The sequence below is a fragment of the Hydra vulgaris genome, chromosome 05 (genome assembly GCF_038396675.1).
Source record: "Hydra vulgaris chromosome 05, alternate assembly HydraT2T_AEP".
Lineage (NCBI taxonomy): Eukaryota > Metazoa > Cnidaria > Hydrozoa > Anthoathecata > Hydridae > Hydra > Hydra vulgaris.
The window spans coordinates 10,369,994-10,442,082 of NC_088924.1; the positions used below are offsets into that span (position 1 = coordinate 10,369,994).

Consider the following 72,089-nt stretch of genomic DNA (forward strand, 5'->3'; position numbering starts at 1 on the left):
TTCTAAAAAGACTGAAGCCAAAACTGAAACACTTTACTAAAAAAGAAACATTGTACTAAAAAAAAACTATTTTACAGTCATTTTAGTTCTAACTTCTTCTAAAAAAAAACAGGCTATAAAAAGTAGAAAAATAAAAACAACGAATAACAAACAAATTTTAGTTTTTAAACAATGAACAACATCAGTTCTACTTGAAACTAAAAATTTATCAGCTCTAATTTGTAGACTTGTAGGCTTGTAGACTTGTAGGCTTGTAGACTTTCCTTGAAAGACCGCGTGGAGTAAAGAAACGCTTTTAGAAAAGCCTAGAAAGTTCTTTATTAAAAACGAAAGTGAAACGACACTACTATTATATTAGCATATTCATATTTAGATAACACAAAACGTTTGGTGAAATACTAACCCTAACCCTTATAAGAGCCTTCCTAACATTACTAGTAAAGCTATTCTTACTTGATCGAACATGTTGTGAACCCAAACTTGATATTAAAGTGAACAAGACATTAGTTAATAGGCGAAAAGTATATATTTATTAGTTAATTTGTAACAAGCAAAACAAGAACGTCAGCCGTTAGATGTTCGCCATTTTCTGTTTTTTAGTTCATGAAGCTTGTAGAAGATATTATAGGGTCCGACCTAATTAGAGGGTAGTTGAACTGATTTCTCATCACATAACTCTCCAAATTTTTGCGCTGTGATTTAATCGAGCTTTGCTAATTTTTTGGCTTCATGTGACTTCTGAATAAAATCTTATAGGCAGTTCCAACGTTACTGAAATCTGAATTCCATGTTCCAGGAAGTTGTGTACAGCTGGAGTTATAATATACCAAAAATAATTCTCTACAATCAAAAATTTAAAAGCCTATTTTGCAATATTTCCATCGTTTGTGTTTCAATATCCAGATATTAGAATATTAACAAGTAAGCTAAGTTTTTTCCTGCATCTGGTTTGTATGATCCTTTTTCTGTTCTAAGAAATCTTGTGCTCAATTTAGCTTGATAAACTTTTATATCAATTTTGTAGCCTAGTTTTAATATGTACTAAAATGTTTTTATCCAACACCATCAAAAACTTATTTTATTTTTAAATTTTTAAATCTTAAAAATTGGTATAGTTAAAGTAAAAAAAAATAAAGTTGGTATTGTGATTTATCCTCCTCCGGCTAATTGCCATATAGTGGCCACATTACCAAGGACCGCAAAGACAGGTTCGGCTCCAAATGGAGCGTCATAACCCGCTCTACAGACCAAGAGTAAAGTGATTTTTGAAAGAACGAAGATATGTTAGAGTGAAAGATAGAAGTAGTTGATTTAGAAAGATAGCATAGAGTTAGCGGACAGGATTGCACGCAATGTTAGAAGGTGCAATAGGTGAAAAACATGCTGCTAAATAGGTTTACCTAATTAAAGCATGCGAATAAACACAGGCACTAAAAAGTTTCATTATGTGTTTTTTTCCGTCAAAACACTATACAAAATTGCAATACGTAAGAAACTTTATATGAACGGTTAATCTAGATCTTCAAATATGCTAATGATATTTATTACATAATTGTTATTATTATTTATCGCCATCGGATCACATATGAGGCGTTGCGAACGAAAGGGGGACACCAACCAATTTTCGAAAATTCGTTTTCTTTAACCAATTTTTACTTTAGTCTGTCATCTACAATATAACACAAGATCAACGTGTCAGTGGGTCTCTTTCTGACTGAAAATTCCTTGTTATTTACACGTGATAAAATCTGAAGAAACACACTTTGTAACGAGTAAAACGTGTGTCCGAAAAAGGCACAGCAACCAAGCGAGAGAAAAATGGGAAACAACTTATGCTATTTTAAGAGATAAAATAGCATAAGCTGTTTCCCATTTTTTAAAGGGCTTTTATTTGATCTAAATGTTTAGGTTAAAAACATGACTAATTTTGGTTCTACTTTAAAAAGTGTAAATATAACCGGAAAAATAGTTATTTGAGAGGAAATTGTATGATTTTTTAAATACAATTTTTATAAAAAAGATAACTCTAATGTTTTAAGAAATAGATTTGAAAAATTTTAAGAAAAAAAATTAAGTTTTTGGCGCTTTTTAAGATTTCTGAGGCACTGCATGACAATAGAATTTTTGGGATAACAAAATTTTGTTATCCCAAATATGGTTTTTGCCGACAAAGGCTTAGAAATTTGATTTTGCAACTAAGATCTAAAAAAAATAAAGATCATTGTCGGCCGACTGCCAACTATAGATCCCATTTTGGCGACTAATAAATTTCGTAGGGGGGCTAGACATCTCCTCGGGATGCCTCTGCATGCACATCTTCAATACCCTTGAGTAACTATGTAAAAACCCAGGATCTATCAGGAGGGCGGGATAACCCCCTTAGGTTTAATAAAAGTACATACTTATTGTGTGAAAATTTAACTTATTCAGCGCCACGGTAAATTTTCGAATAACCGGCAGAACAAAAAAACATGAAAAATTATGTATCATTTTTTTTTTTAATGTCGAACTTGCCATTTAAAAATCCTTGGAAAAAAATCAATAAATTTTGAAAACAAATTTTCTTTAAAGGTAAAACTAATCAAATAAGGTTATTTATTAAACATAAGCATGAATTAGTGGAAATTTTTACCTTGCTTGAATCTAAAAATGGTTTTAATGGTTGTTTTTCTAAAAGCCGTTACCATCGCACAGTGGGCCAGAATGCACTTTTACTGGACAAAATTCATAACTAATTTAATATTAGAGCTATATTCACTAAAATTAGTATGAGTACTAATATGATGTCTGCGCTTTTTATGAAGGTAATATTTTTTTATTTCGTTGCTATGGATACCTTTATTTTGCTTAGCAACAACCTACTTTTGTTATCTGCAGATATTTTATAAGTGCTATATTCACTAAATTTGGCATGAGTACCAATATGAGATCACACTTCTTACAAAAGTGATAATTTTTTAAATTTAGTTGTTATGGATACTTATATTGCTTAGTTACCGGATACTTTCCTTAGTTACAAAGTGGTAAATTGATATTTGAATATCTTATCGGATTTTTGACCCACCTATATTGAATAAAAATTGAGTAGTTAGGTAAATAATGTTTTAGGAATAATAAAAGCAAAAAATAGTGCAAGAAAACGTTATCAATTTTAAATTACATCAAAAAATTATAAAACAATAATATCGTTTGAAGATTGTTTAAGTAATTGTAAAACATCTGAAGGAAATCCTTTATGATTTGTTTGGTGTGATGTTGATTTACGCAATGATGAAATAACAGGATCACTGGAAACTAGGAGTCTATTGATAAGATCAGTATTTGTTGCTTTTCTGGATGTTTTTCGGCTGAAATTTTCGCGATAAGATTTAAAGTCTTTATTTCTAGCCTCTTGAGCTTCCTCTGACATAAGTCCGATGGGTAATGTAAGGCTTTTAATTATGTCATGTCTATGAATCAATACTTTGTGAACTGATTGAGCCATGTAATACCATGGATAAAGGGACACATATAGTCTAAAAGTGTCAAAACAATAATCCTTGAACTTTAAGCAGTCTATTTCATATCCTGAAGAGAGCGTTACCAAGATAATGTAAAATCTGAATATAAGGTTTTGGTCAATACCCAGAAATTCAGCTGTTTGTTCATATGCTGCAAAAGCACGCCTTGAGGTATTGCCATCATTACTTGTTCCAGAACCACCACTTTTAGGGAAATCAACAACAAGTCCCATTTTGTTCATAAAATCAGTCTGAATCTTTTGTTTAGCTACAAATGCCTTTTCTTTGTGTTCTTTAGATCTTGCTTGCCACTTTCTTGTTTCTTTTTTATATGCAATGTGCAATAACATCTCAAAAAATCGAATCCATGCATGAAGACTGGAAAGACCATATTTGAACTCTCTGTTAGTATAATCTATATTAAGGATATCAAGACTATTCATATTTTTTGGAGAGACACCACACACTGAACAGCATTGGTATGAGTTATTTTTTTCAGATAATATTGTTTGAACCTTCCCATCAATCATTGTAAGTTCAATAATACAATTCACTTCAATAGAAGATCCGCAAACCTCTAATAAAATCATACCCAAGCTTTCTATCTCACTTTTAATGTACTGATCTTCTTCAATCACAGATTCCTTGGATTCCATTTTGTATGCAAATCTTATGGGTCTACAATAGGCTGTGGAGGACGACTTTTGATTTCTCCAAATAGGCACCTTTTCGTTGCTGTTGTTAAATCCAGTCAAATCCAATGGGACAAGACAAGTAATAAATAATGATTCTTCACGCTTTAAATCTCTGTTAATGTCGGGTTCTGATAAAACTTGTTTATAAATGCTTTGGCCAGTAGCACCATCAAAACCAGCCTTACACGTTAGTGTCATTGTTTTTATTGTTTTGTCGTTCAATATCAAGTGCCTTAGCACAGGTTCCTGAACTGCACAGATTCTTTGCAAAGTATGAGTCATTAAATCTTTTAAAAGAACTGAAGCTGAATAGTCCTCCACTGTTATGTTTGCAGGATAACATTTCAATTTTGCATCTCTGACATCATTGTAAGCGGGGTAGATGTTATATTCTTTCTCCAAGGCTCCGCTTCTAATCAATTGATAGGAAGCTTTTGTCAGACTTGCATCAATTATTAAAGCCAGTGCTTCGTCTGCTGAATATTTAGTTGCTTTATCTGTATTTGATATATTTAAAACATTCTTGGCAGCAATAACAACAGATTCATCTCTAAATTTTTTATTAGCAGCAAAAAATAATTCATTGGATGAATGAGATTCAATTAAACAAGATACACGCCGTTTTTTAGTTTTGTTAGAACTATTATCAAATGCAACTGGTTTTCGACCACGTCTACTTGCAGTTGGTTCATTGTCTTTTTTTCTGACAATTAAATATTCATTAAGCCAGTTCACAAACTTCTTTTCAAAAATTTTCACAGTATAGTTTGCAGATTTCCACTTTTTTTTATACAAGTAAACAAATCGTTGAACAGCATGTCTAAAATCAACGTCTTTAAAATCAGCAAATTTTGGCTGAATAAATTTTAATATATCTTCAGTAATATTTTGTTTTGAAATACTAAGATTGTTTTTTCGGAGAAAATTATGAATGTCTAAGTTGAACAAAACCATATCTAAATAATTATTGTAACAAGTATTTTGTATTTAAAAGTAAAATGTTATAATATATATGCCGCCTGGACTACTAATACTTGTTAGTAATTAAGTTACTACAAGTGTTAGTAATTAAAATTAAAAGTAATTAAATTGCTGTCAGTGTTAGTAATTAGTTACTAACAACTACCGAAAATATGTTGTTGCTATGTTATGCAAAGTAAGGTATCCATAGTAACCAAAAAAAGTTTACCTCATAAGAATTCTGAATCTCATTTTAATACATACCCCCAATATTGTGTATTTAGCGCAAGTAAAATACTGTTAAAACAACGTTAATGTAAAAATGAGTTGTTGCTATGCAAAATTTAGTACCATAGCAACCAAGTTAAAACATACATAAAATCTGAACGGGGATTTAAGGGGACGAGCAATCAATTAAAACTTGATTGAAGCATCATATAGCTCAAATAAATATAAGACAACACATGGCAAATTGTGGTAATTATTAGTTATTGTGCGGCAAAAAATAAGTTTCTTAAGAAATTTTTTTTTTTAATCTGTGAATTTCAAAGTATAACTGAGATAACATGCTATAACAAATTTATTTCACACATTGGTTTTTCTTATCTCTAAATACTCTAGAATAACATGTACTAATTTTTTGTTTCAAAAACGTAGATGTAATCGAAATATAACACAACGTTGATGTCACCGTTAATTACTTATTTATAATTTTTTTATTTTTTATATTATCTCAATATTCAAATGCTTAGAGTCCTGGTAACTAAGGGATTTAATATAAATAAATTATCAATAGATTTCTCCTAATATATGTAGATACTAAAATTAAATAGGTTTTCAAGATTAGACAACTAAAATTTTTCCCATTTTGTCCACCTACTGGCCCACTGTGCACCGGTGTCGCGTTAAATAAGTAGATCGTTAAATAAGTAGACAGTCAGTTCTGCGCAAGCGTGACGCCTGCGCAGATACAGCGCAAAGCTTCCGTTAGGTAGGTTAAATCTATCGTTAAATAAGTAGCCTTGTTTCCGTTAGGTATAAATCAAAAAACAAAAATAGTCATTTTTTAAAATCTTTTAAAATTATATAATTAAAATGCCAGTCTATAATTACTCTGTTGATGGTGTTTAGCAGTCTCTGATGGAATAATAAATTATTATAATAAAAAAGTGTCAATTTTGTGGTATGTGTATATATAACCCACTATTTAAGTTAAACTTTTGTATAATTAATGATTAAGAGTTTATTATTATTGTATATTTTATATTACTTTATGTTTCTGAAGTTAACTTTATACTTTGTCGCAGCATCTCAAAACTCATAGTTGTTTTGGGACTTCGATTTTATGCATTGACTTATTTGTAGATTTTGCTCAGAACTATTAGTCAGTTTTGTTATGTATTTAAGAGTTGCAATTAAGTATTATTAGAAATACTTATTGAAAACAATCAAAGACCAAATTAACTGTAAACTTATTATGGATTTGAATCTAATTTTCAGAAAGTGACCCTAGGTACAGTTTAAAAAAAGCTTATTGTACCTAGGGCCACTAATTTTTAAACCCTTTTACTTGATGGAATTTTATTAGAAACTTAAACCAATCAATGAGAAAAAGGTTCAGAGTTTAAACTGGTAGCAGTAAAGGTTTGAAAAAAGCTATTTCTTAATGATAGTATTGTTGTAAAAAGGGGCTGTCGAAGTTCAAATTTTTCTAAAGTTTTCTTTAAAGTTTGTCAATACAGTCTAAAGACAAGGCCTTAGATACTTTAAGAGACTCACCTGGCTGGCTTGATGATACCTTGATTGATATAGCACAAAGTTTGTTTTTACATCAATTTTCTAAAATATTTGGGTTATCAAGTTTAAAATATCTGGATTTTTTGCATTTTTAGTTGTTTTAATTCATGTGGTTTTTCAGAAAGTTAAAGTTGTATGCAAACGATTAATGTTAGAAAATCATATTGGGTGTTTCTTAGTAATGTGTGCTGGTGTTGTTTTACATTGGAAGTGTGTTTAGTTTTATGATTCACTCTTTAATATATCTATAACAACAATATTTTAAGCAAAGGTGATGCTCCATTGTTAGTGCATAGAGTTGCACATGAAAATGATTGTGATTTTTTCTTAAAAAGAAATGTAATGGTTTTGTGTAGCAGTATCAACCTAAGTTTAGTTATATAAAAAGATAATGGCATGCGGTAGCATTACCTGAAATGTATTGAGAATGGTAAATTAGAGATGTTTCCTTTTGTTACTGTGTTATACTGTCATAAACAGTGTGTCTTTAGTACTATCAATGTTGTGATTATATCCTGTTATTCCTACTGTTTTTGTTTTTATGACATATTTGAATATTTAAATTCATTCAATATACATAAATATGTTTTTTTTGTTTTTTATTGTTAGTTTGTTTATGTACCTTATGTTCTAGTTAATATTTAAAAAATTCATTACTTATTTTATTTTTGTAAGTGTCTTATAGATGTCTAGAGTTATACAATTGGCTAATTTAGGTCAACTATTGTTTGTTTAAAATCAATTAACGTATAATATAATAATGTAAGTTTATAACTTGCCACGACTGTTTCACGCGATGTAAAATTGGGCATTACGTCACAAGTTAAGCAACAAAAAAAAACCATTTCCGCATAAAAAGTATAAAAATTCAACAACTTTAAAATAATAGTTTTTTCTACTGTAAACGCTTTCATCTTCTAATTAAAAAAATATGAAAGATCTATCTTTCGTTTTTAAATAAATATTTGCATTAAACGGAATAAAAATAAAAGTTATAAAAATGTTAGTAATAATTTGCGATCACTTTTCTGATTTTTACGGAAAACCTGTCATAGGTTAACTAAGATTTGTAAACATAGCACGGTTGATATAACACGGTTGATATTTGAACCACTTATTAATGAATCTAGATTTCCACAGGTTTTACAATTTTTCATATAAGAAGTTCTTTTTCTAATTCGTTTTGAATAAAAAACATATTTTTAATATGACATATATTACTTCACGTAACCTTATATGAGTTACAAAATTACACTCTAGTTTTATTTTGGTTTTTATTAAGTTAATCAACTTTGTGAAACTATTTTCAGATACTTAAATATTTTTAAAATGTCTTTAGTATTGATAAATATATTAAATTACCATTCAAACTTATTTAAAAATGAAAGTTGAAGTGGAACATTTTTTGCAATATTTAGCGATTTTGTCTGACTTTAATGACCCTCCATAAGGTTAAAGTAAAGTTTTTTGCTTTTATGGTCTACCAACGTTTATATTATGTATTAAAAAACAGAAATGTATGTTTTTCGATTTTTTTTTTTTGCTAAAAAGTAAGATTAAACTTTATAGTCAGCTATGTTCGTAATTTCTGCGCGTTTATTTAAAAATCAAAGAAACTTTCGATACTTTATTTAATGTTAAAAAAATAAAACAATTAACTTTCATTTAATTATTATTAATTGTATTTTTAATTAATCATATGGTAAAATATTTCATTATTAAATATTTCATTATTTTGTTGCTGTTTATATTCTTTTTACAGAACAAAATTATCTGTAATATTTCAAAAGTTATTAAAGTTTTAGTAACACCTCTTAAGTATATAATTTGAAAAAAAAAAAAAAAACAAGAAGCCGTAGGTCCACCTTGAAACAGCCGCGATGCTCTAAATTGTTAGTTTTTCAGTTATTCTTTTTCATGATAAGACCAAATTAAAACAAAAATCTTATATTTTATACTTCAAAAACCGTGATTGCCATAGGCAGAAGAAATAATTTACAGCTACATACAGTATATTTTTGGAAAAATTCATAAAAAAGCTTGTAGCATTAAAAACGTGTATAAAGAAGCAATGAAAAGTCAATATACAAATATACATACAATAATAATAAAACGAAGATATTAATTTACAAGATCGTAACAAATTGAAAACAGATTGCCATGGTTATTGTACATTTATTATTAACTCTTTAAAAGATTGCAAAAATAGATTACATTTACATTTGTATTGATTTTAAAATAACAGTATACAAATCTTCGGTGAATAGATATATAATAGAATATATATAAAAAAAAAAAAAATAGTGAACGCAAAAAGAAAACTAGAATTATCGAAAAATCCAAAAATATTTTGTCTATTTTTACGTGTACAGTACAAAAACGCGTGTTTAAAAAACAAAAGTTCTTGCAGCTAATTAAGATATAAGTTATCGATTCTACCATTTTTGTTCATCTCTATTTAAAAAAAAAACGAGAACATTTTCATGCTTGTTGATTTAATATAATTTAGCTAAGTATGCCAAAGAAGAACCCAAAAACAGAGATATTGACAAAGTTACTTGAATTGCGCTGCTTGGTGTTTTCGTTGTAGTAGTTGTCGTTGTAATAGGCGCTTGTGTTGAAGTTTCATTACTACTAACAATTGTTACATTACTACTAACAGTTGTTACATTACTACCAACAGTCGTTGCAATAATCGAAGGTAGTGTAGACGTGGTTACTGTAGGTGATGCGGTGCTGTTGTCAGTGTTATTTTGACAAACTGTAATAGCAATTAAACCAAAGAACACAAAAAATTTCATTTTGAAAATAAGTATTTTGAAAGCCTTATGACGACCTATACTTCGGTTTACTTGTCGCTAAAGAGGATTCTTGAAAGTTTATGTTTAATATGCCACGTTTGTTGATGAAAACGAATTGTTTAACCTATAGGATTTGTCGTCGGCTTTATTATGATTGGTTGGTTGTGCTCAAGCGTAGTGTTTTTTATGGTATTTGTATAAAGCAGATGACAATTAAAAACAAACAGGGGGTTTATAAACATGAAACTTTTTGAAAAGTATTGGGCTTGAGTAAAACGGAAAACATCAATAAAACAATTAAACACAGTTTATTATATAAATAAAACTTTGCTTTTTTTTTACCGTTCAACTCTTTCAGAGATGTAGAAGTAGTTGAAAGCTGTAAAAAATAAATTTCGGAACTTATACTTCCGCAAATATTCCATATTTCGTTTTACAAATTTTGTTTTCAAATATTCTTTTTTAAATAGATTTTTTGTCACTTCCTAAAGACTAAATTAAGCATTTGTTAACCGCACTTAAACCGGAGGAGTTAACTTAAAATTAATGTTTGTTATCTATTTTGTTACGCAAAGTTTCAGTGTTTAAAAATATAGACTAAGTTATTACGTTTTTATTTTTATTTTTTTTCCGTAAAAGTTACACCCGTCTCTAAAGTTTCAAATAATCATTGTTTTGATTATTTAAGTATACTTTGAAAATAAATGTTTGGGTTTAAAAGCAAAATTCTATATAAGCATCTTATTAGTTTCAACAATAAACCCTTTCAGAAGATAAGAATTTAAATAATCGTTTCGGTTTCGAATAAAAAGATTTTTCTATGACTCATTTTCAAAAAATGCTTGTTATACGAGGCATTTTTATTATTACACACAGATTATTTTTTGATTTCTTTATTCGAGTTAGGAATCGTCAACAAATTTTGCAACGCTAAATTTATTTGAAAAACAGAAATTTATTTGAAAAACAGAAGATCTTATCGCGGTTCTTTTACGCGGCTATTTTCATTAAACTTAAAACGCAACTTCAATTTTTATATAACTATAAGGCTCTGTGAGGGAAAACTTTTTTGTTTTGTTTAATACTTAAATTTAGCCTTGCGTAATGTTTGCGTAATAAAACTTTTAAGCGTAGGAACAATTGCGTAATGCAACTTTTAAAGACGTACCAGCAATTTTTGGTATTAAGTTGCTTCAAGCTGGAGTAGTTTATAAGAAAATAGGAGATAACTCAAAATTAAAAAACTCTAAAGTTAACTACACTTTTTTGCGTATAAGTTAGCCAGTTTGTTTTTTTTTAGTGAAAATATGCCAACTAACCTACAACTACTATTTTCACTTTAGTTTGGCATTTTTACATTTTAATTTGACAATTTTCACTCTAACTTGTAAAGTGAAAACCGCTAATTTAAAATTAAAAAAATGCCAAATTAAAGTGAAAATTGGCCAATATAAATGCAAAAAGGTGGAGTTGCTATTTTATTTGAAAAATAAGCTTGATAAATCAGCATGAATAAACCGCTTCAAAGACGCCATTTTTTGTAGAATTACATAGAAACGCGTCATTAAATAAAATAAGTAAACTCATTTTAAAAATTTATTAATTATAACCCACTTTAGTTTATGTTTCATAACAAATTAAATGTAAAAAATTAAAATTAAAATAGGATAGAATTAGAAAGACTTGCAACTTCTAAATTTTGCACATTTTAGTTTGAAGCAATTAATTTTTCTAAAAAAAGTTGAAAACAGCTGGTGCCCAATCCCTAATTGTAAAGTTTATTAAAAATAGTTAAAAACGCTTTAAAATCGACGCGCGTACAACGCGCTTTGCTTTAAAAAAATTTGTTTTTGAAAAACTTGGAATATTTTTCAAGTCTCAACATATCAGTTTTAAATGTTTAAACTATGTTAAAAAGCAATATGACAATATAACTAAGTAAAAAAAAGTTATGAAAAAAAGTTTAAAATAAATATTAAAACATTGACATCCGTAAATATCTTTTATTTGCAAAAAATTCAAACTTATTATTAAAGTAAACAAGACATTAGTTAACGGGCTAAAAGTATTTATTTATCAATTAATTTGTTACAAGCAAAGCAAGAACATCAGCCGTTAGATGTTTGCCATTTTATAAAAATACCCTAAAATATTAGGTCCCTCCCCTTGCCCTAAGGTGAGGGCAGTTATGAAGTAAATAATTTCAACTTTACTATACTAAATTTAATTTCATGGAAAGTTTTTTAATTTCATAAAAAAAAATTTAAAATTAAAAAAGTTACTACTATGAAAACTTTTCGCCCCCCCCCCCGCTTTTTTTTTTCCCCAAAAATGAGAGGGTTATAAATTTAACTAAAACTGAACTTGTAAATATAACCATGGAAGTACCATGGAACTACGATGGAAGTGCAACGCTTGAAAACATCAAAGGGTCCGTTTTAAAATATTGTTTATTTACCGATAAATAATCGGCAAATAAACAATATTTTAAAAAAATGGCATATTAATATTGAATTCCATGCTCATTTTTAACTTTTCTTGCAGTTCGAACAAGATACTCAGACACTTCAAAGTAGCTTGATATCTTTGTACTTGACCATGATTTTGGTGTGAATTTTAACATTTGCATCTTACGGCGATACAGTCAAAAAAAATTTTTATCTCATGTTAAAATGTCTAAATCACGGTCGTTGTTAATGTTGTTTGAAATTGGGTTTTTTATTTCTGTTGTTAAAGAAGTTTCTTTAATGTTATATGCTAATGAGACCATTTTTGCAACTCTGTCAATAGTGTTCTCAAACTTTTGTTTTGCTGCAGGCAATTGCTGTGTTTTGAAAGACTTTTTAGTTTGAGTGGTGAAATTTCAAGAAATTCTATAGTGGTATTTCTCCTGTAAATTTCTCCTGTAAATTTAAATCTCCATCTGTTTCTACTGCTTTTTTGTAATATTTACTGTAGAATTTTCAACCTGGGATTACATAAACATTATTTTGTTGCAAAAATTTTGTCAAATCTAGGGAAATATTTATATTACCTAAGAAACAAATTTAGTTTTAAGTTTTTAAAATAACTGAAAGTACAAAAATTTTTATAAATAATAAAATTTTTTTCTTTTAATATCCATATCAATTCTGTTTTAATTAATATTAGATTACCTTTTATAGCAATTTTTTTACTTTCCTTGTTTGTTCCAAAAGGATTGCAACACTTTGTAATTTTTCTCTCAAAATATTTTCCATAGAAATGGAAATGATAACAACATATAATTCTTATTGAACAATATCTTTCCTTTAAATTTGCTCGCCATATTATTTTTTCTTGTTTTTCACAAGAAAGATCTTTGGATTGAACAAAACCTTGTTTTCTAGAAAATCCAATTTTGTGGCAATGAATGTTAAGACTTATTCCAATGTCATATTTCTCCATATTAAATATGTTTATTATTTACAATATTACCTGCCAAAAAAATAAAGTTCACAACCATTCTTTAAGAAAATACAAACAAGTAAAGGACAACCTTTAAACAGAGCAAAACAAATTATTTGCTTGTTTTTGATATATTAAGAGGTAAGCATTCACCGATTTGAATTGAAATAATGAAAAAAAATTGTTTCTCAAATTTGAATTAAAAAAAATTATGTTTTTAAATTGAATTTTAAAAATTATTTATTATATCATTTAATGTATTAAAAAAAATCCAGGCAGATGGAGGAGGGGCAGAGTTGGTTAGAGGCCCCTTGGCCCTCCCTTGACCTATGACGTCCTAAACTAGTCAATAAATAATACTATTTGACGTTTTATTGAAATAAATGTTTTAAAAAACATTTCAATTGCTTTCGTTATAAAATTTAAATTTTTCTAAAAAGACACAATTTTTAAACGCAAATTTTGATCAAGTTTAGAGCAACAATAGATGAATCAAATTTTTTTCAGTAGACCTAAGATAAAATAATGATATACAGTTAAACTTTTTATTTGGGATTTTGGGACACAGTCTTCATTTTACCTCCAAAAATCATGAATTTACAAGTCAACAATTTTGAACAAAATTAGATATACAAGGCTTTTCCTGAGACAATCAAGTCTTGAGGGTGCTCTTTTTGGATTCCGCAAGTAAAAATCTATTGGGATACCAAATTTTAGGAAATTTCCCCAAGCCATTACGAAGATACTATATATCAAAGTTGCTGAAGTTGCTTCAGATAATTACTAAAATGCTAACATTATTTTAACTGTTTTTTTGGATGATTTCATATGGAATTACCCTTTATTGAATGTTTAGAGAAATGCATTTATTATTTAATTCAAATATTTGAAAAAAACAAATCGAAAAAAATCTTCAATTAATAAATTATTAATAAATCTTAAAATGATAAATGATTAAAAAGCTAACTAATGCCTAAAAATAATACCTATTATTAAAAATAATACCTATTAACTATTATTACTAAATCACATTTTTCTATATAAATATATTGTTTGGTATTACCTTTATATTTCTTATTGTTAATTTAGATCGATTGCTATCAAATAATGAGATGGGAAACAAAAAAGCACACATTGTACTGGAAATTGTAAATGGTAACTAGTGTTTTTTAATTCTAACCAATGATATATAAAGAATAACTAGATATCTAGCTACAAATTTGTATTTAAAAAAGTGAAGCCAAAATTGGCATTTATAAGGTACGTAGAATTCTGCGTTTTACGGAATTGATATTTATGCTAAAATATTGTGCCACGCTTTTTGAAGTTTGTACTTTACCAGTGATGAAAAAACATATTTTGTTGTTTTATGTTATAGATTTATATATTAACAATAAATATATTAAATATATTAAATATTTTTCAGAAACTAGAAGAATTAAACTTTATTAATTTGTATATTTGAATTACAATGAAGATTATTTAAAATGTATTTATTAATAAAAAATTTTTTGTTGTACTTTGTGCAATCAGTAAATGTCGAAGATATGCTCTTTATTTTTTTAAACCTTTCACTAAGTTAAGTTTACACATTTTCTTTGCATCTGCCAAGTTTCATCAATTTATTTTTAGTAGCAGATACCCTAATTTGTGTAGCACTTTTGGTACCTAAATTTCATCTTTCTGCATTAAATATGGGAGAAGGGGGAGGGGGTGATAAGAATTTAATTTGCATATAATATTTCAGATTTAAATATGATAATATAATCAAATTTTAAATAGAAAAATGAGCAAAAGAAAAAGTGATAAAAAAAGAATATAATGGTAATTCAGTTAGTTCGTTATTTTTTCAAAAACCTTTTTAGTTTTTATTATGTGATCTTTTATTAAGTGTCCTGATTAAATCTAATTATTAAATCGTCAACGAAACAAATCAGGCAGGAAACGATTAAAGTGGACATTACATGGATAGAAATTAAAAAAAGTGAAAAATAATATTTTGTTTTATTCTTGTTTAGATGGACAAATTATTGAAAAGATGAGTTAGTATTTTTATATTTAGTTACTTTTATAAGTCTTTGAGTAATTAAAAAAAACACTTATTTAACTATAGTATAATCAAATTTATTTATTTTTATACATTTTCATAATCTAATATTTCTTTTTTGTTTTTTTACTTATTTTAAGTAGAAAGCTGAAAAGGAAATGTTAGATAACGAAAATATTAAGGAAGTGTTAGAATGTTAGGAAATATTATATAATGAAAATAAGTCTTAAAGCTCTACCCTAGTGTCTTGGGGCACCTTTAAAATGTTTTTGTTCAAAAAAAATATAAGTCTTTTGTTATTTTAAACTAAAAATCACATTTAGAACTAAGACAAAGCAACTTATAAAATTTGTTGTTTTTCATGCACCCTTTATGCAACTTTCATGCTCTTTATGCTACTTTCACCCTTTATGCTACTTTCACCCTTTGTGCTACTTTCATGCACCCTTTATGCTGTTTTTTACACTAAGACTTTCTCTTATCTATTATAGTTTTCTTGTTAGAGTAGATTTCAAATTGCACAGTAGTACCATTTGACTAACTTGGTATATATTGAATGGTAACATGGGCCCAAAAAGAAATTGTTTTGTATTTTTTTGTAGATTCAAAGAGTTTTTATTTGCTAACTACGCATTGCATTGTGTCAGAGTTGTTAGTCCTTAGCCTTGGTCTTTGCCTTGCCTTAAGGCCAAAAATTGAGGCCTTGGCCTTGAAAATTTTGGCCTCGGCCTAGATTCTTTTGGCCTTAACCTTAAAAAAATACATATTTTCTTATTGACTTTGTTGAATTTTGCGCATAACCTCGATCTATTTTTACAAAATGTGGTTTTATTGTCACAGAACTTGCTACTTACAGTTTTTTTAATAATTCGTCTTAACGTAAGGCAAAAATTGAAGTCTTTGGTCTTAAAACTCTTGGCCTTGGCCTTGTCTCTGGCCTTGTAATTTTTAGCCTTGGTCTTGGCCTCGGCCTTGTAACGTGTGGCCTTGGCCTAGGTCTTGCTACTTTTGGCCTTGTTAATAACTCTGCCTTGTGAAACAATAAATCAGTGTAGGATAACATATACTATTTTTTTTTTCTTTCTAAAACTGGAGAACTTTTGAATGAGACAGCTAAACAGGTCAACAAGTATTTTGGCTTCAGCATTAGCACAAATGATGTCCAATTCATTGTCAACAAAAAAATGAGTTCGAAATGGGAAAGAAATGGGTTCGCAACTTTAAAAGAGATTCCGATCATTTTGCTGCATTTAGCAATGAGCCCTATGCAATAAAAAAACCAGTATGTCATATTAATTGAGTGTAGAGGCAAAATGTCAAAAGAAAAGAAGGTATTAAAAAACCTTTAAGAGAAGAAATTAGAGACTTTAAACAAAAATTGCAAACATATTATTACAGTAGACATATTCACAACCTTGTAAATACAAGAAAAGCTATACAAATTAGAGAAAGAAAAATTAAGACAAGTTAACCTCAAAAAAAAAAAATCATTAGAGAAAATAAAACAGCATTAGCTAGTTTAGAAAATGGTATAACCCAGATAGAGGAGAAAATTATTGCAAATTCAACTACGTCAGAAGATAGCAAGTCTTATGCATTACAAACTAGGTGTTAATTTATTGCATGTTGTTGTCTAATGTGCCAACGGGTAATATTCCATTCTTATTGGAGAAAATTAAACAACATTTTAGTGTTGATATTTTGTATATTCCCAAGCGCATTACTGTTGAGCAAATGGCTCGTGAGCTTGGTTATCTGACTTACAAGCTGCAGAATAGGCCTTTGGTAACTAAAATCTAACTCTTGGGTTTGATGTACCAACACAAGAAGGTGCCCATATCAACAGCATTCACTTGACATCAAAGGATAAATTTCAAGTCATTGCTTTGGACCATTTATCCGGAGGTACATCAGATGACTATCAAAAACACATATGTAACGCAGTGGATCATACGGCTTTAATTTATTGAGATTATCACTCGTTTTCTTTTGACAAATGTGGTAAGTTAATTATCTCAAATATACCAAACACAATGACACACAGAGTTGCAGCAAACCATCTTACCATAACTAAAAGTTGTGAAACTTGAGGCAAGAGTTTGAATGAGCTGAACTGTCATTTCCACCCGCTTGAAACAATAGCTATTTCTTGTCATTCCGCATTACAGTCTCTTAAAATAGAAGTTTGCCAATTATTTGGATACGATTGTATGGCAGTTAAAATTGTTTTAGCAATGAACAAAATAAGGTTGAAAGATGGCAATGTTGATCCTGAAGGCTTTGTAAATTTTTACACAATAAAAAACTGCCACGAGGTATAATTCTAGGATATATTGGCAATCGTCTTCACATTCTTTTTTACACTTGTTTCATCTTTATAAAATACTACAATACTTTTAAGGACTTTCTGACTATCGGAATATAAAGTTTGTATTATATATTAATTTTATTAAAATTTGAATATCATTTTGTATATAAAAATGACTAACTTCACAAAAAAGACGCTCTACTATGGACGAAATATGCATTTTTGGTTGCGAGTAAGGAAGTTCGGTACCCCTCTAGCTCCCTGGATACTACCGGCACACAGTGGGCCAGTGACTGGACAAAAGTATAAAAACCAAAATCAGAATTTTGATGTCTAAATGGTTTCAAACCATTATAAAGATATTATAAAACAATTTAAAACCGTTTATATACACTTAAATTTAATATACTAATGCTGTGGTTGAAGTAGACGCGAATGTAAGTTAGAAAAAAAAATTATTAAGAGAAAAATGTTGTTTAAAAGTTCTATGGAAATAAATAACATTAAATATTGCGCTTTTTAAAATGTTATACTATAACTCTATATATTTTCTAGATTTTAAAAGTCGTTAGGCTAAAATTGGTAAGTAATTAACAGAGCAATTTCAAATATGCTTAACATGTTATATTTTAAAGTCTAACTTTTGCTTTTAATTGACAATATGTTTTTTTTATTGCTACATCTTGCTTTTATACTCAGATATTTTAACGCTTATATATATTTTCTTTAATAATTACATAAATCTGGCTGCCGCTAGGCGCCACTTTGGTTTTCTTTTACGTTTGAAATTTTACCTAACGAAAAATCTGTAATTGCGCTCAAAACTTTTTATTTGCACAAAATATTAAAAAATTCGGAAAACATAATAATAATAGTCTTTCTCATACTTAACGTATTACTGAACAATAATATATATATATATATATATATAGAACCCTTAGATGTTGTCCGAAAGTTTTTTCGATATTTTGTTGACAAAAAGTAAAAATTAAAATGCAAGACCGGAATTTTTTTTTTTTAATAATGATAGACTGCCTGCCCCAACCAAACCCTCAGTCGATGTAGCAGCACTCCCTTGCGGGTCAGGCTATTTGTCAGTCGATGTAGCAGCACTCCCTTGCGAGTCAGGCTATTTGTCAGTCGATGTAGCAGCACTCCCTTGCGAGTCAGGCTATTTGTCAGTCGATGTAGCAGCACTCCCTTGCGAGTCAGGCTATAAGATAGTCGATGTAGCAACACTCCGCGCATGATTTACAGTAAAAAAAATAAAAATAAAAACATTTTATTAAAAAAAATAAAAATAAAAACATTTTATTAAAAAAAATAAAAATAAAAACATTGTTTATATTGTTAAAAACATTCAAAATGTTATAAAAACATTCAGAATGTTTTTAAAAACATTCTGGTCAATTAAATTTGCGTTTTTGTGGTTTTTTTAAAAAACGATTAATTTGTAATTAAATTAATGGTTTTTACTTTCGTCCAACACGGAAATGTTGGACGAAAGTCAAAAGTAATTAAAAGTGACGTATGTGTTGGCGTAAGAATCACTTTTTTCCTTCCGCTCTTCCTAAAGCCAACAAACTATAGAACTATATATATATATATATATATATATATATATACAACCCTTAGATGTTGTCCGAAAGTTTTTTCGATATTTTGTTGACAAAAAGTAAAAATTAAAATGCAAGACCGGAATTTTTTTTTTTTAATAATGATAGACTGCCTGCCCCAACCAAACCCTCAGTCGATGTAGCAGCACTCCCTTGCGGGTCAGGCTATTTGTCAGTCGATGTAGCAGCACTCCCTTGCGAGTCAGGCTATTTGTCAGTCGATGTAGCAGCACTCCCTTGCGAGTCAGGCTATTTGTCAGTCGATGTAGCAGCACTCCCTTGCGAGTCAGGCTATAAGATAGTCGATGTAGCAACACTCCGCGCATGATTTACAGAAAAAAAACATTTTATTAAAAAAAATAAAAATAAAAACATTTTATTAAAAAAAATAAAAATTAAAACTTTGTTTATATTGTTAAAAACATTCAAAATGTTATAAAAACATTCAGAATGTTTTTAAAAACATTCTGGTCAATTAAATTTGCGTTTTTGTGGTTTTTTTAAAAAACGATTAATTTGTAATTAAATTAATGGTTTTTACTTTCGTCCAACACGGAAAGGTTGGACGAAAGTCAAAAGTCATTAAAAGTGCCTTATTTGTTTGCGTCAGAATCACACTTTTCCTACCGCTAGTCCTAAATCCAACAAACTATATATCTATATATATATATATATATATATATATATATATATATATATATATATACAGTGCCGGTTTTAGTACTACCAGCGCCCTGGGCGAGATTTCTACGGCGCCCAATTGCTCAATTTAACCCCATTCAAAAAAAAGGCAAAGGGTAAAATAACCAATTAGTTTCGCCTCTTTATATTCAGCGCCCTGGGCCATCACCCAACCAGGCCCTATCCTAACGCCGCCACTGTATATATATATACATATATATATATATATATATATATATATATATATATATATATATATATATATATATATTATTTTTATTTATTTAATATATATTTAGCTCATTTAAATGCTATTTAAAATCACAATAAAAATCACAATAAAGAGAGTTCAGATTCCGCGAAACTACTCTTTACAAACATTCCTTTTTTTTTATGCGTTTCACAACTAACTTCTTGAATGCTTTCTTGTCTAGCAACTTCGATTCATTCGGTAATTTATTGTATAATTTTATACCGTTGCAAAGGATTGACTTTTGTCCACTTTTCTTGTTTTGAATTTTTAAGTGATACATTGCTGCATTTCTTGTGCAAAAATTATGCATTTCACTGTTTATTTTACAAAATTCTTGGAAGGCATCCATTTTCTGTAATTGAATTGTATTGTGTATAAATGTCAATACTTTCACTTGAATATTTTCTTTAACAGATAGCCAGTCTAATCGAACCAACATGTCTTTACTATGTGTGAACCAGTCATATTTCAAGATCGTTCTCATAGCTTTGTTTTGTTTTTTCTGAAGTATTTTTATATCATTTATACTTGTATCTAAGAATAATGAAGCTCAATATTGAAAATGAGGTGCAATAATTGTATTAAAAATTAACGTTTTTGTCCACCTAGTCAGATATTTATCAACTCTGGTAAAATACCCAGTAATCTTAGCAATTTTTTCTGCAATATATTTAATATGTTCAGAAAATTTCAACATATTGTCAATTTTAATACCCAGGTGTTTGACACATTCACTGAATTTAACTCTTTCATTTTCCAAAATGATATATATGTTAGGATATTTTACAGTGATACTCAAGTATTTCACTTTAGAGCTTGTTATCAGCATACCCATCGCCTTACTTGCATTCAGTTTCAGTCCATTTCCACTAAACCAGGTAGCAACTATTTCCAAGACTTGGAAATAGTTTGGAAATACTTTGGAACCCCTCCTTTGGATGTGCCTGCTCTTATTATTTTTCTAGTTTCCATTAATAATCTAGTGTCACCCTCTAATCTGACCTTTTTTTTTAATGTTAACAACATTTCTTGTCTTTCATTATTCTGTCTGATGACTGAACATTCTATTTTATTTGCTCGTTGTTCTGGAACATCTTTTAAAAACTTAAAAATTGATAGCAGGTTTTTTTTTAACGCCTCTATACCAAATTTTTTGTAATTTTCACCTTTTACCTTTTCTCCTAACTGTAGCCACTTTTCTGGAAATGTTTGCTCTAGTACTTTTTTTGAAATTTAATTTGTCTTTGCAACTTCATTACAATTTCATTTTCAGTACCTAAGATTTGCTCCAAATCCTCACAAAATTAAACCACCATCCTTCCCAATTTTTGTTGTCAAAAACTCTTTTTTTTCGCTTGCCTTTTGTTCCTTTATTTCCTTTTCTAAGTTGCGCTTGTCCATCTCATCGATTTTGTACTGCAATATATTTGCTTTTTTTCTCTGTACTTTCTGATATATCCTTTTCTATTTTGCCTTGCTAGTAAAACTAGCCTTGCCAATTCTTCCTGGGATTTCCCATATATCCAATCAGCTGTTTTGTTATTGTTAAACATGATGATACCAGCTGCAGCTACTGTTGTCATGATAGGTTTCATTTTTAACCTGCGGTCATAAGAAGCAAAGTCACGTTCAGACACAACGTTAGTACGCGGACAGTTTTGAGTTTCCTCAAGGACACCAACATCTGGATTGTGATATTTCCCTCCAGGCAATTGGTCTCTTAACTGACTCTGGATCATAACTGAACACGAACAACGTATAACTTTAAGACATTGTGTTAAGGCATCCAAAAGTGGGTCATTACAAAACAATCAAACAATTCATCCTTAGTGAGATATTTGACATCAAAAAATGTAGAACCACTTAACATTATTGATGCATCAGAAGAACAACAAACAAAATAATTAAACATTTGCGACCAAACGGTATTTAAAGAAAAAATATGACCATCCTCTTCAATAATACGAAAAAGAAGTCCTGATATCAGTTTATTAAAAATTCCCAAAGCTCTGGTTGAAGCATGAAAAATTATGTTGTCAATATCATGCCTAATCGATTCATGAAGGAAATTTGAACCATCAAGATTAAAAACAAGTTCTTTAAGACGATCTTTATGAAAATACGTTGCTCCACCAAGTAAAAATATAATGTTAAACCGATGATGCAGAAATGAAACCATAAAATTTTTTGAAAACTTTTTACGCAAAAATGCCCTCCATTCATCAGCTTTCCCGTTCCGTTGATCGCCATGTCTATAGCTTGTAAGTTTTGAAAGTTCATACAAAATATCAAAGGTACGTGAGTTTTGAGAATTTATAAAATCACCATGAACACTACCTTCCTGCTCAACCACTTTTTTCCATTCTATGATTGCTTTTTCTGCATTTATTCCTAAATTATGGATAACATGTAAGCAACAAAAAACATGATGCATTTGAGAAATTTTTAATTTTTCATTTAAAGGAAGTAGATCATAGTTTTCAACAACAAAAGGCAAAATTGCTTTTCTCCAATGTTTAAATTGGCTAAAAAAACTTGAATTAACTATGGTGCGATCTGTCATCAAAGATTTGAACGAAAAAATAAGCTTCCGAAGACCATCCTCATAGTTTTCCTTTTCAGGAGAAAATATCTAAGACATATCATTGAGTAAATTTTTTAGCTCTCCAAAATAAGATTGTGCCTCGCCTGAAAATATATCTTCTATCCCAAACGTGTAGCTTCCAGATGACGTTGTGACTTGAAAACTACTAATCTCTCTAAACTTATACTTTGTGCCATCTGTATGAAGAACATTGTGTGTACTATTCAATATAGCCTCTCTAACCTGTGCTTTTGATAAAAGGTTCATTTCACTAAAAAATTCAGCAGCCAAAGATTTTTTTGGAAGTGTGCCACATGAAATTCCAGCCATTTTTTTGTAGTGCAGTTCTGATAACTGATTCAACATTGTTAACAGAAACATTTTTACTTAAAAGGTCATAATATACAGAGCGAACTTCATCATTATATCTACCTCCTTCAAAAACATCAATTACATTTTTTTCAAAAAAGTTAACTCTTTCCTTCAGCTCTTCTGAAACATTTTCAAAGTAATTTAAACTCTTCTTTAAGATTGAATCATTCGTTTTATCAGATGTTTTCAAAACAGTGTCTTCAATTTTTCTTAAAATACCATGCCTTTTGTCTATCTGATTGTGAACGTTTTCTAGCCAAATCAATTTCTTTTTCTAACCTAAAATTTTTTTGCAACAATTGGTTAATCCTACAATCCTTTCTAACTTCTCTTTTGTTGACATTTCTGACATTATATTTTGACAAGATTGCTTGATATTAACTTTTATATTCATTACATCTTTTATTAATTTGTCTATTTTGTAATTTAAGATGATTAATTCTCTGTTTGTATTTTTTTATTTGATAGGCCAAATCACCTGATAATATAGGTAGTTTTTTATCTGAATTGGAAACTGGCAGATTCACTTCATTAACTTGCGCTTCAAGAAGAAAATTTTCAGAATCATTTCCTAAAGGGGTGTATACAACAGAACACAAAAAATCATACAGAAACAGTAATTTGATATGGAACAATTTCACTATTGTGGATAGAAGTTGGGGTAGAACAAGCATCAGAAGATGACAAACCAACAACATCCGGAAAATCACCAATAAAAGATAAAGCAGAGCTTAAAAAATACTTTCTTAAATCAAAATTTTTGGCAGGATTTACTTTTGCAATAAAATCTTTTGACTTTTGAAGGCACTTGATCAGCATAACTCTAGATATAGGGTATTTAAACAAGGATGTAAAAAATACTGAAAGATTTGGCCATGTCAACTTAAATTTATCTTTTTCTTTACAAATTTGTAAAAAATGGCGATTGGTTAAAGCCAAATCTGGATTTTTGAGGGATACAATGCCTCCAATAATATTAAGATAATCCATAACAGTGTCAGATACTAAAATTAAAATTAAACTTAATTTAAGTGACATAAAGAAAAATAAGGGGTGGATTATTTTGGTTTCAATAAATAGAATTAATAAAATGAAAAAAATTTGTGCTACAGTATTCCTAATTTATAATTTTGACTTACTTTCTTGACTTATAGATGGAACAACCATTTTAGTGAGACTATTGTTAATGTCAACACCTAAAAAAAAGGAATTAAAATAATTATTACAAGAGTTCATAGTATTTAATCAACAAACAAATAGAGGCAAATAAATATAAAAAGATATAAAGAATTTCTTACGCAACTCCATTTTCATAAGCTTTTGTTGAATGCTATTTTTAGGTTTTTGTTTTGAAAAAAACAGTTTAAATAAGAGCAACCTGTAGTTAAAATAGTAAAAATCAAGATTTTAACTTTCTTGAAGAATGCAGACCTTTTACCTGGGAAAAAGTAAAAGATGTATTTTCATTTGATTAAAATTTTAAGAATTATACTTTCACTTTCAATTTAATTTTCATAATCTAACCAAAACGAACGCAAAAATCAAAACAGATAACGTCATTAAATACGCGAACAAAAGCATATATATATACACATAATTTATATATGCAAATCCTAAGTACCAATTCTTTAGGTAAACTTAAGTAAATACTTGTTTTAAATAAAGGAAAGACTAAACTTGCAATTTCCACCTGGACGTTTTTCAAAAACACTTTTTTTTTAATATAAATCAACCTTGAAGTTTTTAAACGCTGAGAACTAAAATTTTTTGTATAAATGTTAAAAAACGTCCAGATTTCATTAGATTCCCCGTCCTTTTCTTAATAAATATGGAAAGTTTCATAAAAATTAGGTGTGTTTAAGATCTTAGGAATCCTTACCTTCAAAAGCTTTGTTTTAAAAAAACGTTCCCGCGGCAAGTTTTTTTATGAAAAGTGGTCTCAAGATATGGGTAATATATAAACGAAGCCATACAAAGCTTAGTATTTCTATATATGGTTGGAAAGAAATTGAGTAACGCTAACTGATGCAAAAAACCTCAAGGCGCTGGCTTAACCATACAAAAAGATATAACAGAGCAAAGTTTATGAAAATTACGTGTTTTTTGTCAAACGTCAAATGTTTTTTGTTAAGCCGTGGAATCGCTATCCAAGTCTAAATTTAATTTCATCATAGATTCTTCGTAATTAACTTAGTTTGCAGATGACACATTAGCCTCTTTGCAGATGACACATTAGTTTGCATTGAAGGTAACTTCAATGCAAACTAATGTGTCATCTGCAAAGAGGTTGATGTTTACATATCTGGTACAATTGTTAATATCATTCATGTATATTATGAATAACAGGGGTCCTAGCACTGACCCCTGTGGCACACCAATGTCACAGAGTAGTTCTGATGATAACTGATTGCCAATTCTTACTCTTTGAGTTCTTCCTGTTAAGTAATTTTCAATCCATTGTAGAACAAAGCCTCCCACTTTATAACACTTTAATTTTTTAAACAATACTTCCCTATTGGTGGTTTCAAATGCTCTCTTTAAGTCTAACATAACTGCGATGACAAACATGTCATCATCAATGCTGCCCTCCATTTTGAAATGAGTAATTGAACTGCTGCTTGAGTGGAGTGATTTTTTCTAAATCCAAATTAATTTTCATTAAATAGCTTATTCTCTTCAAAATAAGTAGACAACTGTATATGTGCACATAGTGCAAGTATTTTTTCATACACTGCTAACATATTTAGTTGTCTCATATCTTGTGGTAACTTGGGAGATGTCACTTTCGGTATGGGCACTATAGTAGATCTTTTCAAAGTTTTAGGTACAAAACCTGTTCTTAAAGACAAATTAATTATGTTCAGCAAATTTAAACTAATGACTGGGTAGACTTTTTTAAAAATTGGTACATTCATATCTTCACACATACTTTTTTTGTCTTTTAAATCAATTACTATTTTGTCTAGTTGGTTTTTAGAAATTTCTCTGAATTCATTCATTCCCTTTACATGATAAGGTATTTTTATGTGATCAGCAGCCACATATTTATTCGACTTTGTTATTGATTTTTCAATATCGATAATACTCTGAATGAGAAATTCATTGTATTTATTAGCAATGGATTTATCACTTGAATCCTCAAACTTGACATCTTCCCAAATATCAAATTGGGCTTTATATTTAGTTTCAGTTAAATTTTTTAAAGTCTTCCACATTGCAACACAATCTTTAAACATTTCAATTTTAGTTTTATAGTAGTTGGCATTCAATTTTCTTAATAGGTAGGTTTTGATATTTCTTAATTTTTTATAAATTTTGAATTGTTTGAAGCAACTTTCTTTACTTAAACCAAGTAATTTCATTGTTTTTAAATTTACTCCACTCTAAATTTACTTTTTTACTTATTCCCAATAACTTTGGATCGTTCATCAATTTATTATGGAAATTTTTAATAATATTTGTGATGGTTTTTGTTTGGGTTTCCATGTTTATGGTTTCTTGAATACTATTAATGAATTGTTCAGTCATTTCATTGAAATTTAGTTTCCTAAATTCCATCTCGTTTTCTTTAAATTTAAATACCAACTCTTGATTTATTTTATTATAGTTAATTTTGTTATATAATTTAATATCTTTAGAACGAAGTAGCTTATTTTTCACATAACAATTCTTTTTTAAATTGTATTGATACTTAGACACAACCATTTCATGATCTGAGATTTTATGTGATTCATTTTGTATAATTTCAAGGGGTAAATTACTTATAAACAGATCTATCACTGTACTTGAAGTTGGAGTAATTCTTGTAGGGATTGTATCATTATTGATTATTCTTAGACTTGATTTTCTTATTACTTCAATGAATCTTTCAGAATAAGGTGAGCTATTTACGTTTCTTATTGGATCAATATTAAAGTTAAAGTCACCCATAACTATGATATCTTTATATTTATTTTCAATTACGTTCATCCACTTTTCTTAAAAGTTATAAACTCAACGTGATTGTTTCTTAAAGGTGATCTATATACACAGCTTACCCAAATTGTTTTATTTAAAACTCTTAGCAAAACACTCATAACCCACCACTTCATTTCTACTACAATTTGTTCAAAATCCAAGATTTTGATATCTTCTCTAATCAAAAGTGTACACCCCCCAGTATGTGTACTAGAAGATAATACACTTTTGGATGAGTAATGATCAAATTTAATTTCATTATCAAAATATATATCTGTAACATGTGTTTCAGTTAAACCAATAACTTCAGGCCTATATTCCACTAAATATTTTTCAATTTCAATTTTTTTTTCAATAAGACCACCAATATTTAACAAAACACATTTAAATTCTCTAGTTAAATTTGGTTGCTATTGTATTCTTGACTTAACTTTTTCTCTTACTTCATTGAATATCGGACATTGTCTCCCATGTGCAAAATAATCACATGGATGATTAGTATTATTTTCCTTGTTAAACAAGTAGCAATGGATGCATAATTTGTCTTGGTACTCACAATTATAAAATTCATGGTTTCTTGCACAATATTTACAGGTAGGTTCATCATGTTTACAGTTTTTGGAAATATGTCGATAGCCTTGACAATTGTAACAAACAATGACATTTATATGATTACGAATCTGCACTACTTGCCAATTCACTGATAATTTGCAATTTTTTTTCTGTTCTATGTAATTTTGTGTTTGTTCATCAACATCGAAGATAATCAGTTCACTTGTTTTATTTCTAATGAATTTTCTCTTCACAATTTTCAAGCTATAGTTACATACATTTAATGAGATCTCATTTTCTTCTACAATTTCATTCTCAAGTTGCTCATTATTTTGATTTAAAGCCAAGTTCATTATTCGAACAGACATCTCTAATCTTATCAGTTTCTTTTTATTATCTTGATCATGATTGTGTATAACCACTTTATCGCCTATTTCTTCATGAATATGTTCAGCTAGTTTCTTCATCGTTTCAGGGTTTTCAAATTGCATAACTCCATTATATTTTTTCCTAATTTTATAAACACCACTTTTTATTTTTTTATTTTTTACATTATTAGTTACAAGCTGGATAGATTTTTTATTAATATTGGCTTCATTTGGTAAAATTCCTTCGTCTTAATATTATATATATATATATATATATATATATATATATATATATATATATATATATATATATATATATATATATATATATATATATATATAAAGTGAAAACTAAACAATTATTATTATTATTATTATAATAATAATAACAATAATAGTCAATTATTCAGAATATATTTATATATATATAGATATATATATATATATATATATATATATATATATACACATGTAGATATTATATTTCAATTATTAAATATATATAATAGTATTTCTAATTCAACTATTTTCTTGGTCCCTTGGAGGCTTCAAGATATTGGGAGTTCACTGTATTTGTATGTTGCTTAATAATGTTCTTTACTACTATTTATTTAATACTTACTATATGTTACATATTACTATTTTTAAAATTAATTTTATTTTATATTGCAAGTGTTAAATAATGTTAAATATATTATTTGTATAATTTAAGTTTTCTAAGTAATAATAACTGCATTACTGATTTCTACAATAATTAATAGTTCAAAATGATAAAGGCTATTGTTGTCAAGTATCTTGGTGAAAGAAATTGTTCTTGCTAGTAATAGCAATATTGCAGACTTTTTAACTAATGGTAAGCTTATTTTTTAATGCACATTCTTTGTTTATTTCATCTTCGTTTTTTTATATCAATCTTTAAGTTCTTCACAGTTCATTTTTGTCTTCATAATATTCAAAATATTACATAATGTAAAAACAATAGTTGAGCTATTTAATTTAAAATTATACTTTTTTAGCTTCTAAGAAGTTTAGTGACAGTGATATAAGTGGTATCATGTGGAATGGATGTGAAGTTGATTCTAAAACATAATAAGCTCAGCACTTTAGTTCAAAGTTTAAAGGGATTTTCTCCTGTCAAAGCTGTTTTTTCTGCTGTAGATAGTTACTCTGATCTTGTTTCATTTGATTTTCACAACCAACAATCCATTATTCCTCAACTTCCAACTAAATCTACATTATACCAAGACTCCAATTATGAATATGTACTTGAGGATTTAGATGTGTCTTCAAAATTGCAAAATTCAAGTTTATTATCAACTGCTGCACAAGTTGCTGAACCACCAAAATCAAGTGCTGAACCGCCTGCATCTCAAAAAGTAATTTTATCTTGTTCTAATTGTAGTTTTCAAACAAGTAAACAATATGTAATAATATCAGATCTTAAAGTACATGGTCAAGAAGGTTCAGTTGTATGTGAAAACTTTTTTTCAAAATTTAAAAGTTTTAAAGGTTTTAAACTTCACAATAAAAACTGTTTTGCTCCTTTTGATACTGAAATTGAAGTAATAATAATATTGATTTTAATATTGAAACCCCGGACGATTTTCAATTTTTGAATGAGAATAGAAAAGATCAACTTGCTGCATTAGCTCTTCATTTGAGAGGAAAATATCGATGCTCTGAAAATGTGGTCAATATTATTTTTTCAAACTTGCAAAATATTTTTAATAATAAATCACAAAACGAAGAGATTTCTACATTTTGTAAACGACTATCATCAGAATATCTTAGAACAAGATATTTTCAAACTGCTTTTAAAATGCCACAAATTCAGTTAGTGTCCAAAAATAGTTTACATGGATGTTTTATTCCATTTAAAGAAATACTTCAGTTTATTTTTACATCAAATGAATATGATATGTTTCTAGAGTAATCTTCAGAAATATCTATCTCATTGTATTCAGATGATTTAGCTAATCCAATAGGCAAATTTAAAGGAAAACACAAGTTGTGGGTTTTATATTTTCAGTTGTTAAACATTCCGCAATGCTGTTCAAGTAAATCTTTCTCAATATTCCCTTTAGCAATAACTGGTTCTAAATCTGTTAAGGTAAAAAGCTTTATGAAATCTCTTCTTCTTGACTTGGTACAATCTCTAAATGAACTATCATTGATTGATTCCTTAACTTTAACTAATGCTAACAGTAAAAAATTCATTGTAAAGTTAAAACACTTTATTGGCGATTCATTAATTTGCAATGCAATTGCTGGTTTTAAAGAGGGTTTTAGCAAGAAAGTTGTGAGGTGCTGTAGAGTGGGTAATTCGACCCGGTCAGAAATGTTAGCTTATAATAAACATTCTCAGTGTAAAGTAAGGAGTTTAGAGGAACACAAGATAAGAGTCAAAGAACTAGATAATCCTTGTCTTCTCAGAGTTGAACGTTTAAAATGGTCAAAACTATATAGCGTTCAATCTAACAGTATTTTATTTGAAATTAAGGAATTTGATGTGACAAAGCAAGTTCTTTTTGACCCAGTACATGATTTGTTAGAAGGTGTAATACCTTTGCAGATAGAACTTTACTTGAATCATGGGGTTTTGAAAGGTTTTTTTACAATAGATAGCTTGAACAATTTTTTAAAAATGTTTCAATACCATAAAGACAGTGAAAAACCACATGTAATAGTTGATTTGGTTATTAAGGGGAAATTTGGCAGTGCTTAAGTTCTTTCTATTTGTCCTATTTTACCAATTTTTTTAAGAAGTATCACTATTGACTGTCATTTCTTATGTCTTATTAAGCTGCTGCATATTCTTCAAATGTGTCTCTCTCCAGTTACCACTGAGGCTTACTTCATCTCTTTAGAAGAAGCAATTGCAGCCCACCATACTCTTTTTATGAATTTATATCCAGATAAGTTTATACCAAAGCTTCATTTTCTTATTCATTATCCTCAGCAATCCAGACAATTTGGTCCACTACGATACCACATGTGTATGGATTTTGAGAGAAAACACTAAGTAATAAAAAATATTAAGCATTTTAATTTCAAAAATATGTCTTATAGTGCTATGAAGAGTATGGTTTTAAACACTGTTGCATCTTTTTATAATTCTTTTGGAGAAATTAGTAATGGAGTTCTTTGTGAATTAAATCAAGTTACTTTAAAAAAAAATATTGTTACCTGCATTCGGATTAATGGTATTAAATATTGTCCTGAATCTTCTTTATGGTTTCATGATGGATTTCAATCTTCTGCTTATATTATTAAAGAAATAAAAGTAAAAGGAGAAAAACAGTATTTATTACCTCACAGCTTCAGTGCCTTACTTACAATGTGTTACGAGGTTTTTTTACTGCTGTTGAGGACAACGCTGTTCCTTTTAAAACTATTGCGTCTGAAGGCTTAGCTTTTCATTGGCCAGCATTTTATTTTAAAGAAGGGGATTTTTTCTATGTTGTACCCCCAGCACACGTAGGAGTATTTGACGATTTTAGCTGGCCAAAATTGGAATTATTAAAAGTGGCCGTACCCACTTAATTACCTACCCTTATTATCTCTCTATAATGGTTGCTTAATGAGCAGTTAATGGTTTGGTTATAAAAGTAGTAATTGGAACTACACAGTCTAGTTAAATATCCGATCTATATCTGCGTGGTCTATTTTATTTACGAGCGATTTTAGTGGTGTTTATTGAAGCTGTGTACAAGTGTTTACAACAGAAGTTTTACAGTGTTATATCATAGATGAATCTATGACAGGTATGTACATTATTTACTCTTACTACCGTTTTGAAATATTAATTACCACAAAAGTTATGTACCATGAAACTTAGCATTTTTTTAACGAATTGATGGGTCATCAGGAATGCAAACAATCTCTCGTTTGGATTTCTACAACAGTATTCAGCAGCAGGAGGCTCCAAACTTCAATGAAAAAATGGACTTAGCTGATCAAAATTTGTTATCAAGAAATCAATATACCGAAGAACTAAAAACAGTATACAAGCGTCAAATGTCAAGGTTGAAAGCTATTTTTAGAAAAATGTGGTCGTCTTTATCCAGAACTCATGAAATATTTATTAAGAAGCATGGCCCTTGGCTGCAAGGGAGTTTCCAAATACCGGGTACCCCATCCACTCCATCATCAGCAGGACGACCAAGAAAAAGTTTTGTCGATTCTAGTGAACATTCAAAGAGGAGAAAAACAGAACAGCTCAGGAAAGATGTGGAACCAGAAGCTATTGTTTTTGCAGCTGAAACTTGTTTGACAACAAGTTGCAAAAGAAGTGCTGCAACCATCCTCAAAGATCTTAAAACATCTCCCAAACGAGCGGGAAAGTATAAAAAAGCCTATCACAACAGTCTTGAACCTACAAAAAAATCATTAGACATACCTAAGGTTGGATTTGGGAATACCAATAACGGCAACACAAGCAGGAGATTCTTCAACGACCCGGAAACATCTGCAGATATCACTGGAGTAGACTTTCGTTTAATTTCCAGAATGAAAATTATCCTAGAAGTAATTTCCAGTGGCCACAAGATTGATGTAGAAAAGTTCAGACAGTATACTTTGGATACTGCAAAGCTTTATGTTGAACTATACCCCTGGTGTCCAATGACTCCAACTCTGCATAAAGTTTTAGTACATGGTCCTGATATAGTAGAGAATGCGCTTTTGCCAATTGGACAATTGTCAGAAGAGGCTGCCAAAGCCAAAAACAAACATTCCGGGAGTACAGAAACACAAAGAAACACAAACTTACAAAGCCTTTTTCAAAAGAAGCTGTGGAATTGCTTCTTTCTGGAGAAGTCCAAGATTATGACACTGAAAACAACGAAAATGAAGAATATTCTGACAATGATGAAGTGGAATCTAATTAAATATCAAAATATAGTATGTTATTTACCATAATAAAGTTTGAAAAATAACATCTTTTATTTCCTCAAATCCTATTGAATAGAAAAAAATGTAATCCCTAAAGTACCCATCTTTCCCCTTTATTGAACGCCACTGGCTCGGATTTGTACAAAAAACATTTAATTTACAATTTCTTGTCATATGGTAAAGTTTTCAGCTGTTAAAAAGAGAGAAATAATTTTGGCCAGCTAAAATCGTCAAATACTCCTACATGCAGCATTGCCAGTCCTTATCATATAGTTGCATTGAAAGAAAAGTAATTTTATAAAAAGTTTACATTATTTGCAATAAATATGGTTGCTTTAGTCTAATTTGTTTTATTTGTTTTGTCAACTTTCATTGGTGTACACTGGATTTTTAGATGTTTGAGTTTTGACACTTACAGGCATTGCGCAAACTCCAAACTTTTGTATGTTTATGCTTATATCAAAAAAGAATGTTTTGCAAAGAATTAAGGTGATTGGAGCTTGGGAACAAAAAGACCCTAATTTTTGGGCCTACCCGGCCCTTAATGTGGGAGCAACGATTTTATAAAATATTTTCTTTACTATTTTTATCTAAATTCATATTCATCAACAAATTTCAAGTTTCATGCAATAATCTCTTAGTGTTCAGTTTTTATGACCCTGCAATGTTTACAGCCCCCTCAAATTGAGGGGGGTTAAAACTTTATATGCTCATAGTTTTTGAAAATTAAAAGATTATTGCACGAATTTTGAAATTTGTTGATGAATATAAATTTAGATAAAAATAGTAAAGAAAATATTTTATAAACTCGTTGCTCCTACGTTAAGGGCCGGGTGGGCCCAAAAATTAAGGTTTTTTTGTTCCCAAGCTCCAATCACCCCAATTCTTTGCAAAACATTCTTTTTTGATATAAGCATAAACATACAAAAGTTTGGAGTTTGCACAATGCCTGTAAGTGTCAAAACTCAAACATCTAAAAATCCAGTGTAGACCACAGTGTACTGTCTTTAGTATTGTAAATGTAGACAGTGTACTGTCTTTATTAGACAGTGTACTGTCTTTAGTAGGTGTACATGTTTTATTTTGTCAATTTTCACAAGATGAAACTAAATGTTTTTTATTATTCCTTTTATGTTTTTAATATTGACATTATTAATAAATTTTTAGATTAACAGAATCCCTTTCGATGGTGAAATTAAACAAACTCTCATTGATTTTTTTCCACCTCACATAAGACTATTTCTGAGCAGCAAGTTTTCTATTGAAGATAAGGTGATATCTAGAGAGCTAATGTCTTGTTTATTAGCTTTTTGTTGTTCGCATGTGCCTAATCATAGTAATATCAAAAATAAAATATTCTTACAAAAAATATTTTTTGCAAAGTTAAAGTCTACTAGCATTTCTTTATATCCTTCTTCCAGCCATAATTGGGTAAGAATCACGTCTTTGATACTATGATATTTTTTTAATTAAAATTTGTAATATTTATTATTTTAATATACTTTTTTGATCTCTTTTCTTTTCCATTGTTTTTATATTTTACTACAGATTTTCAAATTTGCTACTGCATACATAAATTGTTTGATTCAATTTATTTAATTTTCTAATTTTCTATTAGGATTTCTTGTTCAAAAAGTTGCCTAATAATTATCGACAAAGACAATTTAGTAATTGTCATAGTTTAAAGGTAAAGCGATTTCCTCATTTTTCTGTTGTAAATAGTTCCATCATAATAGCAGCCGAGCAGTAAATCCAATTTTGTCCGAATCAGTTGTAGATAAAGAACAGCTATTACAGGATGTTGTAGTAAGATTTTTTCTGTGTTTAATAATTTTTGTATAAAAATGATTTCTAATTCTAATATCAGAAATTATAGTCTAACTTATTAAACTTAGATGCAAAAAATTTAGAAATATTATAATTAATATTAAGTGTCAGCTCGTTACTTTATTTTATTAAATAGCTTTAAAATAAAGAATATGTATAACTTTTTCTTTCACCTAGAATGAATTTAATAAGAAAAAGCGATCGCTTTCAACACTGTCAATTCTAAACAGACATCTTTATAATAACGAGACTTATAGTGTATTTCCAAAAAGAGTTACATATGCTCCTGGATTGATGCTGGAAGAAGCGATTCGTTTGTACCCTATTTTTAAAGACTCGTCTCTGAAGATTCAAAAGATGTTGGTTTGGATTTCTCCTGATTCGCAAACTCATACTGAAAGTTTAATGCTGTTCCAGAAATCACTTATTTCTAAGAAGATAACTAATAAGTTGTTTATGAAAGTTGATTTAAGTTTTATTTGTTTTTTTTACTTAGTATTAAGCCAGTTCTATAAAATATAAACTTAAAATTGATTCAAATCCATTTAATGTATTAATAATAGTTGTTTTTTTTATGGTTGCATTACTTATTTCGTATTTATAATATTTTAGTGTGATTCAATACATGAATACTTAAGAGTGCCAAGCTTGTATGGTCCACAAGTTATCTATAATAAAACAGAATATGGAGTAAGGAGTCGTAGAGGTGTCGAGATGGATGTTCAGCCCTTGATCAGTACATGTGAAATGGTGGTTGTTTTGATGGCCATTTGTTATTTGCTAGATTTGACATATCCTTCTTGTTTTGGGCAGCTTCTGGGTTGTTTGCAAGATATTTGCGGCTTTGGACAATCGGCTTTACTATCTAAAAAATGCATTTTTCTTTTGCAATCTTTTCACAGCAATGTGAAGTATTTTTGAATTAATAAATGTTAATAAGTTAATTTCTTCGATTATTTTGTAAATAATTTTCACGATAATGAAACATAATTTAAAATAAATATATTAGGAAACAAAACTGCATAAATTTGTTTTAGTTTTTAATTTAACTTTTATAAACGTAAAAAATGCTCAAGGTTAGTTTGTTTGTTTATTTAGCAGTTTCTGCTATTAATCATGCGTTTCAAAAAACCTACTTTAAAATAAATAATTATAATTTATAACATAACGGATAAATACCCGTTATATCAGGTTTTAAACATAACGGTAAAATACGCGTTATATAACGGGAGTTTTCCTCTCACATAACGGCTAATTGGCGTTATGTAACCGTTATGTTCAAGGCAATTTTACTATGAAAAAACATAACGCTAAAACCGTTATGTTATTTTCATACATATTAAGTATTAAACATAACGGCAATTAACCGTTATGTGCGAGGATAACTCCCGTTATGTTTTTTAAAAATATAACGGTTTTTTTATTTACTGTGTATATATTTATATGTATATATATTTATATATATATATATATATATATATATATATAGAGAGAGAGAGAGAGAGAGTTATCCTAATTTAAATTTTGTTCTTATTAATTTAGCGCTTGTCAAATCAAATCGATTTAATAATCTATTTTGGTTGGTTTGGTTGTGGCTACTCGTTTTAGATATTGAGTTGCTGTTTTTATTAAGACTTAATGAGTGTCACAAGAAGCAAAATTCATCAATTTAATTGACTCAACAGTCTGTCGATACACAAAAAGAAGACGGTATACTTGTATAACTTTATTAAAGAACAAGATTTGGAGTTTCAAAGCGAAAAGTTTAAGATTCAATTTCGTTTATTTATTTTGATTATGGTAAATAATGGATTCACAGTAAACTAACGGGTGCAAAGTTTATTAGAAAGAACTCAGATTGGCTTGAAAATGATTTTAATACCACATTAATGAAGGATAGAAAAAATAAACAACTCGGCAGACCTATATTATCATTTCAAGAACCATCATTAAAAACTAAGAAAAGAAAAGTTGCAACTTTGTCAGCTTCAAATTCTTGCGAGTTATTGTTTGCTAAGCTTTTAATTTTAGTGAGTTATTGTTTGCTAACCTTGTACTACATGTAGCATACATTGTCAAAGATTTTTGGTGATTGTGAATGCATGGGAACAATATAACCATACAAATTTTAAAAATTCTGTAGACGCTCGTGAAATCTTCTAATTAGAAAAACTAATTAATTATGTTAGAATATAATTTTTTTTCTACAGGAAAACAAGTTTATCTAGCAACGTGTAATAACACTAGTTAATCATATTAAACTTAATTTAGTTTTGCATTTCACGAGCGAGGATCTCATAATAAAACACGATGGCACACACCCCTTTTCCTAAATCAATGTATTCACCACTAATGTATGTTATAAAAAAGTAAAATATGATTTTTTTTTATAATAAGAGATTTCCTTTTTATTATAAAGATAAAAAATTTTATAAGAATGAATTGTTTTGATAATAGGGTGGTAATTCCATGTAAAAGTGAGACAAAAAAATGAAATTTTTCAGTCACCCTCTCAAATTTCTTTCAAAAATCAATCAATGGTACCTATCAATAAACAAAATACTGAATTCAAAAATGTTGATAAAATAGTGAAATTTAAATTTTTTGATAGTAATTTTTTTTTAATTTTAAAATGGCCCCTCAAATTTTTTGTTCTTTTATCATGGGTTGCGCTTTCATTAATTCCCGGAGTTGCCCAAGTCTCATGGATTCGATTTTTTTTTCAAATGAAGTACGTGATCCTAGGCTATCTTTATAAAAAAGATGGTTTTGGTTTCTTAAAGCATTATAAAGATATGTCGTTTTGAAATTTAGGCAAAAAATTTCTTTATTTGGCTTCTATTCTCTATGATAGATTTTATAGCAATACTTTTTGTGTGAATAATTTAAGTTCTAGTAGAGAAATATGACTGAAAATTGGTATCTGATCATTTTTAAAGGTTTTGAATTCAAAGATGAAGAGAAACTAAGCCAAATCTTAATATTTTAGAATAATTTTTGAATTTTAAAAGGTCAACAGTCTTCTTTTCCTTGTAACCATAATTAGCTTATTTCTGGAGTTGACTCATCAGAAATGCATTTCTGATGAGTCTTTATTGATGAAACGCAATGTTAAATGAAATAAACTTTTGTTAAGTGATTTTCTTCTAATTTATATATATATATATATATATATATATATATATATATATATATATATATATATATATATATATATATATATATATATATATATATAATTCTAATTTATATATATATATATAATTAATATATATATATAAATTAGAATTATATATATATATCTTCTAATTTATTTATATATATATATATATATATATATATATATATATATATATATATATATATATATATATATAAACAATATATCTTGTATATAAAGATCAAGTATGAAAAAAATTACGAGTTGTTTTACCCAAAAAAACTCATGCAAATGAGTGTTCTTTTTAATGATTATATCATTATATCGTTTCTTTATTTCAAAATAAGAAATATCCTCGGGATAGGCATGTGTTCAGCTTTGACTTTTCATTACAATATTTTTGCATGTCAAAAGTTCATTTGAATTTTTTTATTGTCGGTTTTGAGAATTAAAAGACTTTCTTTCTTTGAAGAGAAGTTCTATCTAATATGAAATAAAAAAGACATAATTTACATATTCACAAATTTTAAAGACGTTGATGGTCTAAATAAAAAATAATTGTTGTAAACATATTGAGAAAATCTTACTTTTTAAGATCTATTGGTTTTCTACATTTCTTGTTGAGCTTTTCAATCTTATCTGTAATGGTCCAACTTTTCGTCAAGGAGTCTTTTTGAAAACACGCTCTGCACCAGATATTTACTACTTCTTTGACAAGACAATCTTGTCAAAGAAGTAGTAATAGATGAGATAGATACCTATCTCACATTTTGCACCAGGAAGTTTACAATTTAGCTGATACCCTCCTTTCTGCATGGAGCAACTAATATTTGATTTTGTTGACTTATACCTAAACAACTTAAAGGATATAATTTTGATGTAATAAGAATTTAATATCGGCAATGTCATCTTGAAATGTGTGAAATTTGTTGACAGCTGGTATTTTGGAAAGCTCTGAAATGAGTCTGCTCAAAAGATACATTGGTCTTCTTGGGTTTTCTACCACGTTGTTGAATCTTTTTTCCACATCTTTTTTTTTTTTACATGTTTTTCATAAGCATTTTTTATTATTTATTTCCATATTATTATTTATTTATATATCTAAAAAAAAACTATATTGTTAATGTAATTAATTGCTATGTATTATTGTTGATGTAATTAATGTAATTTTTATAATCTCTATAATAGTATTAAAAAATAATACTTGCTTATTTATAAACTCAAAACAAATAAATGAGAATGAGGTGGAAAAAAAACGGTGCAGGAACGGCATCTTTTTTTTTGTATATATATATATATATATAAACATTTACCCTCCCCCACCTCCTCCGTATTATTATAGTATTATATTATGAACTTGGTTCATTTTAAAATATTAAACATTTTTAACTTTAAAAATTGTTTCATACAAAATTCTTTAAATGGAAAATGTGGGTCGTGAAGATCTAGTAAAATATATTTTTTTGCAGATTTGAAAACATTACAGCATTGCTTTTCAGAATGTTTTTTAGCCTTTTGTAAAAACTTTTGCTTGAGAACAATTTACTTTAACTTATATTCTTTATAGTGTTTGTTTTTATAACAAATTGATTGTTTGGCGGAATATTAATCCCACAACCATACGCGTTTTTAAGAAATTCTATTATTTCTGAGCGATGTTTGTCCGAATATTAATCTCAGCCTTACGTATTTTAAAAAATAAGCCTTACGCTTTTTAAAAAATAAAACAAATGAAATAGAAAAAATCAAAATTACGAAGCCAATTTAAAGTTTCCTATTATGGCAAAGATAGAAAGCAACAGTTAAGTGAGAAAATTGTTACGGCAAATATTTTTTGAACTGCATATAAAGTTGCAAAAGAAAATCAGTCTTTTAATCATTTTGAAATGGAAACTGATCTTCAAAAAATTAACGAAGTTGAAATGATCGTATTCCTCATTTTACAAACGCATACATTAACTTGGTCAATCATATAACTAACAAAATTAGGAAAATAATTCTTTATTGTTTGATATTGTGCTGACCATAGAGTGGAATTATCAGGCATAGTATTTGGGAAGTTTCAAGTATTAATAGATTCAAATCATTTCTTGATAAACTTTATGTCGTGTATCATGCCTCATCTCAAAATACCTTGTAGAAAAAACATATCCTAAAAATTTAGTTCATTTGGTATACGCTCTTGATACTATCCCCACCCGGTGGGAATTTGGCTGGTGAATAGCTAGCTACAATCGTAACGATAAAGACAGCGATTTGACCACGAGGATCACAGAAACATTTAAAGTGAGTTGTGTTACTTGATTAACTGTGAATAGAGTGAATAGAGAATAGTGAATAGAGGCATCGCCAATAACTTTGAGGCTGAGGGAGTAAAGGCACTGTCACTATACTTTTGGCATACCTTTATAATTAAGACTTGTATAAAATCGAAATAATAAACGTTTTAAAAATTGAGAAGAAAAAAAAAAGAATTTTATTGATAACAAAACTTAGAAAATATTAAAAACTTATTTAAATATCATTATTTATAACTTGAAACTAATAAACTCATTTTCATGAAGTTTGTTTGTTAAAACTGCATGAATTTAATCTTTAAGGTCATTACTGGGCCTGAGTGAATCAATCAACTCAGTATACCCCAATTCACTGTGCCCCTCCATAACAAATTAAGTTCAAGTCTAATTTCTTGGGACATGAGTGTTGTTAAAAGAAAGGCTAAACTACTAAAACGAAGCAAAAATATCAATAATCCAAATTAAAAACTTCAACTTTTAAAATCATTTCAACTATGATCTCCATAAAAGCATAATTAAGGTAAGAAAATTTACACCGAACTATGTTAAAAATCCATTGACTGTTTACATTATGATTATAAGAGATATTATTATACAAAACGTCTCCGTTATCTAGCTTTTTATTTCTGTTTAAAATAAAAGCAGAATTTTGTAACGATAAACGTATTTTAGGGGGCGCACGTTCAGCGGCTTAGAAAGCGCGGGGGAGGGGAAAAAGGCAGCTTGACTTTCTCCCCGCCCTTCCCTCCAACGCCTTATGCTGAATCCGCCACTGATTGCAACATCAAACTCGCATCCGATGTGCTCATATGAGGTCAAAGTTTCCCAAATTGAAGATGTTAACTGCGAAAGCAAAACTGCGCAGAGAAGGTAGGTATGTTATTTTAAGTTATGATGTAATATTTTTCAGTGATCTTAGAAACTCTATACCACTTAGCATTAAAAAAAAATCTTTCTAATAATATATTCCCAATAAAAAATATGGCTGGAATTAACGACTTTGAACCCCTTGGCTTTAATTTTACGGAAATAAATAATTTTATGACTAAAGAAAACATCGAGCATGATGAAAATTTTTTTAACAATTCGTTTACAGATTGCTTCTAGCATTTTTTAAATGAGTTATTTCTTAAATGAAGAATTTCTTTTTAAATATATATTGAAGACAGAAATGCGTATAAAGTTGAAATAGTTCACTTAAATATTAGAAGTCTAGGTTACAATTTTGAAAAATTGCACAATTTATTGGATTAAAAAAAAAAAATTTAACATGATTAGCTTAGCTGAAACGCGGATAAATTCAAATGACCTTAATAATACTACACGTTTTTATATTCCTTATTTTAAATTGATTTCGCTCAATGGACAAGTTATTAAACGCAATGGTAGAGTTTTTGTCTACGAAAATGAAAATATCGCGCATCTGTTAGGAATGATTTATTTGTTTCTCGCGGCGATAAAGAAGTTTTAACTATTGAAATTATAAACAAAACATCTAAAAATATATTATTAGGCAACTGCTATCGACCACCTGACTGCGTGAACATGAATTTGAACTTTTTTTTTTTGAACAAAATCCTTAAAAAAGACTTGGAAAAAAACAAAATAAGTTTTATTTTTGAAGATCGTGATATGGACTGTTTTCAGAGGCGATTCTACAAATAAAATAAGGAAGAGGGGGGGGGGGGCGGTGCTGAATTCTTTAAAAGTACCAACTGGTTTCACAAGAAAAAAAAAAGAAAGTCCTCAAAACTAAATTTTACCCGACTAAATTGTGTCAGATACCCGACTATCCGACTAAATTCGTAGCAAAACCGACTATAACTTGAAAATCATCTCCTTGCCCACCCTCACCCATCCCTCCGTAAAATCGCCAATGATTGTTTTACATATAATAACGACAGTAAAGTTAAAAACTTCTACGACTTAATTTTTGAAGCTGGAGCAGTTTCTTAGATTAATCGTCCTCTAGGGTAACAAAAAACTCAACGTCTCTAATTGATAATATTATAACGAAAAATGACATTTAAAAAAGCATTTTATTAACCAAGCTTTTCAAAAAGTCATCAAAAACAAAACATAATTTTGACATTAAGTATCTTAAAACAAAATCATCCGAAAATGAAAAAGTATACAAAGATTATAAATATTTGTTCGAAAAAATTCGTAAACGTTTAAAAAAAAATTGTTACTTAAGAATATTAGACAAATTCAAAAATAACTTTAAGCGCACTTGGCAAGTAATAAAAGAAATTACTGGCAATCAAATAACATACTCAGGTTCCCTCCACCAAATGATTATAGTTGATAGCAAATTTATTTTATAAATCAAAAGTTATATCTGATGAATGAAATAAATACTTTATCGAAATTGGCCCTAAATTAGCTAATAAAGTTCCCTTTACCCCAGTCACCTTTAATGATATCTTAGTACCAATAAATGATTGCAACTGTTTCAAAAAAATATACTCAGAATTATCTTTTGATGAATTCGAAATTGTCTTTAAATCACTAAAAAAATAAAAAGCTATTGAAGCTGATGGAGTTAATGATGGCATAATCATCGAGTGTTTTGATCATCTCAAAGATACTTTTTATAAAGTGTATAAATCATCTGTCCACCAAGGAGTTTTCCTGATTGACTTAAAATTGCAAAAGTTTATCTAATTTTGAAAGAAAGGGACTGGTACAATATCAGTAACTATCGCCCGGCATCTATCCTTTCTACCTTTTCAAAAATCTTAGAGCGAATTATGTACAATAGAGTATACAATTATCTTGTATACTCTATTATAAAATACTCAATAGCTTTTATTGACTTGTCGAAGGCTTTCGATACCATCGACCATGAAATCCTGCTCGAAAAACTAAAATACTACGAAATAAACTATTTAACTATAAAATGGCTGCGATCAAATTATTTTCTTATCAAATCGCAAGCAATTTGTTTTATTAAAAACTATAACCAAAGCCATCTTCTAAATATTTCCTCTGGTGTTCCTCAAGATTCTATCTTGGGGCCACTTTGGTTCTTAATCTATATAAATTACCTAAATAAAGCCTCAAATTTAATGATGATACTCATTGTTTGCCGACGATACAATCTTATTCCTGACTAATAATGACATATCCAAGCTCTACTTTACAATGAATGATGAACTTAAAAAAAATATCTACTAGGTTCGAATGTAACAAAATTTGCTCAAAACATTTATTGATTTAGTCAAAATAAAAAGAGATTTTGTTACTAAATTTTTAGGAGCGGTTCTTGAGGAGAACATTACATAAAAACCGCTTATGACTATATTTGCTCATCATCATATATATTTTTATATTCTCGAGAAAAAAAAAAAAGTATTCAATGAAAATTTGGCGCCTATAACAGCTGTGTTTCTGAGCGTAAACGTTAGCCCCGTTTTTTTACATTACACAAAAACTAGCATATGTAGATTTAAACAGAAATTCCGTTTAAACCAATGCATTTATTCGTTTAAATTAAAAAAACGTTGGGTAAACTTTGGTGTTACTTATTGCGTGTTTGAAGTAAACGTTTGCAGTGAACGTTAAGTAAAGGTTCGCTATTTGTTATTTGAACATTCGTATTGAACGTTCAAGAACTGTAAATTGGAGTTTACAAATTTTGGTTCACGTAACGTTTGCAGCAAACGTTACGCAAACCTAAATGAACGTTGTGACAACGTTTTTTTAATGTTTTTTTTTTTGTGTATATACAACTTTCCAGAACATTTAAAGAACGTTCATAGAACGTGCTTAAACGTTCGTCGAATGTATCCGAAAGTTTAGTGTTAGCTGGGTACTTTTCTCAAGTTTTCTCAAGTTTTCGGTTTTTATATGATTTTGAACCAGCATTACTGTTGTAACTGTGTAATCCAGTTTTCGGCAAAATATGGATGTACAATCAATTTTTTTTTTTTTCCGATGTTTATATAAAAATAAAATAATAAAATTTCAATGAAACTTTTACGTTACACAAAGAATATATATAAAGCAGACAGGGGCTCAAAGAAGATACGGATGACTGGTGTCTTCACAATTTTTTCATAGAGCCCCTTTACAATAACATTTAAAGCCCACATGGTTTTAGTAAACTTACAATAAAATATTTTTTCTGAAAAATACTACGTGAAGAATAAAACTCAATAACATAATTTACAATAACATTTAAAGCCCACATGACTTTAGTAAATTTACAATAAAATACTTTTTATGAAAAATACTAGGTGAAGAATAAAAACTCATATATACATCCTCATATATACATACAGTTACGGACTTAATTTTAGACTCAGAATTCAATTTTAACAAAAAACTTAATTCCATAACCATGTATTTAAAAATGATAATAAAAATAATGATTTATTACAGCCTGCTAATACTTGCATGAATGTCCTTTCGATATTAATACTTCTTTAATGCGCTGCGGCATTGAATTCACCAAATTTTTGCAGATGTCAGCTGAAAATGAGCACCAGATAACTTTAATTTTTTCAAATAAATCCAGGATGAAGGAAGGCTTTTCTTCGGCAACTCGGCGTTTAATTAAAACCCATATTCCCAGTTTTCCCAGTTTAACCCAGTTTTAAATCGGGTTAAGATCAGGCGAATTTGAAGGCCAGTCCAATAATTCAATTCTTTTTGATATAAACCAGTTTTTAGTTTGCTTTGAGACGTGGCAGGGGGCTGAGCCCTGCTGGAACACGGTGCAATTGTGAATCGCCATGAATCGTTCCAAACTGTCATTCAAAGTATTAATGTACGCTGTTGAATTTAAAGTTTCTCCTTGATTTATAAATCGAATGGAACCACGCACATGTGCTGAGAAGCACCCCCACACCATCACATGAGCAGAGTGCTTAACAGTTGGAACTGTAAACCTTGGATCAGTTGCTGATGAATGTTTAGGACGTCGAACCCATTGTTTATAGCTCGCCATCAAATGAAAATTACTCTCGTTACTAAACATGGCTTTTGCCCAATCTTCTGATGTCCAATGAGAGTACTTCTTACAAAACAATATTCTCTTCTTCCGTTGGATATCAGAAAGAAAAGGCTTCTTTAAAGGCCTTGACGCCCGCATAGAAAGTCTGTTGCATAAAATACGTCGAACATGACGAGTGGAAACATTCAAATTTAAATTCTATTTGATAGCTGAAGATGTAATAGTTGGTGTTTTCATTACTTCTCGTCGAATTAAACGTTCTTTCTGCGCTGAAACAAGCCTTGGTCTACCAGGATGATGTTTAGGTTTGATTGAACCAGAAGAACTAAACAGCCTTACAACACGCGATGCTCAAGATTGTGATATTCCCAACCTGGATGCAATGTCCCTTGTGTTATAATTTTCCTCAAATAATAAAATAAATTGAGATCTAATCGATTCATTTAATGTTTTATTATTCCCCATTATGGTGTTTTAAAATGAATGAAATAAAACAAGTTAAAAAATTAGCCAGCTACACAAATTCACAACTTCTTAATAAATAATTGACAACAATAATCGTTTCCGTATTTATACATAATTAACATTTTTACTGGAATTCCAAATCCGTCAGATGCTATTTTTGCATATTATATCATCAGATATATTTAATTTCATGAAACAAATTTATTCATCAAGTTATTTATGCATGCATCATACTTATTATGCTATTTTCAAACTTTCATCATGAAAATTTTGATTTTATCACTTTGAGTCTAAAATTAAGTCCGTAACTGTATACACACACAAACACATATACAAACGTACTTACATACACATATATAAACATACTTGCATATATATCAGAAGTTAAGGAGATGCAATTTCATTTGTCGTTTAAAAGAGGAAGTGCTTTTCAAATTTTTTATAGTGTTATTTTTTAATTGATTCCATAATGACCTTGGTTAATAATTAAGAATTTTGACACTTGCGATATTACTCTGCTCAATTGATAGTTATGGTTGCTATTTGACCGAAGATTGTATTTTTGTGAAAACGCCGATGTAAAAATATCACATACTTTTGGCAGCAAGTTATTCTTTTAACAATACATAAATATTAATATTTGAAGCGAATTAAGTTTTGATATATTTAACACATTCGTGTATTTCATTACAGGGGAAGGGTTTTCTAATCTTTTTAAATAGTTGACCGCTTTACATGCGTGGTTTTGTAGCCTCTGTAATCTTATTAATTTAGTTTTGTGAGTGTTAGCCCAAACAATATTAGCGTAGGAGAGATGACAATGAACAAGACTGAAGTAAAGCATTTTGCGTGATTTATAATCAAGAAAGGCCCTAGATTTATATAATACACTTATAGCAAAAGATATTTTTGCTTCAATAAAACTAATATGTTTTTCCATGATTCCAATGATATATTATATAACTAGATGTCTAACTTCGATCCGAAAAGTGAAGCCGCTTTTTGCCATTTTTACAAATGGCGGATTAAATTTGTAAACAAATATTTTTAACTTTTCTTTTCTTAAATGAAGTAAAGCTATTTTAAATTTAAATACTATTTACGTAAAAGTGTTAAGCGGAAATTATAAAACTTGTAAAATAATAATTTATGATTCCTTAATTTATTTTCGATTAAAAGGGATTAAAGTTTTGAATAGAAAAGTAAAATGGCAGACGCTTTTGAAGCATTTTTGAGCAATTCCACATGCCTCGATGTTTTGCTTTTATCTAGGAAATGCAATTTTATTATATCTATGTGTATAAAAAATATTTTAAACTTATATTATATTGGTAAAAAAATGTATGTTCTTTAGAATAATTATTTATTTATTTTTTACTTTCTATTTTTTTATAATTCTAAGTTATTTTTTCAAAAGCGTCACGGCGTGACATATCGATGTCACGTTGTGACGCGCGTAATTTAAGCTATATCTGTAAAAATATAAATAAAAATACGAAAAGTTTAGTTTTTATAATACAGTTAGGCTATTTCAATATTATAATAAAGTTTTTTATTTATTTTAAAAACCTAAATACTGCAAACTTTTGTTTTCTCGATTAAAAACGCAATAACGCGTATCATGGAATTGCTCTTTTATGAATTGAAATTCTTTTTAATAAGCATAAGCTCATAAAAAAACTTTTATAAGTATTTTATAGTTATTAAAATTTGTTTTTGAATTATCTTTAATTTGTTCGGAACTTTTGACTTGCATTTTTAACTTTTATTCCACACTTCGGCTTTTGCCCTTTTTACAAATGGCGGACTATTGTTAAAAACGAAAGACTGGCTTCAATTTTTGTCCTATAAAATCTCGTGAATTAGACATCTAGTTATATAATATATCATTGTGTGCAATGTGTCAGCGATTATTCCGATACAATCCGAGAGTGACGATCGAAGAAACGTGTACTTGTTATTTTGATGGACATATATTTTATGGTTGTTACAACTGATTGTAGTTCTTGTATTTGTGGTTAATTTAATTAAGTTAATTCCTAAAGCAGCAGTATTCTTTTTTAACGTATTTATAACAATTACATATAACGTTGAAACACTCATTTTATGCAAAACAAAAGCATAAATCTGCGTTTAAGTGGACGGGTGTCCTTTCAAGAATGAACACGGCGTAAGCTAATAGCTACCCTCATCATATGTGTGCTCTAATAAAACTAGTATATTTTATTTTACTAGTTGAAAACATAGGTAAGAATGGATGGATGAATGGATGTAAAGATTTAATGTAAAGATTGGATACAATAAAATAAATGCTATTTTCTGTATTCCAAAAGAATCAAAATATTTTATTTTAATATAAATATTTATATTTTTGAATACATTAATTATAAGATTTATAAGATCATGTTTAAAGAGAAAAAATCTAAGCAGAAAGCCAAAACTTAGAAACAGAAATTAAGCCAAGGCTTAGAAACAGAAATAAGATAGTGAAGTTACAAAAAAGTTTTTTGTCAATATCTCGATAACTAATTTGTTTTGATTATTTTAATAAACTCTAAGCTAATTTTCTAAGAACTTTTAAAGACATAAACATAACCTGTTTTGGATAAGAAACAAAACATATTATTTTAATATATATATTTATATTTTTGAATACATTAACTACAAGATTTATAAGATTACGAGATAATATTTTAAAAAAAATTATATATCAATACATTTATAACTTCAAAAACTGCGACAATTCTTCTGATTCAACTGCCTCATCAAATCCAAAAAAGTCCTAAAAAATAACATAGTGCTTAATTAATAAACGCATTTTCTTTTGCGTACACATATACATATATACATCAACTTATTTTACCCCTTCAAACAATTAAACTTATTTCAACCCATCAAACTATGAAACTTATTTCAAACAATCACACTATAAAACTTACTTAAACTAATCAAACCATAAAACTATGGTCTAACAATTAAAAAAAACTTATTGAAAGTAAAAAAAGAAACAACTATTGAAAGAAAAAAAGTGCATTAAGGTACAAAAAAAAAACAAGTTGAAAAAAGCACAAGCACATTAGGTTCTTACTGAAGATTAGGAAAAAACACACAACTTTGGGGTATGCAGGGAAAACATACTACAGGTAAAGGACGTCCTGAACGGGGTGCCCCACCCCCGAAAGCTGTCGTATATGCATTTGAGTTAGCACATTTGTACGTTTAGCATTTAAGTTGGCAAGTTTTGAACTATAGTTAGCAAATTTCAAATATTGAAGACCTTTTTTTTATTATTTTGATTATTTTGGTGTCTTTAGTTGACAAAAAATACGAGAGACCTCTTCGGGACGGCCCTGACTACAGCAGAAAACCTTAAATTTAAAAGAGCTATTATCAGTATCATACTTTTGAATGTTCTGAGAAGATATTTGTGAACCAAATCATTTTTAACAGAACCTTATATGGGCCTACAGATGTTTAAGGTTAGAGTATTGTCTAACATATTTAATACACAATTAAAGAAAGCCTATACTTGTTCCTTAACTAAAAATAGTAATAATAGATACAGTTACAAATACAGATCAGTTACAGAAACTTATTTTATAACCCTTACAAACTAGAGAAAACTGTTTTAGTATTTGGAGCAGCTAGTGTAGACAACACAGTGTTATAAAACAGGTTCTAACCTTAACTTTCTAACACAAGAAAACCCTTTGGTGGAATGATAGCCCACACTGTGGGAATCACTTAGATATAAGTATCAAAATCAGATTACAACGTCCTGGCAAGTTATTTACATTTGAATTTTCATCCTAGTAAAAATTTTCATCCCAGTTAAAACGTATTATAGACATATTAAACACATTTGTATTTACTGGGATATTTTATTGATTTGTGCAATCATGCGAAATTATTTTGTTTTTTACAGTAGTGAAAATTTTCAATTTACATCAATATAAATAAGAAAAGCAAAATGATATATTCTTGAAGTTATACAAATAACAAACTTAAAATATATTCAAGAAAAAATTTGTTCCATGTAAGTTTCTCTTACATGGAACAAATTCTAAAATAATTTTATTCTTAAATTCCTTCTTAAAATGACTTTTCACATGCAATGTTTACTAATAAAGTCAATGAGAAAACATTGCAACTTCTTACTGTATTCTGATGAATAATTGGGCTTTTTGTACCTTTGTCAATGTACATGAAAGTTGTTATGCATTGCTCCTACTGCTTGTTCTGAGTAAATCCCATCGTCAGATAGAGCTTGGCTCTATCTGTCGATGAAATCTTTCACATGGAAAAATACTGCATGGTGATACAGACACATTTTTGCAATGCCAGATAAGACAATCTCAATGCTTCAATTAATTGTAGGTAGTTTGGCTCATGGTTGCATTCAAAACGGCCAGACACTACCATATTGAATTTTTGAAAAATATCAATAAATTGGATGGCTGCAAAGCATGAGTGTTTCTCAGCAATTGATTGAAGAATATCAATACTGTGTAGCAGCTTTCTGGACTCATTTCCTGCAAAATGTCTATCATTTAATGTGTAATGCATCAGTTCAAAGAGTTGCTTGAGGAAAAACCTGAAGCAGCACAGAAAAAAGATGATTAAAAACTCAAATTAGGAGATGCAATTCCATGGGAGGAAGGAACTTCAAAAACAGTGTCTCCAGACAGTTAAAATATTGGAGAATGAACAACATTTTTGTAGTTACGAACTTTTCTAATATTGGAGCCTGCTGACTTAAAGAGTGAGACATTTTTTTCCAGAGATTCGAAAAGTCCTCAATTTTCCTTGATTTACAAGTTCCTTTGAACCAGATTTAAACCAGATGTAGGGATGTGCACTTAAGTGTGCTTGAAGCCCACAAATATTTGCAAGTTTTAGATCACAGGACAGTACAAATTCCTGGTCTTTTAAATTAATCAACTCAAATACTTGCGACACGTTAGTATTTGATATTGACACGTTATAATTTTCTTGAAGCTCCTCAGTGACAGCAATAATGAGTTGTCGTTTGACACCAGAGTCCTTAAAAACCTTGCTTTTACAGTTGGGTTTTGTTGGGGGAATGCTAGGTTCATGATTTAATTCAATAATTCCCAGGCTAATTTTGAGGAACCCACCTCAAGAAGTATGTCAAAAAATTACATTGTAACCTTTACAATGTAATTTTTTGACATACTTCTAATGGCTATAATTTCATTTTTAAGCTTAATGAAGTTCTTGCAATGTATGACAGTCCTCACACATCCAGCATGATCTTGAATTGATGAACTTGTGAAATAATGTACAAGCTGCTTGCTGAATGCATCAAATTTTAATTAATTTTTCTCAACAATCTGTTGAGAGGTTGATTGATTAATAGTAGCTGCTAACCTCTTAATGCCATTGTTTGAAAGCCCCATGTTTGCTTGAACTTGAGCAAGGTCTTTTAGACTTATTGATGAATTTGGAGGGAAAAGTTGCTTAGTTGATGACGAACCTATAATGAATGCAAAAGGTTATAAATTCAACCAGTCATTAATTTGAACTATAAAAAACTAAATTAATACCTAGTGTTACTGGAAGCATCTTTCACCATAAGGTTAACTTAATCAAACTGTTCTATGCGGAGAAAGAGCTTTATTTGAAACAACAAGAGCTACAACTCTTTCTAATGCCAAAGGATCCTTTGTAGCTACAGCAACAAGATTATTTCTCAAAGTTCCTTTTGTGCAGTTGTGAGGCAATCCTCTGCCAATAATTGAAAAACAATCTGAGCATCTTTTTTCTACTGCTGGCGTTCTAGCTGCTGAATTAGAGCAAATTAAATTTTCATTTGACCATAGTTTCTCAATTTAACAGTTGAACAGACCAAGCTCTTTCAGTATAATATGACATCTGTCTTTTAGATTTGATGTTAGCTCTTGTTGACATTTTTTGAAACGAAAAAAATAAACAGTTTTCCTGCATTCTTGGTGATTTTAGCAGTATTTTGGCATTTTCAGCAAAATTGTTCAGTTTAGCTCTCATTGGTAAATTGGTAAAAAAAAGTAAAAACTTACTCCATACTTATATCCATAGTATTCCACCAAAAAGTTTTCCCGAGTCAGAAAGATAAAGTCAGTACCTATTTTATAACACTGTGACAATATTGTGCAATACTATCATAAAAACCAACAGAAATAATCAGTAAAACAAGGCACTTGTTTTACTGGTTATTTGTGTTGGTTTTTATGATAATATTGAACAAAATAAATTTTGGCAAGAAAAATATAGTAAAAATCAAAGTCAATGAAGAGTTTGATACAACAAATAACAATACAGCTGATTAACTAATTTTTAAAAGTTCACCATATATGGTTGGTAAACTTTCAAATGTAGCAGTTTATTGAAAAACATTACAAACATTTTTTTTGCATCGCTAAGTTTCTAGTTTTTTTTTTTTTGCACCACTAATTATTCAAAAACGTCAATATCTCTATTGAAAGCATTTTTACTAACACATTAAAGGTTAGTGTCATTCACGTACATAGAACTTTATTGATTTCTATTATTGATATTAATGATATTGAGGTCCAATTTTTTTTTTACTTACTGACCTTAAATATAACAGAAAAAACATCTGACCCATGGCTTCTCTCTATTTTTTATAAAAAATAGATTATAAGTGTAGCACCAAACTGTTAAATTTTTGTTCTGCCAAAAGCACCATGACCTAAGTGGAAGCACTAAACAAGAAAAAACAAAAACATGTTAACACTTGTTTTTATTTACAAATAAATTACAATATTGTCTTTAGATACCCCATTTCACATGAAAGTCAGTCTTTGTATGATAAAGTTCAAAACAATCAGTAGGGTATAGTCCTGGTTTTCTAGTGCAGGTTTTACAATAGTATACAGTTTTTCTTCTACCACCCTGTGTTTTTCAGTCACTGCAGACTAGAAAGTCTTTGGCATCATTGCTTGGAACTTGTGCAATAAAATGTTGCTTTTGGTTGAAGTATTCATTTTCATTTAATGATGATCGCCTTCTTCGTTCTTTGTTATGACATGTTCCAACTAATTGCTCAATGAGGTTTTGTCTGTAGGTATAGTGTCGAAGTTTGTTTTAACCATTGCATTCACAAAATTTATTTAATAATAAATAACTACTTATAACTGCAACTTCTAACAACCAGAAAAATATTTCCCCCCACCATTTTAAAGATTTACATAGAAATGAACAGCTAGAACAGTAGCGATTAGCTCGGTCAACAGCTGTTTCGAATAATTCCCAATAACAATTAGTTTATCAATTTCTACTATACCTTGTTTTGTTCTTTGTTTTGCAACTTCAGTTGTTGAATCATGGAAAGTACTCAGCATCAGAACTTGTTGCCTGTCCTGCCATGCCAAAACCATAATATTGGAAGAGTGTACATATGCAGAAACTTCATGCTTCTTTTTTTTTTTTTTTTTTTGAGTTTTATATATCTGCAAGCATCTGCTTTCAATTTTTCATTATTGTCCCTGTAGTTTGTATGTTCATTTTGAGGAGTTCTTGTGCAAGAGAAAAACTAGTAAATAATCTGTCAGTAAATAAGTGATAACCACAAACTGCCACATCTTTCTGTTTATGCCAAATAGAATGAGATTCCTAACTGTTATTTTCAATTTTATACTTGGCATAACAATTAGTTTTGGTTACAATATCTGCAAGTAACTCATCAGTAAAAAAATAACTTGAAAAAATTTAGTTTACTTGGTAAGTTTATTGAATGGTGAGGGCCTACATTTGCTACTGTGAATGACAGTGCTTCAAATGGTGGAGTATCTTGCATTACTTTTGTCCATCTTATGTTCAAAGTAGTTCGATTATCATCAATTTTATTTAGTTCAATATCTTCCTCTGACTCTGATATCCCTGAGACTTTAGTCTTGGATTCACTAAAGTGCATTCACTGTTGCTTTCAGTACTTGTTTTATTCAATGCCTTCAATAGTTCTCTAGTTATATTACGCTTTCTTGCCATTAGAAATGAATTTTTATAAAAACTTTATTAGAATATAAGTTATGTTAGACAATTAAAAAATGTTAAAGTCGAAAACATACCATAATATTACCAATTGAACCTAGTAGTCCAAGTTAGCTTAAATGGACAATTTGTTCTGTATAAACAAAAACCTTGTAGATCCCATGGTACAGGACATTAGACCCTAACAGCAGTTTTATAAAAACAATTGATAGTATTACTTTTAAGTTAAATAACTTTTAAGTACACAACTGAAGAAAGTAATTATGTTTTAGCATGATTTTTACAAAGATTTTTGCGTTTACAAAAGCATGCAAAATTTTAGTTAAAAATGAATGCATTTGCAACTACTTTAAAAAAAACCATGCTAAAATAATGTTTTTTTTGTTAAATTTTCTTATTGTTAAATTGAAGTAATGTTTGTTTGCATACTAAAAACACTTTTAAAAGTTTTAAAAAGATTTTCAAAGTGCTGAAATATATATTATCTAATAGAAAACTATTATGTTCAGAGCTAACAACACCAGGAGACACTGCCCCCCCTTCATTTATTTTGTAAAGGACTTTACAAAATAAATGAAGGGGGGGGGGGCAGTGTCTCCAAGGTTTCTTTTTTTTTTTAAAGAAAACTCTAGAAATAGAGGACTTTTTTTAAAAATAGATGATTGTGCCCCTCTACATTGAAACTTGTGTTGTCCGCCATGATGTTTATTATCAAGGGTTGAATTAAGGCATCGCGAATTGCGATATCTGTGAAAATATCTGGTCTTCAAAGTTTCAGTTTATGGAAAACCACAAAATTTACGGAATAGGGGAATAAACTTTAATTTGTTAGTGAAAATGCTATGAAAAACAAAACAAAACAATAAATTTATGACTACAAAATTAATAACACTATAGTGTTGTTACTTTTAAAACACTCTTATAAGTTACATTTATAGTTTGTTTGATCAAACAACACATAATCAAGGTATATTAAATAAAAATGATTTAGTTAAGTAATCCCAAACTTTAATTAAAGTAGTAATGCATCTAGAAAAAATACAATTGATACTTAAACAATATTAAAAACCTCAGAAAATTTTACGAATACGTATTTTTATAAACAGTTTAGCATTTCTAAACTGTTACTAATGGTCCAGAAAAAATGCACATTAATTTTAAAATCAATCAATGAAAATACTGGTAATTTACTTATTAGGAAAAAACTATATTAATAGGGGGAGGAGCTATAAACTTATTTTTTTTAATTATTTAATTAATTAAATAATATAAAGTAAAGATAAAAATATATAATTCTAAATATACTTCTTTATAACTAAAAGTTATTAAAAATTCATGGTTTATAATATAAAGCGCTGGCTAACCCATGCATTTAAAAAGTATATGCAAGCCCGTCGTACCACTGGGCTACAGAGGGACTTGAAAGAGTGAAGAGAAATTTTATTGTAAAAATTCTTTTAAAGTAAAGTTATAACAAAAGAAAAAAGATATATTCATAAAAATAAAAATTAGGCATCAGAGTTAGAACTATCGCTTTCTCTTTCTAAATCTGATATTGTGAATACAGATAGATCAATGGAAGATTTTGCACCAGATAATTTTCTTCGTTTATCTGGATAGTGATGAGGTGCAGCAGTAAATCTTCTTATTTTATCTTGATACCAAGCATCCAGAGCAGGATCTGGGTTGAATTTATTCAAACCGCATCCTTCTTCTCCTATTCTTAAAAGACATTCAAGTCGATCACGTAATAATTTATTTCTCCAATCAGATTTTACTCGATTAACGTGGGAAAACATACGTTCAACTTTAGCGTTTGTAAACGGACTAAGCAGAAACAACTGAAAGACATCTAATATATTTCGACATTCTGCAATAATTATATCTGTCAAAAAATTTTTTTTCCAAATTTTTAAATAAGTTTCACCTCCTGAATTACGTAACATAGGGAATATGTAACTCTTTAAGATAATTCACTCAATACTAATTTTGTTGGTATCACATCCTCCGTTTTTTAAAAAGTCGTTAAAATATATTACAATTTCAGATATTTCTTTATCTCCAAATATACAATTAGGGTTTACGGGCAAAAAAGATACATCAAGCAGAATAATTAAATTTTGAAATAAAGGAGAAAACGTTATACCTTTAAAACGGAAATCCATGCAAGTTGTTATACTTGTTATAGTATCAGTATAAAGTCGTTGCACCAACGAATTAGATTTATTAAAATTTTGTGATATAATGTTTTGATAAACAAAATTACCATCCTTTTCAGTTACGTTGACAATTAATTTTTTGTAATTCGTTAAAATCGCTTGCTCTGTACACATTTTGTCGACGGAATTACTCAAGATAATTCGCCATTGTCAAATTAAATTGCTGCACCCTGCAGACTGCTTTGACTGGATTGTGTAAATCTTGCTGGAAGGCAATACTTAAGCGTCTTAACGAAGCTAGAACATCTAAATAAACAAATAAATGTATCACAAGAGAGGCTTTCTTCCACACTCGAAGAAATCCCTTTAATTCAGCTCGCTTTAAAGGCTGTGAGTCTGTTTGGCTGAGAGACTCTAAATGCGAAATATATGCTCCATAGTTTTATAAAGCGATATTCATTGCATTCCATTTGTGGTCAAGCCAACATGTACCATACGATTTCGCAGGCTTGGGGATTGATGTTTTCCAAGCTTCCGATATAAGTTTTAATTCTCTTAAACGTTTTGGAGATTGTTCATAAAGAGAATGTAAATTTAGCAAGAAGTTTTCGCAATTTTGAAATGCTGCAACTTTTTCAAAAGCATCTTTTAAGGCAAGCTCAAGACGATGGTTGAAACAATGGATTACTTGAAGCCATGGAGAATCTAGCTTTAATAAAGCTCCTAAACCTGAGTGAACACCAAGATTTACACTTGCTCCATCCACGTTTAACCCTAAAAACGTGGATGGAGCAAGATATGTTTTTTGGACATATCAGGTATACCAACTCTTTCAAACGATTGTTAAAGGCAGTTTTTTAAACCACTAGCATTACCATTACCAGGATTTTAACTCCTACATACATTACGCTATTCAGTAACCAGAGCAACAAAACATTAATAAACCTACGCATCTTAAATATAACCTTTTAATTCAACCCATTAATTTAAATTTAAATAAAACTCCTTTACCCCTTCCTTTGTATTAAGCACCTTAGAGTAGTGCTGACATTTACAGTAAATGTCAGCACTACTCTAAGGTGCCTAATACAAAGGAAGGGGTTAAGGAGTTTCATTTAAATTAGTTTTTTTAGTAAATTTTATTAGTAAATTTTACTTAAAACTAAAAATGGAGGTTTTCAATTTAATAACTTTTAGTTATAAAGAAGTATATTTAGAAACATTTATTTTTATCTTTACTTTTATTAATATTTAATTGATTAAATAATAAAAAAAAACCATTTAAGTTTATAGCCCCCCCCCCTTTTTTTAATAAAGATTTTCCTATTAAGTAAATTACCAGTGTTTTCATTGGTTGATTTTAAAATTAATATGCATTTTTTCCGGACCATTAGTAACAGTTTAGAAATGCTAAACTGTTTATAAGAATACGTATTCGTAAAATTTTCTGATGTTTTTAATATTGTTTAAGTATCAATTGTATTTTTTCTAGATGCATTACTACTTTAATTAAAGTTTGGGATTACTTAACTAAATCATTTTTATTTAATATACCTTGATTATGTGTTGTTTGATCAAACAAACTATAAATGTAACTTATAAGAGTGTTTTAAAAGTAACAACACTATAGTGTTATTAATTTTGTAGTCATAAATTTATTGTTTTGTTTTGTTTTTCACTAACAAATTAAAGTTTATTTGCTTATTCCGTAAATTTCGTGGTTTTCCATAAACTGAAGCTTATAGACCAGATATTTTCACAGATATCGCAATTCGCGATGCCTTAATTCAACCTTTGATTATAGTTTTTATTTTTTATTGTGTGTTTAACAACACCAATACATCTTCGCTTCCAACAAGGCTGCAAGCAGCCACTAATTAAAGTTGGAAGTTACTGAAAGAGAAAAGATGAAGATTGTAGAGCAAGATAACGATTGACGGATGACTTAAAAGATTGCAAATTATATGAATCAGGAAAGCAAGATGAAGGAAGCGAATTCCAAAGAGCTGATGTTCGAGGAAAAAAACTAGATGAATAAGCGTTTTTGGAGCACTTAGGAACAGTCACAGAAAAAGGATGACACTTAATTGAATGACGAGTAACACGAGAATGAATTATAGTAGATTGCACAAGAGACGCTAGCTCTTTAGAGCAGTGCCCATTATATTATTTATAGAAAAGAGAAAGAGAAGCAACATTACGACAATGTGATAATGGTTGGAGGTTGGCTGCAAGAGCAGGTCCAACTATGTTTACAATGTGTTTTTGCACCTTGTCCAAAAGAGAAAGGGCATCATTAGAAGAACCGCCCCAGATATGGCAACAGTATTCCATACAAGGCCGGATTTGAGATTTATAGAGATAGAGAATAGAATCCGAAGTAAGAAAGTGACGAGCTCGATAAAGAGATACAACCTTAGCAGATGCTAATTTTGCAACTGATTTGATATATGGTTTCCAAGAAAGATTGGAAGTAAGAGTTAATCCTAGAAGATGAAGAGTAGGTGACTCATCGAGTACACCACCATTCATAAATATAGGAAGATCTAAATTATTGCGATAACGATTAGCTGAAAAAAATTGAGTTTTATCTGAATTAAAGTTCACCAAATACTTAATATTATAAATATAACAATATCATATTAAACATTTACTAATAACTTAATATAACAACTTATTAAATACTTAATATATTATTATTTTTAAAGATTAAAAAAAGAAATGTAAAAACAACTTTTATTTTATTTTTAGTTCCCATTTCTTTTAATTTTTTTAAGTTTTTTTATAAGTTTTGTAACGAACTAAATTGAGACAAATTCACTATTTTGTATTAATGGATAACAGTTACAGTCATAAGAGGTTATTGCATATTAGTTAAATTGCATGTTAATTACATTAATTTGCGTGCTCTTAGCTAATAAATTATCAACAAGAATAAAAGTTATTTGAAAATATAACTTCCTTATAATTTAATAAAAATTCATTTAAAAAAAATGATTTGCTGCCCCCTAACTATAGAATAAGTATATATATATATTAGGCTATCCCAAAAAATAAATAATTAACAATGCAGAAGACAATTCTGTAAAAATAGAAAGTTTAAAGATAACAACGTGGTAAAATACCCAAGGAGACCTTTATATTTTTAAATAGATTTTTTCATTTTACCTGTCAACCTGATTCTGATTTTGAATTTTAACTGCAAACATTTTGACATTAGCTGTAAAAGTATTTTATTGTAATGAAAATCAAAACTGATCGCAACAGATCATCTGATGCCATTAAAGAGGGCATCGAGTTCTTAACCGAACAAAAGTCAACTAGAAAAATGTATAAAACTGAGGATATTGACATGATTTACTGAAAGAGAATTAAATGTAGGAATGAGTTAGACAAATTTGAAATATTCATAGAGGATAAAAATTTATTTGAAAATCATATTGTCTCTGATTCTGATACAGAATCATTATATTTTAAACCAAATTCATCTAATGATTCATATTTCGCTAAAATATTGGATTTATATTCACTGACTATATTCGGATAAAGCTAGATTTATGGTAAATAGGATATATTTATTGATTCTTCAACTAACTCATAAGAAACTGAAATTTTTGTCAGTGGAGATGTCAACAAAATTGAACCATTTGTAACAATATTTTACACTCCTTGGTTTCTGAAGTCATCTATCATAATCCAGGCACCATCTAATGATCTCAAAGCTATTAAAGTAGCCGAAATCATAAAGGAAGAAGACGAAATCAAGGTTAAAGTCAAAACTCTGAAAAATTATCTTCTTAGGCATACATAGAACTTGGCTGAAGATGTTATTGTATCAGGTGTAACTAATGTATTAGGTGTAACTAATGAAGAGAAATTCCTAATGATACAAAAATTATGCCTATCCCAAGGATATTTCTTATTTTTAAATAAAGAGAAACCAGAGATTAGAGATGATATAATCATTAACAAGAAAACTCATTTGCATGAGTTTATTGGGTAAAACAGCTGGTAAATTTTTTTCATACTTGATCTTAATATAGAAGATATATTGTTTTGGATTTCTGATGGAAAATTTGTAGATCTTCATCCCAGCTATATGTTTTGTAAGGTTATGTTTCAAACATTCAGTGCACAAATAACTGCTCTGAAAGATTAATTTGTCTAGTGCTAGTTTTACTGGCAGACAGTCATAATCATAATCAGAGACAAAACATCATGATGCATGTTCAAGAGAATAGAAAATGTGATTAGTGTGGATAAAAGAATGGAAAAGAGTGATTTGAACAATATAACTCATTAGCAAAAAGTATTTTAGATTAAATGTAATTTTTTTTAATCAACTTTAATCAAACAAGAAATATTTTGAACCAAAATACACCATTTTTTCTTTGGATTGTTTATTATCTAAATATTAGACATTTTGAAGAAAAACCAAAATCTGCACCTAGCACTTCCTGAAGGTTTAAAGACCTAAAATTTTGTATTTTTCTTTCATTTAAAGTTGACAACCAGGATATGATTTGAAACCTTTTGGTTCTGTTAAAAAGTTGATCCACTGAGGTCTTCATCATATATATATTTTAAATATATATGTTTATTTATATATATATATATATATATATATATATATATATATATATATACACATATATATATATATATATATATATATATATATATATATATATATATATATATATATATATATATATATATATATATATAACTAAACATTTAAAATTAATAAAAATTTAAAAAGTTAAATAGTATGTCACCATAAATGACATATTTTCAATTTTATATATATATATATATATAAATAAATAAATATATAAATATATAAATATATATATATATATATATATATATATATATATATATATATATATATATATATATATATAAATTAGTAAAAAACACTTATCTAACTTTTTCTCCAACTTGAAGTTTCACCATTGCTGGTGAAAGGAAGAGAACTCTACTAGAGAACTCTTCCTGATGATCCAGCAATGGTGAAACTTCAAGTTGAAGAAAAAGTTAGATAAGTGTTTTTTACTAATTTATTATTGCTCTGTTCTTTAAGAACATTGAGCACTCTATTTGTAAAATGCACTAACATAATTTACATATATATATATATATATATATATATATATATATATATATATATATATATATATATATATATATATATATATATATATATATATATATATATAAACATTTAAACAGTAAAAACATACACCACAATAAACATTGTCATTTGCAATTTGAGGTGGATGAGCATCAACTCCAGCTAAATGTTTCATTTCAGTTTTAGCTTCTTCAGATGATGCTATGTCCTTTACTTCATAAGGAATTTTTTTCCCATCTAAAACCATCGTTATTTTCTGTTGGTGTTTTTTGAGCTAAAAATATAAATAAAATTAGCAATCAAAGCAATTTAACATAATTTCATATTGTTGTCTTTGTTAAAGCATAATATTGAAAAATGCATAAATATACTGATCATAAAAACTTTATGATCAGTATATTTATCAGTATAGTGTTTCAACAAGTTTTTAAATCAATTTCTTTTCCAAATAGAGCCTTGACTTTTTATTGAAAAACTTGATTTCCAACACTCGACAGTTTGATGTATTTTATCAACTTGTGTGAGTTCTGAAGTAAATTATTGTTGCGTATATCATCTCCACATTTCTCATTTATAACTAACAAAATTAGTGCCTTTGTCAAAAGAATCATTTTCATTATTATCATTATCACAGGCATTGCTTAAATCTTCAATATTATGTTTTTTCTTATAAAGTGTGTCCCATACTCCAAAATGTAGACCATGATTAAGACAAATTTGACCATAAAATCTAAATGTTGAATATACTTCTTGTTTACAGATGCTCCATCCTGTGTAGATGCAAACAAATCTTTTTTCATTGATATTTCAAAAACACTTAGATATTGTTTTATTATTTCAACTACATTGAGCACGTTACATGAACCTAAAACTTGAATTAATCCCATTTTAAATGTGATATCGTCAGTTTTATCATATTAATATAAACATCAATATTGATAAATTAATGTAAATAAGAAACTGGTTGTTGAAGCCCTATTTATAACTTAAGAAACTCCTAAGAAACTTTTAGTATTAGAATAGTAAAATAAAACCATCATAACAAGAAACTTCCTAGTACTAACCTGTGTGCTAAGTTTTTTTTATAAAAAAAATGCCAAATACTTAACTAAAGTTATTAATTAAAGTTACTTATTATCCAAAAACTATCTATTAAATTGTTATTAAAAAAGAAAATCAAATAAAATTAATTTGTTTAATGAAGATGTTGTTGAAAAAAATCTTCTTTTAACAATTTTAATATTTTTTTTTTTATTTGAAATTTTTATCTGAAAATGTTTGTATAAAAAAATTCAAACATTTTCAAGTTTGAATGAAACTTTATGAGGTTAAAAATCATTATAAAATTGAATTGAATTGTTACAGTGAACGTATAAAAAAAGTTCAAGTTTTTAATTTTTTGTCGCTTTAAATTTGATTAAAAAATAATAATGAAAAAACAGTAAAAAACCATCATTTAAAAAACTGATGTTTGCTGTTTTTGATTTTTCTTTAAAAAAAAAAGCTGCTTTACTGTTACTGTTAAACAATGTTCAGAAACTCTATAAAACTATATTTAGAAAAAATTATCCTGAACTATGTATAACTAAGGTTGCGCATAATTTGAAGAAAACCACATAAAAATTCAAATGATTTAAAAGAAAATATTAGTTCTTTAAAGCAAAACATATGCTACAATGAACACCTCAATGAACATTAGTTTGATTATTTTCTTCCTATTTTGGATTCCTTTAAAGTAACCTTTAGGCTTTAAAACTGATGCACAAAATTTTGTAATTTTTTTAATATAAGTGGTGAGGCTGTACTACAAAACTATTGCAAGTATTGCCAGAGTTGTTCTTGATAAGTTGGTACCATTTTTATTCAGATCATCTCATAAAAATTGCAAACTGGTGACTGAGGGAGTCAATTAATGATGTGTTAATTTTTTTGCATGCTCTTTTGATAAAAGACAATTTTTACACAATTTTGGACTCAGTTTAGATTTGATATCTAATAAAATTAATTCTTTATTTCTTAAATTAATTCTTTATGCTACAAAGTTGTTATGCTAACAAATGAACCAATTGTCTATAATTCTTTGTCTAGACCAAAAAGAATGTTGCTGTGAATCACAGCATTATTCTGTGATAACAAGTCTTATAAAAATACTCGCTCAATTCTGTCAAAATCTCTAATCAAAATCTATTTGTGACCAGCAAAGCAACCAAAAACTGTCTTAAACTACCTCTGCTACACATGCTACACATTATTTTAATCCATAATTTCGAAGACAGGGTGGCACAGTTGACATGGATATCTGCACAAGTTTCTTTATTAAGCTAGTTTTTCTAACTAATTTTAAAAATAAGGAAGATTAAAAACAATTTAAAATATTTTCACAATTATTATGTTACTTTAGACTTATATAAATAAATATCGTTAACAGTACTTTCTTTGTACTTTAAATTATTTTTTAATTGTGATAGAAAACCTTTGACCGGAAATGTGTGTGTGTGTGTGTGTGTGTGTGTGTGTGTGTGTGTGTGTGTGTGTGTGTGTGTGTGTGTGTGTGTGTGTGTGTGTGTATATTAACATTAGGATTAAACTTTGCTGACATTTAATACCAGTTAAGTTGAACCTTTATTAAGTTAAGTTGAACATTTATTATTTTTAATATAAATACTTTTAAATTTAATTTTTATATTTTTAAATTTAATTTAAACTTAACTAGTTTATACAAAAGTACTACACAGTCAAGTTGTTGTAATATAGCAACAAATTTTTAGGTATATATACTTATATATATATATATATATATCAAAAATTTGTTGCTATATTAGTAATATTGTAATATTATTAGTAATGTTGTAATATTATTACAACAACTAAATTGCATTACTAAATAAATATTACATAAATCATTATTTAAATTATTACGAAGTTAAAAACATTGGACATGGAGAAATGAAAATCTTTAAAAAGCATAAAAAAATAAAAATACCTCAGTGCTACTTGAAACGCTTGAAACGTAAACGATAACTCCCATTTTAACAAGGACTTGCAACAACAGATTAAGCGTGATGATTTAGTATATTCTAAAGGTAATTTTTATGGAATCTTCAAGACTGTGGTTATAATTAAACCGAAAATCTTCTATTATACCGTAATCGAAAAGTTATAGAAAATATATGAATAATTAAATTTTAGTAGGATTTGTGACATGACGCTTTTAAATAACACTTAAAAACACACCTTTTAAGTTTAGCCGATGTTTAACTTGTTTTGTTTGGCTTATTATATAAAGAAACAGCTAACGGCTAAGTTCGAATTATTAAACCATAGTCATAGTATTTTTAAATATTTTAAAGTATTTAAAAATACTATGACTATGATTAAACCAAGGAAGTATAATAGCTTAGTCTATGATAACTCCTTGATTAAACCGAAGGCGAGGTGAAAGTTAAAATAATATACATTGTTTAAACTTTTTAAAGTTTAAACAATGGCAGTTTAAACAAAGGCATTTTCTATGAGATGGTTTAACTCCATTTAGTATCCGCATTAAACTTGAGTTGGACATGGGCTCGTACGCAACTTTTTTGCAACTTTCCCTATAGAAAGCAATGGTGTAACTTTTTTTTTCTGTTAATGGTGTAACTGTTTTTTGCTGACTCCCCCTGAATATGCATTTTTTTTTTTTTTTTTTTTTTTTTTCGTAAGTTTTTGTTTATATTTGACGTAATATATATAAATTACATATTTTTTTCAAATACAAACAAGGCTTCTAAAAGAAGATCAAATGATCTTATCGTCAGAAGCCTTTTACAAAACAGAGTACATAAAGTATTATAAAAACGCCTTTTTACAATAAGAGAACGTAAAAAATTAACATAAAAATATTAAAACAGTACTTAGATAAATAGAAACAAATTTCAACAAGTATAAAACAAAGATTGAACATACATTTCAAAATTATTATATATCATAAGACAAATTAAAAATATTCTAAGATATTTTCAATAGAGAGAATGAGATCTTTTAATTTAATTTTAAAAACAGAATAAGTTAGGGGTAAGCCGAAGTTAGGCAAAATAATTTTGTTCCAGAGATGAGCTGCACGATAAGTGATACAGAATTGATTGAACTTTGTTCGACAGAGTGGTTTATTTAAATAGTTATTATTCCTCATGTTAAACTTGCTTAAAGGTTTCAAAATAAAAAGGTCTTTAAAAATTAAAGGAGATAAATCATACTTCCACATATAAACAAAAGATAAATGTTTATATACGTTTAGTTTATAAACATTGAGGATTTTCATTTGATTGAAAAATATTGAGGAATTTGAGAACCGATCCGCAAAATTAATTACACGGATCGCATGTTTCTGACGGCGATGGAGACATTGTAACTTGCTTTGATCAGTACTACCCCAGGCAATAATTCCATAACTTATATAACTATGAATAAAAGAATAATAAAGTTTAGTTAAATTATTTTTATCTAAATGAGTACGCGCCTTATATAGAACTCCAATACTTTTTGAAACTTTCGAGCAGACATAGTTAATATGATGTTTCCATGTGATGTTCTCGTCAATGAAAACCCCCATGTATTTGGTTACAGAATCTCTTTTTATTTCATTATGGTCAATAAAAATTTTTGGTAAATTTTGGGGTAGAGAACGTTTTTTGGAGAGCGGGTGGAAAAAAATACATTTTGTTTTGTTTACATTTAATGTTAATTTGTTACTTTTAAATCATTTAGATATGTTTTGAAGTTCGTTGTTCATAACGGAGAATAGTAGGTAGATGTCACTGTTAGATAGAAATAAGTTTATGTCATCAGCAAACATAATACTTAGAAGATTTGATGCTTTATGCAAGTCGTTGATATATATTAAGAACAAAAGAGGGCATAAGATGGAACCTTGCGGAACACCACAGGAAACATTTAAAAACTGTGTGTGATTAAGATCATTACAAGAAACAAATTGTTTTCTGTTGGATAGATAACTTTGAAACCATTTACTAACTCTTTTATTTATTCCGTAACAATTAAGTTTATAAAGTAAAATATCATGATCCACAATATCAAATGCTTTTGAAAGATCGATAAAAATTCCTAATGTAAATTGAGATTTTTCAAAAGAATTGGAAATCTCACGTACCAACTGAATAATTGCATGCTCGGTTGAGTTATTCTTCTTAAAGCCAAACTGATTGTTGTATAATAAATTATTTAAACTAAAATGCGGTAGTGGTGTAGTGGTAAGAGCGCTCGCTTTGTATGCGAGAGGTTCGGAGTTCGACTCCCACCACGTCCCTGGAAGTACCGCGCTCAACTTAGTTTCTCCGCGCAGCGGCCTTGCTCGGCAAGGTTCGTGTTTCGGAGTTAAAGAGTTGAGAGAGGGTTGCACCACGAATAATGACTAAAAAAAAAAAAAAAAAAAAATATTAAAAAAAAAAAAATATTAAAAAAATGAGTATCCTCCTCGACTGTAGTGGCCCGCCTCGGGCCTTGGGGAGGTGAATAATCTAAAAAAAAAAAAAAAAAAAAAAAAAAAAAAAATAATTAAATACTCTATTGAACATGATTCTTTCTAGTGTTTTTGAAAATATAGATAAGATAGAAATAGGCCGGTAATTACTTATGTCAGATTTGTCACCACCTTTAAATAGTGGAATAACTTTCGCAATTTTCAATTGATCAGGAAAGACTCCTTGTTCGGTTGATGATTTAAAGACTTTGAAAAGAATATATTTTAATTGTTCAAAGCAATCTAAAATTATGTTACCATTGATTTCGTCCGGTCCAACTGCTTTATTTTTTTTTAGTGTTTTAAAGGCTTTTTCGAACTCATCAAATAGTAACTCTTTAGATAACTCATCCGAGTGAATGCAATTATCCATCGGTACTAGAAAATCTTTAAATGATGTTTCAGTGTTAGGAATTAATTTAGATAGTTTAGGGCCAATTTCAACAAAGAATTTTTTAAATTCGTGAGCTATTGTTTGAGAATTAATTATATTTTTGTTATCTACTTTGATCATGTGTGGCAGGGAACCTGAGCACGGTTTTGATTTACCGATAATTTCTTTTATTATTTCCCAGGAGCGTTTACAAGTATTTTTGGCTTTATTGAGAATTTTAGAATAGTAATGTTTTTTTAAGTTTTTTCGAACTTTTTCAAAAAGATTTTTGTAGTCTTTGTATATTTTCTCATTGGCGAATGATTTGTTTTTTAGATATTTTATGTATAATTTCTGCTTAACTTTTGATGATTTTTTTAAACCTTTGGTAATTTAGGGAGAATTAATGTTTTTTTGATTTAATGTTTTTTCATGTAAAGGAAAATTGGCATCATAAACTGAGTAAAATGTATTAAAAAAATCATCGTAAATTTTGTTTGCGTTATCACTAAAGTCGATGTTCTTCCAATGAAGTAATGATAATTGTGTTTTAAATTGCTCAACATTTTTTTGGTTAAAGTTGCGTAATTTAACTTTTATGTTAGTTTTGGTCATAATTTTAGAGTTGTTTATGATAAAAAAGATAGGGAAATGGTCAGATATGTCTGTTTTTAAAATACCTTTATTTAAGTCACTGTTAAAAATATCAGTTGTTAGAATGTTATCAATTAGAGTAGCCGATTTAGGAGTTACTCTGGTAGGGCGATTTATTAAAGGAATGGCTCCCATTTCAAAAATAGAATCATAAAAATTTTTAACTTTAATGTCCGTAAAGTAATGGAAGCAATTCATATTGAAATCCCCTAGAATAAAATTCTTTTTTTTTTCAAGAATGCCTATTTTGAAAAGGTTTTCTTCAAAATACATGCTCATGTTCTCGGCCACACCATTTGGGGGCCTATAGCAACAGCTCAGTAAAATGTTGTGCACTTGTTGTGCACGACCTGAGAATAAGGTCTGGACACGCCTATGTATATAATCAACATCTGTAGCGGTTGATGTAGATTCGTGTTCAGTTATTATTTTTGGTACTTTATTCCTTGTCTCGGAATAAGTTTCTTTTCGATGACGACTGCGTTTAATTGAACCGATTGGAATGTTTGAATTATAATGGGAAGATATTTGAAGTGTCATAGATATTGGTTCGGATTGCCCTTGTAATGCTTTCTTCCCTGTTTGTACTTTGTGATTAGGGTGTATACATTTTTCCCTTGTTTCCATTCTATTCCTAATGTGTAGCGATGATATGCACATATTTTCTCTGAATTGTTAAAATTTCTGTTTAAACGATTTTCAATTAGAGATTTTTTGTTTAGGATTTACAAGTTACAGTTACAAATCTATTTAATCACGATGATTAAGATGTGGTTGTATATTTTTAGTGGCTAGCTTGTTTCAAGCATTTCATCTACATTTAAAGTAGATTGCATGAAAGGTCCACAATTAATACGTTCAAAGCAACAACACGTGTCGTAAGAAATATTTTTTGAAGACATTTAATCAAAATGTCTTTAAAAAAGTAAAAAGTCTTAACTAAACTATAAATACGCAAAAGAGATTTATTATAATATAAAATAATCGTACTCAAAATCATACTCTTGAGTAAAAATTATGCTCAAAAAATATGATAGAGTAACAAGGAAACATACTAAATTCAAGCGCTTATAAATAAATATAGAAGCACCAAGAAAATATCTATACTATTTATATGTTATTTTTTCTGTACTATTGCAATACCCCATAAGTACTTTTTTATAAATAAGGTAGATTAAAGGTCAATACAAGTTTTTTTAAATTGAATTTTACAGTGAACCCAGAGCTTTAACCATTATCGTGTCACAATCAGTGCGTCAAAAGAATAGTATTTCGTTTTTGAGTTCGATTTTGCGGCTAAGCCTTTGCTTCCCCATAAGTGTTTTTATACTTTTAGGTACTTAACTAGATAAAGATTTATAATAACAAAAAAAAACTGTGGGATAATCGCGGCTTTGAATGAAAACAAAGATGAAAAATGACAACAACAAAAATTTTTTTCGCGTATTTTGAAGCATGATATTTAAACAAAAAAAAAAATTTTCTTTACCAATTTTATTAATTTTTGGTCTGAACTAGCCAATAAACAATAATCAAGTGGAAATAATTTTTTTTTTTTTTTTAAATTAATAATCGTAATATAACAATATAACAATATATAAACTTAGTATCTGAAAGAAGATCCAAAATAAAATATATTAAACGTGTATATATAATAAAATAAAAATACAATTGATTCAATAACTATTAACAATGTAGAATAAACAAAGACTGAAAATAATTTTACAAATTATTCAGAGAGAAAATAATTTTACATTTCAAAAATATTTATATATATTGCCAGTAGAAAGAATTTAGTTTTTTAATTTGGTTTTAAAAACGGAAAACAAAATTGACGAATCAAAATTAGGAACAACAATTTTTTTCTTAAATACGGTGCTCGATAGTTTATGCAAAATTGATTAAACTTTGTTAGACAAAAGGGTTCAATTAATAAATTATTATTTTGTAAAGTATATTTGTTTATAGCTTTATGGGTAAAAAGACCTATAAAAATGAACAATGGTTGTTCACTTTTACAACGAAACATAAAACATAAAATATTATTGACATTGGGTTCGTAAACGTTAAGTGCTTTAACGTTTTTAAATAAAATATTTGAATGAGAAAAACGATTTTCAAAACATATTAAACGCATTGCGTGTTTCTTGTAGAAATTTCGTAACTTACTTTTAGAGGTACTTCCCCAAACAATATTTGCAGATTTTTTATAACTATGAGTAAATGAGTTGTAGAGTTGAATTAAATTTTGTTTACTCAAGTAGTATCTAACCTTATATTAGAATTTCAATACTTTTAGCCAATTAAGTAGAAATAAAGTCGATATGATACTTCCTTGTAATATTTTCATCAATGTAAATGCCTAAAATACCCTTTTGTGACCGACTCCTTTTTTATTTTAATTTTATCAATAAAAAGTTTAGATAAATTATTTAGTTAAAAACGCTTTTTTGCGAGGAAGTAAAAAAGGATTCATTTTTTGTGGAAGTGGAAAAGGATTCATTCATGTTTTATCAATGTTTAAAGTTAACTTGTTGCACTTAAACCAGTTGGAGATGTGATTTAGTTTTTTATTCATATTTAAAAAAGCTCATAAATGTCATTGTTTGACAGAAATAAATTAGTATCGTCCGAAAAACATGATACTCATAAGGTTAGAAGCTTTATTTAAATCATTTATACAGACTAAAAACAAAAGTGGGCCTAGAATAGAACCTTGTGGAAGACCACATTTTACGTCAACTAATTTTTCATTTTGAAAATAATCTCCATAGAAAACAAATTGTTTTTATGTGCCAAGTAACTTTTATACCATTTTATTAATTTGCCATTAATTCCGTAAAATTTGAGTTTTTTAAGTAGAACTTTGTGATCGACCGTGTCGAATGCTTTGATAGGTCAATGAAATTGCCTAGTCTATATTGTGATCTAACAAATGAATTCGAGATTTCACGAATGAACTATGTAAAGGCTTGTTTAGTTGAACAATTTTTTTTTAAACCAAATTGATTTTTATTTTGAAGTTACTTAGATTAAGGTAATTGTATGCTCTATTGTATATAATTCTTTCTAAAATTTTGGAGAAGGTTGAACGAACGGAGATAGGGAGATAATTACAAATACTTGATTTTTTTCCGTCTTTGTAAATTAGAGTTACTCTAGCTATTTTTAATTAGTCGGGGAATAGAACAGGGCATCTATACAACACCTTGTTGATGCCCTGAAGACTTTATAAAGAATACATTTTAAATTTTCAAAGCAATCTATGACTATATTGCCATTTATTTCGTCCGATCCCGTAGCTTTGTTTAGCAAAGATTTGTAAGCTCTCTCAAACTCATCAAAAGATAAGTCAGAATATAAATTATCTATAAAAAGCGATTTATTTATAAGCACTAGGAAATCACAAAAGGTTTTTTTCGTAATAGGAATCTCATTTGCCAATTTAGTTCCTATATCAATGAAATATTTATTATTATTTACTCGTTTGCAATTTCGTTTGGTTCATATTTTTTTTTTAATTTATTTTATTTACTTTAGGAAGGAACTTTGAATTTGATTTTTGTTTTCCAGTTATTTCTTTCAACATTCTCCCAGTATTTTTTGAGTCGTTTTTAAATTTACTATTGTAATTAAATTTGAATAATTTTTATTTTTTATTTTTTTACGAATTTTTTCGAATAGATGTTAATTTTTATATTTTTGTTGGTTTTCATCTGATTTTATTTTTAAATATTTTATATATAGTTTCTCTTTGATTTTAGAGGATTTTCTATGTCCTTTGGTAATCCATACACTATTTAAGGTTTTTATTTTTATTATTTTTTCACAAAGTGGGAAGTTTGCATTGTATATTGAGAAGAACGTATCAAAGAACTCATTATATATTGTATTTAGATCATCATTAAAGTTAATATGTTTCCAATGCAGAAGTGATAATTGATAATGGAAGGATTTTATATTGTTCTCGTTGAAGACACGTTTTTTATACTACTTATAACATAAATACTCGTTGTAAAGTATTTTGCTTTAAAGTATCGCTTATTTTTTCGAGATCAAAATGCCTTCGACACCATTTGGTCAATAAAAGTTTAGTCAAACTTTGACATTTAATATTTAGAGAACCAATTAAAATTTAAAAAAATAATTTTGGAATTAAGCTTCTAGTATGAATAGCAATAACATATTAACAAATTTGCGATTTTGAAGAGGGTAACTATTGAGCTCTGTCTGATTCTTATAGAAAGTCGCTCTTAAGCTTTGTAAGATTAGTTTAACTCTTTTTTTAGTGAGCCAATTATTTTTAAAGCATACAAAATTTTGTAATTTTTTTTCACATTCAAAATAGATGTTTAAAAGTCAATCCGCTTTAAAGTAATGTTTATAACGTGACAATTTTTTTCGTGTAACTTATTTACGCCCCAGGCAAAACAACGGTTTTAAATCTGTTTATTGTAATTTTGTTTGTTTGTTTGTAGTATGGTTAATAAGTTTTCCCCGTTTCTTTTCATTATATTACTTAAAAAATCCCAATAAATGCAGTTTAAGAAATGATAATTATTATGCGCCAAACTTTTATCACACTAACTTAGGGTGTATCAAACTAACTTGGGGTGTATCACACTAACTTAGTGTGTACCACACTAATTGTGGGTGTATCACACTAACTTAGGGTGTATCAAATCTTTGAGCTTTTTTTTTATCAAACATAACACT

At 28.6% G+C, this 72,089-nt stretch overlaps 2 protein-coding genes across 5 annotated transcripts; one reads left to right on the forward strand and one right to left on the reverse strand.

Annotated features, from left to right (window-relative positions):
• The first annotated feature begins 14,307 nt into the window (after positions 1 to 14,307).
• Positions 14,308 to 37,033, forward strand: LOC136080535 (uncharacterized). Of its 4 annotated transcripts, none has more exons than XM_065797338.1 (7): positions 28,391 to 28,492; positions 28,679 to 28,770; positions 28,934 to 29,293; positions 33,978 to 34,241; positions 34,429 to 34,616; positions 34,815 to 35,568; positions 36,180 to 37,033. In XM_065797338.1, the coding sequence occupies exons 3-5, from the start codon at positions 28,979 to 28,981 to the stop codon at positions 34,558 to 34,560; spliced, it is 711 nt and encodes a 236-aa protein (XP_065653410.1). In that variant the 5' UTR covers positions 28,391 to 28,492; positions 28,679 to 28,770; positions 28,934 to 28,978; the 3' UTR covers positions 34,561 to 34,616; positions 34,815 to 35,568; positions 36,180 to 37,033. The 4 variants fall into 4 exon arrangements, with proteins under 4 accessions (XP_065653408.1, XP_065653410.1, XP_065653409.1 ...); XM_065797337.1 differs by having other exon boundaries at positions 34,815 to 35,548; XM_065797336.1 differs by lacking the exons at positions 28,391 to 28,492; positions 36,180 to 37,033 and adding an exon at positions 14,308 to 14,439 and having other exon boundaries at positions 34,815 to 35,664.
• An 11,108-nt stretch (positions 37,034 to 48,141) lies between these two features.
• Positions 48,142 to 63,971, reverse strand: LOC136080537 (SH3 domain-binding glutamic acid-rich-like protein 3). The gene is made up of 3 exons (XM_065797339.1): positions 63,812 to 63,971; positions 60,938 to 61,102; positions 48,142 to 48,301 (listed from the first exon to the last, which is right to left on the reverse strand). Exons 1-3 carry the CDS (start codon positions 63,854 to 63,856, stop codon positions 48,239 to 48,241), a joined length of 273 nt encoding a protein of 90 aa, XP_065653411.1. The 5' UTR covers positions 63,857 to 63,971; the 3' UTR covers positions 48,142 to 48,238.
• Between the last annotated feature and the right edge of the window lie 8,118 nt (positions 63,972 to 72,089).

Coding starts and splice junctions, on each gene's coding strand:
- LOC136080535 (XM_065797336.1), top strand. CDS start 28,979: ATGGATGTGAAGTTGATTCTAAAACATAATAAGCTCAGCACTTTAGTT. Junction 29,294..33,977: donor AACCGCCTGCATCTCAAAAA/GTAATTTTATCT, acceptor ATAAATTTTTAG/ATTAACAGAATCCCTTTCGA. Junction 34,242..34,428: donor CTTCTTCCAGCCATAATTGG/GTAAGAATCACG, acceptor ATTTTCTATTAG/GATTTCTTGTTCAAAAAGTT.
- LOC136080537 (XM_065797339.1), bottom strand. CDS start 63,856: ATGGGAGTTATCGTTTACGTTTCAAGCGTTTCAAGTAGCACTGAG. Junction 61,103..63,811: donor GCGTTTCAAGTAGCACTGAG/GTATTTTTATTT, acceptor TTATATTTTTAG/CTCAAAAAACACCAACAGAA. Junction 48,302..60,937: donor ATGACAATGTTTATTGTGGT/GTATGTTTTTAC, acceptor GTTATTTTTTAG/GACTTTTTTGGATTTGATGA.